This window comes from Malus domestica, chromosome 01 (assembly GCF_042453785.1).
Source record: "Malus domestica chromosome 01, GDT2T_hap1".
Classification (NCBI taxonomy): domain Eukaryota; kingdom Viridiplantae; phylum Streptophyta; class Magnoliopsida; order Rosales; family Rosaceae; genus Malus; species Malus domestica.
This window is the reverse complement of record NC_091661.1, coordinates 11,947,034-12,005,002: the sequence shown is the minus strand read 5'-3', so window position 1 is coordinate 12,005,002 and position 57,969 is coordinate 11,947,034. Positions and strand designations below refer to the sequence as shown.

The window sequence follows — 57,969 nt, the reverse complement described above, 5'->3', positions numbered from 1 at the left end:
TTACTTAACGTGATTGTGACTAGCAACCTTCACTACTTGTGAATATAAGTTCATAACTATTAGGTGAAACTCCCTTATATTCTAGCGTCAAATTCATGCATGAAAATTAAGCGTGCACTCTCAACCAACATACACAAATTAGTTTTTATACGAACGGATAAGTAAATTGAATTCACAATTCAAGAAACGCAATTGGAAGTAATCAAATCATATAGCAAGCATAAACATGGTTTTGAATCCCCCCCTAGCCAAGGGGGGTTTAGTTCCTCATTCTTGCAATACAAAGATAAATAAAATTAGACATTAAAATCAAAGGAAAGAAAACACCTAAAATGCTCCAACTTGGAAAGCAAGTGCATCAATGGATCTCCCTTCCTCCTTGTTGCGGCATGAAGCTTGTGGACAGATTTTTGGGTGGATTTATGGTGTAGAATGGATGGGGAATGATATGGAGGGGTTTAGGGTGAGTGTGGAAGAGTGTTTGATGGTTGGAAGGTGGTGGAGAACTAGGCAAAGAGGGTGGAAGAAGGTGGAGTGGCTGTTATGTTTTCTAGGCACTAGAATGGTGTTTTTTGGGTGTTTTGCTTCCTAGGGTGTGTATAGACGAATTTCTGTGATAAAATGATGAATATGGGGGATTTTCCTTTGGCCAAGGGATGTAAACATGTATTTATAGGCCCCAAAAACCTTAGAAAATCAGGTTAGGCTAGGGATCAAATGCATGGCAAGTTGGTGTGTGTGGTGTGCAATGGTCCAAGGGTGAAAATGAAGTGATGATGCAAAGTGTGAAGGGTAAAATGGAGTGGTGTTGCAGCTAGGGAGCATGAATGATTGTGTACATTGCATAGAGATGGAAAGGGAGGTGAAATGTGTCAACAAATGGGTCAAAGGTGCAACAACATGTGTGACACATGCCATTGGATTCCAAATGTGAATGATGGAGCATCAATTGGTGCATGTAATGGATGTAAAGGTTGTCTAAAATCTAATGGGTGAAGGGAACAAGAGGTATCAAGCAATTGAGTGAAATAATTAAATGAATTAAAGCATGAAATCAGAAATTATGTAGGGGACAAGAGTGATCAAGCATGGCATGGGAATCCAAAGGGAATTCTATGTGTTTTGCATGGCAAGGAGTGTGCAACTTGGAGTGACAAATTTTTGGGCTGAATTCTTTATCTTTTGGACACTAATTCTTCACATTCTTGGCCTCTTTAGTTCTCAAATTCGCCCATCCACTTTGGCCCATGCATTTGCTATCCATTCCAAGCCCGAAACATGCTCCAAAGGCCTCCAAAATGCATCTTCTTGCATACTTTGTACTTAGAGTCTTTCACTTTGCATGTGGGCTTCTTTGCATGTGTATGAGTTGTCATTGTTTATCCTTGCAATTACACACACACACTTGCACACACATATGCCCAAAACGTCCATCCTCATGCATGCAATCCATTTGAGCCCAATATTGATCCAACATGCACCAAAATGCACTTTTCTTGCCAAGGTTGTTATTAAGACCTACAAACAAATGAAAATGGCTTTAAACACTAAAATAACTAAAGAAACACAACGTAAACGCACAAGAACAAGCCAATTAAGTAGCATAAATATGCTCCTATCAATCACGTTCAGTGAACTCATTCTCTATTGAGCACCTACGTACTTGTCTTGATGTCACACACACCAATGATTCGAGACTAGTCACTCTCCCTGAGAGAAGACAAAGCACGTACCGATCTTGATGGACTGTCAATGCCCAATTGGCAATCCTATGATCAGGAACATTTAGGATGTGTCTACGAAAGAATGGTCTCATGAATCTAACTTCATTAGATTACATTCTCCCAATCACATATTCCTTGGACTTTATCGTTTAAGCATATAACATTTATATGAGACGGCTCAAACAATAATCTTTGCCCTTTATATTAAACTAGATTAGTTTAACATGTGAAATGTCCGTAAAGTATCATCATATGATTGGCTTTAGGGCACATTTCCAACAATGTGGTGGCACACTTGATTCACTACAAAAGCTAGATTAGGTCAAGTCTAGGTAAGATACTGTAATGCATCAACAATGGACCTGTAGGAAGTAGGATTCAGAAGTGGACTTCCAGAGTGATCTAGTTTAGAAGAACTGACTAAAGTGTTGCAGGGTTTGACTCCTAACATATCTGTTTTCTTAAGTAGATCCAAGACATACTTTGATTGATGTAGAAATAGACCTTTGGAAAATCGTTGCACTTCAATTACTAGAAAATAGTGAATATTGTTTGTACCATACTTGATCAATCCCGAAACTACCAAGCATCGATCAACGTTATACCGTTAAGGACCCAGAAGAGTTTCCCTCCAACTAGAAGGCCAATCACAGCGCGACACATGTTAACATCAGAGGCCAATCACAACACGACATGTGTCAACATCAGAGGCCAATCACAACATGACACATGTCAATGTCAGAACAAAGTTAGAAACTATCTTCTATAAAATGAGATCATTCTCTCACAATATTTCCTAATGTCATTTGTACTAAATCATTCACTAGTACTCACTAAACGAGAGCTTGAATCTGTGTACTTGTTGAAACCTTTCACAATTAATGAGAACTCCTCTACTCCATGGACGTAGCCAATCTGTGTGAAACACATACATCTTATGTTTGCTTCCCTATCTCTATCCATTTACATACTTATCCACACTAGTGACCGGAGCAATCTAGCGAAGGTCACAAACTTGACACTTTATGTTGCACTAAAGTCCTCACTGATTTCTTTACATGACCAAGTCATAAAGACCAACCTGAACGAAGCTAACTTGGATCTTCACGGTGACAACAGTCAACCCAACGATCATTGAGATGACTCTTTGACCCAGCAAGCACAACCCGCTGAAGAGTTGGAGAATGTCTCTATCTCAAAAGATTATCGCATGGTGAAGATTGGCACAACCTTATCACCACCCATTCGGTTGGCATTGATCTCTTTTTTGCAAGAGAACACTGAGGTTTTCGCCTGGTCATACGAGGACATGCCAGGCATCTCTCCCAATATCACCTGTCATCGTTTAAGTATTGACCCCAAGACCAAGCCAGTGAGACAGAAGTGAAGATCTTATGATGCTGAACGATATGAGGCAATGAAGGCAGAAGTTGAAAAACTCAAAGGCATCGGCTTCATCCACAAAGTCAATTATCCAACGTGGGTAGCAAATGTTGTCCTTGTTAAGAAGAATCCGACCAAGGAAAGTCTCCTGCTCTAAAATGTCTTGTGGAGAATGTGTGTCAACTACATTGACCTAAACAAAGGATGCTCAAATGCTAACTTTCCTCTTCCTCTCATAGACAGACTTATAGACTCTACGGCAGAGTGTGAACTTCTGAGCTTCATGGATACTTACTTAGGATACAACCAAATCCTCATGAACCCTCAAGACCAAGAACACACAGCTTTCACTACTGACAGGGGACTATATTATTATAAAGTCAAGCCCTTCGGCCTAAAGAATGCAGGGGCGACTTATCAGAGACTAGTCAATTTAATGTTCGTCGAAAGATTGGGAAGAGCATGGAAGTTTACATTGATATGCTAGTCAAGAGCAAACATGTTGACCAACACATCACCAACCTATCTGAAACTTTCACCATTCCGAAGAGGTATCGAATGAGGTTGAACCCCAACAAATATGCCTTCGGCGTAGGCTCTGGAAAATTCTTAGGCTTCATGATTAGCTAACGAGGCATTAAGGCTAATCCCAAGAAGATCAAAGCAATCCTTGACATGAAGGAATCGGTAACTTCAAAAGACATCCAGAGCCTTACTGGCAATGTGGCAGCCTTAACCAAGTTCATCTCTAAGGCCACAGACAGATGTGCTCCTTTCTTCAAAGCACTTAAGGGAAGTAAGAAATACATTACATGGACTGATGAATGTGCCGAGGCATTCAAGAACCTCAGAGACTACATGAGTAAAGCCCTTTTGCTCTCCAAACCTGAGGTTGGTGACACTCTCATTATCTATCTATCGGTATCAGCTTCAGCAGTAAGTTCCATTCTCATTCAAAATGATGGTAATGTTAAATGGCCTGTTTACTACGCTAGCAAGGCCTTACAAGATGCAGAGACATGGTACTCTAACATTGAGAAATTGGCTCTAGCATTGGTTATGAATGCTCAAAAGCTTCGCCCTTACTTTCAAGCACACTCCATCATCGTGCTTACCAATCATCCTCTTTGACAGATACTCCAAAGTCCTGACATTTCAGGGTGAATGATCAAATGGGCGATAACATTGGGTGAGTTTAACATCTCCTACCAACCAAAGCCAACTGAGAAGGGCCAAGCAATGGCAGACTTCATCACCAACTTCACATATCCTGATGACATTGCTTCTGTGCCTAAAGAAGTGGTTTCATTACCCTCGGAAGCTTAGAAAATATAACCAACAGCCCCAACATAGAGTCTATATGTTGATGGCTCGTCCAACCAACAAGGTTGTGGAGCAGGACTAATCCTTACTACCCTTGACAAAGTGGCGATGGAGTATGCTCTTCGTTCCAAATTCAAGGCGTCGAACAATGAGGCCGAATATGAAGCCCTCATAGCAGGCTTATGTTTGGCAAACACCTTGGGGTTAAACGAATTGACATCTTCAGTGACTCCCAATTGGTGGTTAACCAGGTCACCAATAACTTTGACACTAAGGATAGCTCCATGGCAGCATATCTGGCACAAACACAATTGTTGCTCAAGCACTTCCACTACCAGATCACCAAAGTCATTCGAGTGGCAAACAGTCATGCAGACGCTTTGGCTTGCCTCGTCTCAGCAGTGGAAGACAAGATTGGGAGAAAAATTCAGGTCGAATTGTTGGCAGCACCAAGCACCATGGCCGTGAAAGTGTGCACCTTACAACAGGGGGATAGTTGGATTACCCCGATTTATAAATTCCTTGCTCATGGCACCCTTCCAAATGACAAAGTCCAAGCTAAGCAGATTTGACACAAGTCTACCCGTTACTTGATCATTAATGACTAACTCTACAAGCGGGGTTTTATCCTACCATACCTGAGATGCCTTACACCTGCGGAGGCGGAAATTGTCCTTTGGGAAATACATGAAGGAGTCTGCGGAGATCATGCTGGATCTCGATCCCTCACACACAAGGCTTTCACCAAGGATATTATTGGCCAACACTTCACCAAGATGCCATCAGAATATCCCGCTCATGTGATAAGTGTCAACGTTACGCAACTATTCCTCACTCCCCTCTTAAGCCGCTTACTCCTATGATCAGCCCTTGGCCTTTCGCCCAATGGAAACTTGATTTGATCGGCCCAATGCCTGCAGGGAAGGGTAAGGTTAGCTATGCAATCGTTGCAGTTGACTACTTCACAAAGTGGGCCGAAGTAGAACCCTTGGCAACCATTACTGAGGCAAAAATAAAAAACTTCGTATGGAAGAACATCCGTTGTAGATTCAGCATTCCCAATGTGATAGTCACTGACAACGAGTGATAGTTTGACGACAATAAGTTCAGGATGTTCTACACTAAATTCAACATCAACTTATGTTTAGCCTTCCCAGCTTATCCCTAATCTAATGGACAAGTTGAAGCCATCAACAAAATAATCAAGCGCACTTTGAAAACCAGCTTAGACAAGGCTAAAGGTTGTTGGCTAGAATTTGTTCCCCAAGTTCTTTGGTCATATCGCACTTCGTATCGAACTTCAACAAGAGAAACTCCATTCTCACTTGCTTTTTGGTACAGAGGCAGTTGTCCCAATTGAGCTTGAGCAAGCAACATTTCGAGTCCAGAACTACGTGCAAATGGAAATGACAAACAACTTACCTTTAACTTAGATCTAGTCGAGGAACATAGAAACCAGGCTCACTTGAGAAATGTCGCCTACAAGCAGCGTATCTCCAACTACTATGACTCAAGGGTCAAACCTTGTTCTTTCAAAGTGGGGGACTGGGTATTGAAGAAAATATTACTCAGCGACAGAGTCTCGAGTGAATGAACACTTAGTCCAAATTGGGATGGACCGTTTGAAGTTGTTGGCATTAGTCGCCTTAGCTCTTACAAGCTCAGAAGCTCCGATGGCAAGACCTTTGGCCATCCATGGAACGCTGATCACTTGAAGTACTATTACAAGTAAACTTACATTGTACAAGTGTTAAGCTTCAACCGCTCGGCATGTGGCATGAATTCAATAAAGAGGTGATTTCGACAACTCGGTCCTAATCCTCTTACATTTATAGCAATAAAACACTCGGGTTCAAAGCTTCAACATAAATACTCCCAACATGAAATAAAGTCTAAGTATATGTCAACAAGACTATACAAATAAACGAACTACTGCACAGTATATTCGTTCAATCTTACCTAAGTTATGGCTTATATCCAAACAAAAGATTTGCTCAAACATAGCCAAGCATTCATTAATGATAGTGCAAATACTTGGCAATTAACATCAAACTATACAGCGCAAAGTCGTAAACATCCATAAGTAAAAAGCTCTCAGGCTTACAACATGGCACATGCCATATAAACAACAAACTAGTACATCCAGAGTACATGGCACGTGCCACACAAATAATAAACTCGTACATCCAGAGTACATGCAGAAAAAGAGGGCACTACGAGTCATCCTCATCTAAGGCCAAACCTCTGACAATATCACTCTGCGTTTCAACCCCATCACCATCACTACCATCCTCAGCATCTCCAGGACCATCCTCACTTTCCTGAGATTGCTTACCGATACTAGCCTCATTATCAGAGTCATCCTCACTACTAGGATCAGCTGCGAAGATGAAGGTTTCACCTTTTTGTCGGTACTCATCCATCTCATCACGGTACTTTTGGATAATGCTTCCATTGTCGTAACGCTCAAAGATGGCCATCCATTTCCTTTTCTCAAAATTAGTCGTCCGGATGCAGTGAGGTCTAAAGGCATCATGAAAGGCCTGGGAACCTAAGAACTTCTGCATAGTAGCGTTCCTCTCAGTTAGGATACTTCTCTTCAGCCTAGAAACCTCAACCAAGGCACTATCCAACTCACCTTTAACCTTGGAAACCTCGAGGATAGTTGTCTCCAACTGTTTCTTAGTCACTTCCAATTGTTTCTTGAGCCTCACATTCTCACCATTCCGCCTCTTCAAACTCTCAAAGTTTTGATCCTTAATGCGGATGGCATCAACCAAAGCTTTGCTCGTTCTTCTGGTATCATTCACAAGATGCTTATTCTCTTTAAACTTTGCCTTGTACCGCTTGACCTCTCGTAATTTGTCATCGTACTCGGTCATGACCTACATGACAATATGATCGTCACTGCCAGGAAAAAGAGGGGAGAAAGTAAAGAAATGACAGAGTAACACTTACATAAAAAGATAGCCTCATCATCCGGTCACAATCTGATTCGTTCTCACCTAGCGGCTCACCAAGCTCGTCAACAGTGGATCGACGTCCTGCCAGGCAATTATTGACATACCTAAAACTACTTGGTTGCATAGCAACCTTCAAGTCCTTTCAATGGATGCTGCCAACCTTTTCCTTGTAATTCCTCTTACGGCTGGATCTAGGGTCACCTTCTTGGTCAGTAAACTCCATGGTTAGAGGAAAGATGGGATTGATGGTAGGAAAATGAGGCAACAATCGTCTCTCCTCCCCTGCAACTATGGCAGCAGCACACCCGATGGCCTTAGCTTCAGCATTCTTTGAGGCAGCAATCTTGAGGACCTCCTCTTGCGACTTAGGTTTAGGGATGGCCTCACCCGGTGCTTACGAGCTCCCTTGTGAAACAAAATGTCATCTACGGGAACTAACATAGGTGTTTTCCCTTTCTTGGTGTTAGTCTCCCCTTTCTTGCTCACCTTCTCCACTGAACAAGGAAGAGAAAATTAAGGAATACAATTATATATATATATATATATATATATATATATATAAAGGGAAGAGCAAAGGTCAAGTGAAAGATGCAACTTACTCACTCGTTTCTAGCACTCGGGAACTAAGGAAGAGCAAAGGTCAAGTGAAAGATGCCTTTGGAACAAACCCACAAATCTCTGATGGTCAATTAAAATCTGACCATCAGATTCCTGTAGCTGGTCAAACTTCCTCTTGTAGCATAGTTATGTGCGAGCTTGTGCAACTGTTTATTCTGATGCTTGAGCCCTCTTATCTCTTGTTTGAGACTTACCACTTCAACCGCCAATGATTCAACTTGGAGGGTTCGAGCAAATAGACGTTGGGCCATATTAGACACAAAACCTGCACACTGAACACTGAGAGCTAGAGAATCCTTAACAGCCAACTCATCAGACTGTTTGGAAAGTAGTTTGTTATGGCCACCGTCGCAGCAGTCATATCATTCTTCATCACAGAATCCCCAATGGTAAGATGACCAGTAGGGGATAAGAAGGATGGGCGCCATATGTTGTCTTTAGGAGACATGGCTGCCTCTTCACCAAAGTTCAAGTCAAAACGACAGTCAAATGGGCTAGACATTTTCAGAAATGAAGAAGGAAAAATAAGTCCAATAAATCTTTGAAGTACAAAAATAAGGGGAAAATTCCTACAAGCAATAACTCTCTGAACGTACTTTTTGCACACAATTGGTGCCCCTATAAAAGAAAGGGCAACCGAGCCGTTTGTTAAAAATTGAAGAGATACCACTCTCTGGATTTCAAGAAGCGGATTTTCTTAAGTAAATATTGTCGACAATCTCAACATGCAACATCAGCTCCTCGGGTACCACGGATAACTTTGCCAAAGATCTCTGACAAAGTTTAGACACATAAAATTTGAAGGTCCAACTACCCTACTTTTACCCACAAGAGTAAAAGAACAACACCACTGCTTGATAATTGGAAAGTCCCTATGTGTGTCAACCTTAGTGCTCCATGGCAAGGCAGACTGGCAAAAATGCCCAACCTTTACTCACATCCGAGAAAACACTCTCAACATGATTACTTGCTTAAAAATTGAAGAGGGACCGCTCTTCGAATCTCGAGAGCCAGACTCCCAACAGGATTGCTTTCTCAAAAATCGAAAAAGCACCGCTCTCTAAATCTCGAGAGTCAGATCCCCAATAGGATTGCTTGTTCAAAAATCGAAATAGCAACGCTATCCGAATCTCAAAAGCCAGATCCCCAACAGGATTGCTTGCTTAAAAACCGAAGAGGCACCGTTCTCCGAATCTCGAGAGCCAGGTCCCCAACAGGACTGCTTGTTCAAAAACTGAAAAGGCATCGCTATCCGAACTTCGAAAGCTAAATTTCCTTGGATAAAATTTGTCTGCAATCTTCACACGTAACATCAGCTTTCCAGATACCACAAACCACTTTTTCAAAGTGCTTTGACAAAGTTAAAACACGTGAATCTTGCAGCTTCCACTTCACTGCTATACCCTAGAAGGGTAAAGAAACAGCGTTACTACTCGCTGTTGGGACAATTCCTATATATATGTTGACCTTTATCCTCCACAGTCAGGCAGACCTGCAAATAAAAAAAATGCTCAACTTTTCTTCACATCCGAAAGGGCACTCCCAGCAGAGACTCTCAAAATACTCAGCTTCTATTCCCCTCGATAATACCTCTGCAAACAAGCCATACCAGAGCAAGAGTATCTTATATTATCAGGGTTAAAAGCAAGAGTATCCCATATCATGTTTTTTCCTTATCTTTTCCTTTGCCCTTGCTCTTACTTACAAGACAAGGAGAAAGAACGCAATCAGTCGGAACCTGAAATCAAACTTTCGATATGGAACTAATTGCCCGAAATCTTTGCATGGTTGCTTGCCTAACATTGCTCTCGAGTACTCATCCTCAACTGTTGTCAAGGTCACGAATCCCTTCGGCAAATACCTTAGAACAGTTTATACGATATTGGCTATTTACACTGAAGCTGCCAAGTATGGATGAGTCGCTGATAAGTAATGCTCTGAAATACAATTTAAATGCAAAGGTTGCGCACGACTTCTACTATGCAAAAGATTGAAGCAGAAGGTTCAACATGAGCTGGAACAGATTATTATAGCACGATGCTCTTCCTACAGAACCGCATAATCCAGACAGAGGAGTTTAAATCAAATCCAAGCTCTGCATTGCTACCCTATCCGAAGAGCTCAAGAAACTTCAACAACCTTTCGCTGGCACCGTCACCAAAGAGCAAAGCCTCGCCATACCACATTCACTACTTTGTCAACAACAAAAGTATCCCATATTATCAAGGTCGAACGAACTTTTGATTTGATGGACTTGTTTTAACCCTCAAATTCTTGAGTCGGCCTTATATTCTGGAGGAAACCAAAAAACCCTCCAGCCCAGTTCAAGAATAAGCATGTGGAAAGTTACTTCTTCAAAAGCAGAAGTATCTTATATCATTTCTACTCATTTTTCTTCTCTTTATCCTTCTTGTTGCCTGCCAGATAGGGAGAATGAGAACAATCAGCCAGAACTCGAAATCAAACTTCTAATCTAGGACTGATTGCTTGGGACTCTGATTGCTTCCTTTGTTTGTCACCTCCTTCGGCAGATCTCCTCACTCAGAGACTTGGGGGACTCCTACTATAAGGTTTGTATCGCACTTGACCAAGCCCGAAACTACAAGTAAGCTTAAAGTGAAATTGATACATTACCTTGTGCATCTCCATTGGCTAAAGATAACACCCCTTAATGGAGAAAAAGTAATTCTAGAGAAGATGCCACATCTACATATGAGATAGATAAGGCAAGTGAAAACGATACCACACTTTGGTACTTAGAAGTTTCGTGATTACTCAGTGGCTTAGATTGTGCAAGTCCCCAACCGAGGAGTTTCCCTCACTTGAGAACTTAGAGGAGCACTGTTTGTACCATACTTGACCAATCCTGAAACTACCAAGCACCGGTCAATGTTATACCGTCAAGGACCCAGAAGAGTTTCCCTCCAACTAGGAGGCCAATCACAGCGCGACACATGTCGACATCAAAAACCAATCATAGAGCGACACGTGTTAACATCAGAGGCCAATCATAGCACGACACATGTCAATGTCAGAACAAAGCTAGAAACTCTCTTCTATAAAATGAGATCATTCTCTCACAATATTTCCTAATGTCATTTGTACTAAATCATTCACTAGTACTCACTAAAGGAGAACTTGAACCTATCTACTTGTGTAAACCCTTCACAATTAATGAGAACTCCTCTACTCCATGGACGTAGCCAATCTGGGTGAACCACGTACATCTTGTGTTTGCTTCCCTGTCTTTATCCATTTACATACTTATCCACACTAGTGACTGGAGCAATCTAGCAAAGGACACAAACTTGACACTTTCTATTGTACCAAAGTCCTAACTGATTTTGTGCATCAACAAATATCAACAAGATCTTTAACATGAAAAATAGCTTGCAGATGAGAAGTAACAGTTTGGAAGACTTGAAAAGAGCTGCCAATGATGATTATATCATCGACATAAATGAAAATGAAAGTAATAGTGGTGTCTTTCTTTATGAAAAGACTTATATCAGATGAGGATGAAGAGAATCCCAATGACAAAATAGCTCAATAAAAAGCTTCATACCAGGCTCTAGGAGCTTGTTTAAGACCATATAACGATTTCTTAAGTTTGCAAACATGAGTGGGCTTGAAAGTATCAACAAAACCAGGGGCTGCACCATACAAACATCCTCTTTTATATGACCATGTAGAAATACATTGCTAACATCTAGTTGATGAATAAACCAATCATAATGCACTGCAATGGAAAGCAAAATCCGAATGGTTGGTGGTTTAGCCACGGGACTGAAAGTTTATGAGAAATCTAATCCCTCTTGTTGATGAAACCCCTTAGCAACTAGACGTGTTTTATACCTTTATATAGACTCATCTGCCTTGTGTTTCACTTTGAATACCCATTTACAACCAACAAGATTGTAAGAAGGATGATGAGGCACCAAATCCCATGTACCAGTGGAGTGAAGAGCTTGAAACTCAGCTTGTATTGCTGTCATCCAAGGTGCGTGTTTAGAAGCTTGGAGATAAGTAGTTGGTGTTGATGGTATTTTGGTGAGAGTATCAACTGAAGAAGGAAGGGGATGCTTTGTAGCAGTGAAAACTTTGGGCTTATGAATACCAGATTTAGCTCTAGTAATCATAGGATAAGTGTTGATATGTGCCGCAATATGTTGATTTGAATATGGTGCTGCAACATTGTGATCAGAGACATGGATTGATGAATTAGATGTGGAAAGAAGAGATGTTGGAACATCCATTGGTGGTGCAAAAGAGCTATTAGGACTTGCAAAGATCTAAGCTTGAGGGTCTGCAATTTAAGAAGAAGATGGCATAGGTATAGTAACTAAGACTGGAGGAGTTGCAGAAATGGAATTGAATAATGTAGAAGATGGAAAAACTAAAATGTTGTGTTGAAGATAGGGAAAAACACCCTCATCAAACACAACATGCCTTGAGATATAGAGCTTCTCAGTTATTGGATCATAGCATCTATAGCCATTGTGATTCAAATTATAGCCCAGAAAGATGCACTGCTTACTTTTGGGTTCCAACTTGTGACTGGAATAAGGTTTCAGCCATGGATAGCATGCACAACCAAAAGGTTTCAAGTATACTATGGTGGAGCTTGAAATAATTGTTCCCATGGACTCAAAGAGGAAGTCTGTGAAGGCAACCTGTTAATGAGATACACTAATGTTTGAAAAGCTTCAACCCAAAATTTGGATGGGAGATCACTCTGAGAAAGTAAAGTCCTGCCCATTTCAACAACATGGCGATATTTTCTCTCAGCACACCCATTTTGCTCAGGTGTATGAGGACAACTCAGTTGATGTGTTATGCCTTGAGCATTGAAGAAACTTTGGAGTGTTTTGTTTAGAAACTCACCCCCTGAATCAGATCTGAGGCATTGAACTTTAGAGGCAAACAGTGTTTGGACTTTGAGAATAAAGGTTTGAAGTATTGAAGCAACATCAGATTTAAGATACAAAGGATATAACCAACTGTATTTTGTGAAATCATCCACCAGTATTAAGTAATATTTGTAACTAGTACAAGAGGAGGTAGGAGAAGGTCCCCATACATCTGCATGAACCAAATGGAATGGTTTAACTGAGTTACAAGGCGACATAGAGAATGGAAGCTTAGAAGCTTTGCCCATTTGACAAGCTACACAAACTTGCAATTTATTTACTGAACCAAGTACAGGTAAATGGTTATTACGTAAAACATAATGTAAAACTGCACTAGAAGGGTGTCTAAGTCTTCTATGCTAGAGATGAATATCAGCCTTTGCAACCATCAAGGCACGAGGAGACACTATGATTCTAGAAAAATCCATTTGAAGTTGTCTAGTAGAAAGGATAAAGACCACCTTCACTGAGGCCCTAGAAGAGCATCTTCCCAGTTCTTAGGTCCTTAATATAGAATCCAAAAGGGTTAAACGTCAGATAACACCAATTATCATGGATAAACTTGTACACAGATAACAGATTATGAGATGCTTGAGGTACAAGTAAAACATTATTAAGATGAAAAACAACAGTATGTGTGCATGTAAAGGTATGACCAATATGAGATATACACTGACCTTTACCATCGCCCACAAGTAGTTGTTCACTGCCTGTGTATGGAATGGCAGAGTTGAAGAATGAAGGATCTAGAGTAACAAAATGAGAGGCACCACTGTCTGTTATCCAATAATTTGGTGTAGAAGTGGTTGTTGCAGACATAGCCATAGGTGAATAACCTGAAAACTAAGGTGAACCAAAAACCTGATTGTGGCTAAAAGTCATTGAAGAAGTAAATTGAGATAGACGACCACAAAAAATGGCTTGATGACTATGCTGATTGCAGAGCTAACATGGAATAGATTTACCAGAGAGGAATGATGATTGACCAGATTGAAAGTTAACAAATCGAGATGGACCAGCACCAAGAATACCACATGTTTATACCATACTTGACCAATCCCGAAACTACTGAGCACCGGTCAACGTTATACCGTCAAGGACCCAGAAGAGTTTCCCTCCAACCAGGAGGCAAATCACAGCGCGACACATGTCGACATAAAAAACCAATCATAGAGCGACACGTGTTAACATCAGAAGCCAATCACAACATGACACGTGTCAATGTCAGAATGAAATTAGAAACTCTCTTTTATAAATAAAGATCATTCTCTCACAATATTTCCTAATGTCATTTCTACTAAATCATTCACTAGTACTCACTAACTCACTAAAGGAGAGCTTGAACCTATGTACTTGTGTAAACCCTTCACAATTAATGAGAACTCCTCTACTCCGTGGATGTAGCCAATCTGGATGAACCACGTACATCTTGTGTTTGCTTCCCTATCTCTATCCATTTACAAACTTATCCACACTAGTGACTGGAGCAATCTAGCGAAGGTCACAAACTTAACACTTTCTGTTGTACCAAAAACCTCACTGATTTTGTGCATCAACATTTGGCGCCGTCTGTGGGAACGACACTTATTCCCACTCTCTTCAGCTTTGTCAAGCTGGTTTCCACCATTCGTACACTTTCTTTTGACTAGGCATCCCTCTCTAACATGGGGAGCGAAGGAAGCCACAGCACACAGAATGACACCCCTCTTACACCTAGTGTGAAGCAACGAAAAAATGAAGGAAAGAAGGTTGCTCTTCAAACTAAAGTCGATAAGCTAGAAGCTCAGAACAACAAGATAGCAATGAAGAATGAGATCTTCCAAGAGCAGTATGAGAAGCTCTTTGAGACGCTCCATGAAACTAGGCGTACTTAAACACGTGAGCTCGTTGCCCCTGTGGACATCAACCATCATCTGGGTGCCCCAACACGGAGGGTCACATTCCTTCGACATGGGTATCCCTGATGAAGAGCGAGTTAATCATCAAAACATTGATCAACATGAGACTTCTCTCGACCGAGCTGCTTCGACCCGAAGTAGGAGAAGTGGAGGAAGACACCTCCTTGTAGAAGGGTTGGAAGGATCGAAAGCCGTTTATCGTGACTGCCGAGACTTTCTAAAGCAACGTCGAGACAATCCCCTCCACATATGCTCGAAGATTAATGACCCAAGGGTTTCTGAAAGACTCGGTCCCCTTCCACAACCCAGGCCAGCTGCCAATCTAGGGAAGGAACGACAGGTCCCAGAGGAACATGAAGGTATAAGGGACTCTGAGGCATTTCGACAGACTCACCCTAGGAGTCAGTACGGCGAGTCCAAGGAAAAATCACACGCCCTTGTTCAAACTTTCTTACTTCCAAGAGGCGATAGAGACTTACGAAAGAAAATCCCTGTGGTACATGACTTCACTCATGACCCCCTTGTCCTATAGCTCATTGAGGAAGTAAACAAGTTGAAGGCTGAACGTCAAGCCGAGATACCTGACTGGAACCAACCCAGGCCTGGCCCTCTCACAAGGAGGATCTTCGACACACCCCTTCAAGCGAAGACAAAACAAAAGCTTGGTTTACAACTCTATACTGGAAGGAAGGACCCAATTGAACACCTTAACCTCTTTAAGTCCACCATGGCATATCGAATGCACACCGACGAAGAGCAATGTCTTCTTTTTCCCTCCACCCTCTCTGGCGGAGCTCTAAACTGGTATTGCCATCTTTTACCTGAGACAGTAGACTCATTTGAGGAATTGAGGAAATTGTTTGTCTCTCAACACATCTTCTAGACCGATCGTTTGCATTCTGCAGATGACTTGTACACTATTCGTCAGAATTTGGACGAGTCACTACGAAAGTATATCGATCGCTTCAACCATGAGTATTCTCGAGTATGCCGATCGTTTCAACCATGAGTATTCTCGTTGTGCTGAGGCAGATGACAAAACCGCCCTCAAGGCTTTCACAGCAGGCCTACGTGATTGTTTCTTCAAGTACATGATCAATGCCAACACTTAGAAGACTTACTCTGAGGTGATGGCACAAGCTTACAACCATGCCTCTGCCGAGGCAAGGACATATCAAGGGAAACCCCCCACAGCCAACCCTTATCAACAAGTAAGGAGTGGAAGCCAGATCCAACCAAATGAGAAGACCTCGACCTTTCAAACGGCAGCGGTGCCTCCCCCTGCTTTACTTAATACTTTGTCAAGTCAACAGACATATCAATCTCAGGGTAAAAGGAAAGATTTCCATCCTCACCAGTCTTATTTTAGTAAAAAGAGTAAGGGACACTACCGCGATAACTAAGGGTATCGCCATAATAATCCCCAACCCCAGGCAGTCAACACAGTGGGTCAAGCACGTGTTAGGACAGCCCCTACCCTAAGGTATGAGGCATACACACCTTTGAACACCACATACGTGGCCATTTACCCCAGCATAGCACACCTAATACCGAAGCCAAAGCCGAGGCACCCGGATTACAAGCCCACGAAGAACACGACACGTTTTGCTGCTACCACGAGCATAACGGTCATGACGGCGAGAAGTGTATCACTCTTAGTGATCATATTTAAGCTTTGGCACGTGAAGGAAAAATTGATCAATTCCTCATTCACCCTCCAAGGGGTAACCGTAACCAACGCTAGGTGAATGTGATATATTCCATAAGTGGTGGCACACCCATATCTAAATCTTCCAACAGGGCCATGAAATATAGTGAACGAGCTTTAAGGTCTGGCCACCACATGTTTCACGTGGAAGACATCAGGGGAGGTAAGTATCAAAAGCCTAACTAGGATCCAATATGTTTCTACCCTGAGGAAGAAAGAGGTATCATCTACCCTCACAATGACCCACTGATCGTGGAAGCTCACATAACCAACTTTGAAGTACGACGAATCCTGGTAGACACGGGGGTTTCGGTCAATATCATGTTTGCTGAAGCTTTCAGGGCACTTAATGTAGCTGAACACTTGCTCGATTGTTCGATTTCCCCTCTAATAAGCTTTTCCGGTGATATCGTGCAACCCTTGGAGAGCATACACTTACCTTTCACCATTGGTACAGGCTCTTACACAGCTACCATTACCACTAGCTTCTTGGTGGTTGATTGCCCATCAGCATACAATGTCATCTTCGGAAGTACATGCATCAATGATCTCAAGGTCATGGTATCCACACATATGTTGCTGATGAACTTTCTAACCCCTTATAGCAATGGTTACATTAGAGGAGATTAACTTAGTGCACGATCATGTTACAACACTTCATTCAAACAACAGCACATGCCCCCAAGGAAACCCTTTCTATACATAACCAAGTCATAAAGACCAGCCTAGAAAAAGCCAACTTGGATCTTCACGGTGGCAACAGTCAACCCGACAATCCTCGAGATGACTCTTTCACCCAATAAGCATAACCCGTTGAAGAGTTGGAAAAGGTCTCTATCTCAAAAGATTATCCGGATCGCATGGTGAAGATTGGCACCACCTTGTCACCACCCATTCGGTTGTCATTGATCTTTTTTTTGCAAGAGAACACTGAGGTCTTCGCCTGGTCATATGAGGACATGTCAAGCATCTCTCCCGATATCATCTGTCATCGCTTAAGTATTGACCCCAAGACCAAGCCAGTGAGACAGAAGCGAAGATCCTATGACGCTGAAGGGTACGAGGTAATGAAAGCAGAAGTTGAAAAACTCAAAGGCATAGGTTTCGTCCGCGAAGTCAATTATCCAACGTGGGTAGCAAATGTTGTCCTTGTTAAGAAGAATCTAACCAAGGAAAGTCTCCTGCTTCAAAAGGTCTTGTGGAGAATGTGTGTCAATTACACCGACCTAAACAAAGGATGCCCGAAGGATAACCTTCATCTTCCTCTCATAGACAGACTTATAGACTCTATGGCAAGGTGTGAACTCCTGAGCCTCACTACTGACAGTGGACTATATTGCTATAAAGTCATGCCCTTCGGCCTAAAGAATGCAGTAGCGACTTATCAAAGACTGGTCAATTCAATGTTCGCCAAACAGATTAGGAAGAGCATGGAAGTTTACGTTGATGATATGCTAGTCAAGAGCAAACATGCTGACCAACACATCACCAACCTATCTGAAACTTTCACCATTCTGAAGAGGTATCGAATGAGGTTGAACCCCAACAAATGTGCCTTCAGCGTAGGCTCTGGCAAATTCTTAGGCTTCATGATAAGCCAACGAGGCATTGAGGCTAATCCCGAGAAGATCAAAGTAATCCTCGATATGAAGGAACCGATAACTTCAAAAGACATCCAAAGCCTTACTAGCAAGGTGGTAGCCTTAACTAGGTTCATCTCTAAGGCCACAGACATATGTGCTCCTTTCTTCAAAGCACTTAAGGGAAGTAAGAAGTATATTACATAGACTGATGAATGTGCTGAGGCATTCAAGTACCTCAAAGACTACACGAGTAAAGCCCATATTCTCTACAAACCTAGGGTTGGTGACACTCTCATTATCTATCTGTCGATATCGGCTTCAGCAGTACGTTCCGTTCTCATTCGAAATGATGGTAATGTCGAACGACCTGTCTTCTACGCTAGCAAGGCCTTACAAGATGCGGAGACACGATACTCCAACGTTGAGAAATTGGCTCTAACATTGGTCATGTCTGCTCGAAAACTTCGCCCTTACTTCTAAGCACACTTCATCATCGTGTTTACTAATCATCCTCTTCGACAGATACTCCAAAGTCCTGATACTTTCGGGTGAATGATCAAATAGGCGATAACATTGGGTGAGTTTGACATCTCTTACCAACCAAAGCCAGCTGAGAAGGGCCAAGCAATGACAGACTTCATCGCCGACTTCACATATCCTGTTGACATTGTTTCTATGCCTAAAGAAGTGGTTTCATTACCCTCAGAAGCTCAGAAAATAGAACCAACAGCCCCAGCATGCAGTCTATATGTTGATGGCTCGTCCAACCAATAGGGTTGTGGAGCAGGACTAGTCCTTACGACCCCTGACAAAGTGGCAATGGAGTATTCTATTCGTTTCAAATTCAAGACATCAAACAATAAGGTCGAATATGAAGCCCTCCTAGTAGGCTTAAGCTTGGCCAAACACCTTGGGGTTAAACGAATTGATATCTTCCGTGACTTCTAATTTGTGGTTAACCAGGTCACCAACAACTTTGACGTTAAGGATAGCTCCATGGCAGCATATCTGGCACAAACACAATTGTTGCTCATGCACTTCCACTACCAGATCACCCAAATTCCTTGAGCGGCAAACAGTCATGCAAATGCTTTGGCTCACCTCACCTCAGCAGTGGAAGACAAGATTGGGAGAAAAATTCAGGTTGAATTGTTGGCAACACCAAGCACCATGGTTGTGGAAGCGTGCAACTTACAACAGAGGGATAGTTGGATTATCCTGATTTATAGATTCCTTACTCATGGCACCCTTCCAAATGACAAAGTCTAAGCTAAGCAGATTCGATACAAGGCTACCTGTTACTTGATCATTAATGACCAACTCCACAAGTGGGGTTTTAACTTACCATACCTAAGATGCCTTATGCCCACAGAGGCAGAAACTATCATTCGGGAAATACATGAACGAGTCTACAGAGATCATGCTAGATCTCGATCCCTAACACACAAGGCTTTTCGCCATGGATATTACTGGCTAACACTTCACCAAGATGCCATCAGAATATCCCGCTCATGTGATAAGTGTCAACGCTAAGTAACTATTCCTCACTCCCCTCCCGAGCCGCTCACTCCTATAATCAGCCCTTGGCCCTTCACCCAATGGGGACTTGATTTGATAGGCCCAATGCCTACAGGGAAGGGCAAGGTTTGCTATGCAATCGTTGCAGTTGACTACTTCACAAAATGGGCTGAAGTAGAACCCTTGGCAACCATTACTGAGGCAAAAATAGAAGATTTCGTATGGAAGAACATCCTTTGCAGATTCGGCATTCCCAATGTGATAGTCACTGACAACGGGCGACAATTCGACAACAATAAGTTCAGGATGTTTTGCTCTAAGTTCAACATCAACTTATGTTTTGCCTCCCCAGCTCATCCCCAATCTAATGGACAAGTTGAAGCCATCAATAAAATAATCAAGCGAACTTTGAAAACCAGCTTGGACAAGGCTAAAGGTTGTTAGCCAGAATTTGTACCCTAAGTTCTTTAGTCATACCACACTTCAAATCGAACATCAACAGGAGAAATCCCATTCTCACTTGCTTTTGGTACAGAGGTAGTTGTCCCAGTTGAGCTTGAGCAAACAATGTTTCGAGTCCAAAACTACGTGCAAACCAAAAATGACAAACAACTTACCCTCAACTTAGATCTAGTCGAGGAACACAGAAACCAGGCTCACTTGAGGAATGTCGCCTACAAGCAGCGCATGTTGGAAGTATGCCCACAAAGCCACTCATTTGATGTAATAGCTTTTTGGAATACTTAATGTATTAAACTTTTATATGTTTAATGAAGGGCAAATCTTATTGTTAATCACTATTTATTGTATCACGTGTTTAAGCAATAAGAGAATCCAAGGAATGTATTTGTTCTAAGAGATAAGTGATCTAAGTAAGTTAGATTATCGAGACCTTTCTCTTATGTTCATTCCTAAAACGTTCCTAGCCATAGGATTGCCAATTGGGCATTGACAATCCGCTAAGGTTAGTATGTGTTGTGTTGACTCAAGCGTGAGTATGACTAGTCTCAAGTCATTTAGTGTTGGACACTAAGACAAACACATAGGTGCTCGAAAGAGTAATCGAGTACACTGAACTACGATCAAAAGAGAGTTCGAACATACATGTCATGTATGAACTCTAAAGTTGCAATATGCAAAGTAGTCCTTTGACCTGAGGCATCATCGATGTCTAATGGTTAGGTCCTTGATCTTTGATCCTGTCAACGGCATTCCTTTGGAGTGTCCACGACATTGTTGGGGTCAAGCTATCTAATCATGTAGGCATATGAATGCACAACAAGGGATCTCTAACCTTCCATGGTGGAGGGAGAATACTCTAAGATATGATTCTAAAGTCTTTGGCCAAAGCAAATGAATATGACTTAGGAAGTTTGTTCCAAATCATATTCAAGGGAATCATATAGGAAAGTATCACATTGGATAGTAGACATGAAACAAACTATCACTTAAACAATGTGATTAAGAGTATTGTATTAGAGAATGACCGTATTGCATTGTAGTTGTAACTGGATAGGTTCTCCAACCAATTCTACTTAGCTTGGGTAACCATGATATGCTGCTAGGCGTCACTCATGGTTTGTGGAAGCCCTAATGGTTAGCAAACACTAATCAACAAAAGGGAAAATTGAAATGTGGTTTCAATTCACAATCGATCGTTAAGAGTAACATCGCCCACTGCCTCGCTAATTGGAACCTAATGGATCGTACACTGATTAAGGATGTATGTGAAGAAATCAAATGAAATGGATAAGCAATTAAATGGTTTAATTGAAGAATGGTAAAGATTGATTAATTAGTTAATTAATTATACGAAAGGTTCGTATTGGGCTTATATGTTGGTTTTGGGTTTCGGGGCCCAAAAACGTTTTGGTCCACAAGGCCCATTATGTTTAAGTTATATGACAACTAAAACAAAATGGGCAATTAGCCCAATAACAAAGGATGGCCGGCCATTAGGGTGGATGGGCAAAGTTTGCTTAATTACAAGTTTGCCACTCACCAAAGAAAAGGTTATAAAAGCAACTTTATAGCTATTTTCTAATAAGGGTTCTTCTTGTTGAAATTGGGTGAAACATTTTCTCCATTTTCTTCTAAGGAGGCCGGCCACTAAGGGGAGGGACATCTAGCAATCTCTTCTTTCCTTAGTCATCCATATCATCTTCACAAGATACAACCTTGGTGAAGAGACTTAGAGACATCAAGCTTTTGGTGTTTTGGAGAACAAATCCTTTTTCCTCAAATCACCGAAGGAGCACTAAAGAGAGGAAAACACAAGGAGGATTCAAGAAGCTTGGAGGTGACTTGAAGGCCCTCTACTTGGGTGAATCCCTTGTGTAATCAAGGATGAGCTTCAAGGGTAAAGAATCACTAAATCTTTACTTCTCTTTAATGTAGTTAAAGAGTTTATTTTGGTTCACCATATACTAGGCTTTGAAAGTCATGGGTTTTATGAATTGTTTTTGGATGCATGCCTACTTTAAAGTGTTAATAGCTTGCATGTGTATTCAAATGTTCATACTTGTTCTTAGCTAGGACAAAATTTTTCCTTCAGCACATCTCTAACTACTATGACTCAAGGGTCAAACCTCGTTCTTTCAAAGTTGGGGACTGGGTATTGAAGAAAAGATTACTCTGCGATAAAGTCCCGAGTGAAGGAATACTTAGTCCAAACTGGGATGGACCGTTTGAAGTTGTTGTCATCAGTCGCCCTGGCTTCTACAAGCTTAGAAGCTCCAATGAAAAGACCCTTGGCCATCCATGGAACGCTGATCACTTGAAGTACTATTACAAGTAAACTCACATTGTACAAGTGTTAATCTTTAGCCGTTCGGCATCCTATGTAACGAAGACTATTTGGCATGAATTATAAAGAGGTGATTTAGACAACTCAATCCTAATCCTCTTACATTCCTAGCAATGAAACACTCGGGTTCAAAGCTTCAACATGAAACAAGTCTAAGTATATGTCAACAAGACTATACAAATAAACGAACAGCTGCACAATATATTCGTTCAATCATACATTCCAACACATTCATACATAAGCCAACTATGCTTTGAAAGGATTCAACATACTTTGTGCCATTTGACACTTGCTACAATGTGCCCAGACACCTTACCCTTATTCTTACCAACCAGGTGATGAAATGTACAACCCGTACTCTAATATCATTTGGCAACTTGCCACTCATGCCACCAACCAGGTGAAGAAGGAACTCATCTTTATGCCACTAACCAGGTGATGAAATGTACAACCCGTACTCTAATATCATTTGGCAACTTACCATTCATGCCACCAACCAGGTGATGAAATGTACAACTCGTACTCTAATATCAATTGGCAACATGCCACTCATGCCACCAACCAGGTGAAGAAGGAACTCATATTCATGCCACCAACCAGGTGATGAAATGTACAACCCGTAATCTCCTTCATGCCACCAACCAGGTGAAGAAGGAACTCATCCTCGTGCCACCAACCAGGTGATGAAATGTGACGAAAGGTGATGAATGAACTCACTTTCGTACCACCAACCAAGTGATGAAAACAACTCACCATTCATTCCACTTACCAGAAGACGAATGGTACAACTTGTACATGTGAACTCCTAGCATTCACAAATAATCAAAAACCTTCAAGCTTGACAACTTAACTAGGGGATCACTTATGCCCAACAAGAGTTATAGTCACCAACAAAGTCTTATTGCAAGCCAACAACAACTTCAGTGCATGGCATACGAAGATCAAGCTATTCAGCCCTCTTGCATCTGCTTCAGACATTTCCCCTCTGTAACAATGCAAACACTACAACTCGTAGAAAGCTTCACATATTCTTGATCAAGACAATGTGAAGCAAAACCAATTTATGGTACCAATAAGAGCTTCATCAAAGGAGTTCAACCACAATTCTCAAAAGCTTCACACACTCTTGATCAAGATAGTGTGAAGCAAAACCAATTTATGGTGCCAACAAGAGCTTCATCAATGAAGGGCAACCACAATTCTCAAAAGCTTCACACACTCTTGATCAAGACAGTGTGAAGCAAAACCAATTTATGGTGCCAACAAAAGCTTCATCAAAGGAGTTCAACCACAATTCTCAAAAGCTTCACACACTCTTGATCAAGACAGTGTAAAGCAAAACCAATTTATGGTGCCAACAAGAGCTTCATCAATGGAGAGCAACCATAATTCTCAAAAGCTTCACACACTCTTGATCAAAACAGTGTGAAGCAAAACCAATTTATGGTGCTAACAAGAGCTTCATCAATGGAGGGCAACTACAATTCTCAAACCTTCAAAGCAAATTCAAGACTGTTCGAAGCAAATTCAATTTATATGGTTCATCCAAACCTTCGACTACTACAAGGTGTGGCTTGCATCACAATCTCTTGCTCAACAGTGTGGAAGCAAAATTTGTATATGTTGTCTCTCCCACATTTTCAAATTTCTAGTTTCCAAAAAAAAAAAAAAAGGGAAATTCAACAAAGCTTCATCAATAGAGGACAACTACAAATTCTCAAAAGCTTCACACTATCTTAATCAAGATAGTGTGAAGCAAAATCAATTCGTGGTACCCAACAAAGCTTTACCACAAAAGCTTCACCAATAAAAGCTTCACCAACAAAAGCTTCATCGATGGAGGATAACTACAAATTCTCAAAAACTTCACACTATCTTGATCAAGATAGTGTGAAGCAAAATCAATTCATGGTACCCAACAAAAGCTTCAACTCCAAAGCTTCACCTACAAAGCTTCAACTCCAAAGTTTCACCAACAATAGCTTCACCTACAAAAGCTTCACCCATAAAAGCCTCACCAACAAAAGTTTCACCCGCAAAAGCTTCACCCACCACAAAAGATTCACCCACAAAAGCTTCACCCATCTACAAAAGCTTCACCCACAATAGCTTCACCTACAAAAGCTTCACCCATAAAAGTTTCATCCACAAAAGTTTCACCCACCACAAAAGTTTCACCCACAAAAGCTTCACCCACCATAAAAGCTTCACCAACAAAAGCTTCACCAATAAAAGCTTCACCCACAAAAGCTTCACCCACCATAAAAGCTTCACCAACAAAAGCTTCACCAACAAAAGCTTCACCCACAAAAGCTTCCCCCACCACAAAAGCTTCACCCACCACAAAAGCTTCACACTATCGTGATCCAAATAGTGTGAAGTAAAATCAATTCATGGTACCCAACAAAGTTTCAACTTCAACGCTTTACCTACATATATATATATTTTATGAAATTCGAAAATTCAAAAATTCGAAAATTCGAAAATTTAGAAATTTGAAAATTTGAAAATTTGAAAATTCAAAAAAAAAAAAAAAAAAAAAACAATCGAAAATTCAAAAAAAAAAAAATTGCCTAGGCCTCATCTTCTTTGGGCCTAACAACTTTCGTAACAAATATATATGAATGAGGAGTTTTGGGTTACCACTTAGAAAGGAAAATGGTGAAGTTTTGTTACTTTGGAAACTTGGCTACTAGCAAGACACCTCCTTCGTCAACTCCCTCGACCGGAGACTTAGGGGACTCCTATCATATGCTACTGCACCTTGATACTCGGAAGTCTCACGACTACTCAATGACTTGGATTTTTTCAAGTCTTCAACTGAGAAGTTTTCCTCACTCGGGAAATTAAGGGAGCACCACGTCAACCTACATGCTTCACTCACAAAGCTTCAACATACAAGCTTCAACAAAAGGAAAAATTCAAAGAACTTAGTGAAGAAAGCCTTGTTGTATTTAACACAATGCGTTAAAATGAAGCAAAGCTTGTTTATTGATATCTCCGATAAGTTACAAATATGTACATATACATGAATCAAAATAAACAAACAAGAAGGAACCTTCACAAAGGTTGCTCAGGAGAAGTTTCAGCAGTCGGCAAAGCCCCAGAAAGAGGAGGCACCAGAAGATGATTATTCGGAGCCTCAGTACTAGGCAGAACCTCAGAAGGAGGAGGCACCAAAGGTTGATCATTTGAAGCTTCATTACGCGGTACAACCCCAGAAGACGAAGGCAATAAATGCTTTTGGAACAAACCCACAACCTCTGATGATCAAGTAAAATCTGACCATCAGATTCCTACAGCTGGTCGAGCTTCCTCTTCATGTTTGTAGCATAGTCATGTGCGAGCATGTGCAACTGTTTATTCTCATGCTTGAGCCCTCTGATCTCCTGTTTGAGACTTATCACTTCAGCCGCCAATGATTCAACTTGGCGGGTTCGAGTAAATAGGCGTTGGGCCATATTTGACACAAAACCTGCACACTGAACACTGAGAGTCAGAGAATCCTTAATAGCCAACTCATCAGACCGTTTGGAAAGTAGTCTGTTATCTTTGAGAGTGAGAAAGTTCATGGCCACCACCGCAGCGGTCATATCATTCTTCATCATGGAGTCCCTAACAGTAAGAGGACCAGTAGGGGATAAGAAGGATGGGCGCCATATGTTGTCTTGAGAAGGCATGGTTGCCTCTTCACCAAAGTTCAAGTCAAAACAACGGTCAGATGGGCCAGACATACTCAAAAATGATGAAGGAGAAATGAGGTGCAATAAATCTCTGAATTAAGGGGAAAATTCCTACAAGCGATAACTCTCTGAATGTACTTCTTGCACACAATTGGTGCCCTTAAAAAAGAAAGGGCAACAGGACCGTTGGTTTTAAAAATCGAAGAGGCACCACTCTCCGGATTTCAAAGAGGCACCATTTTCCACACGCAATAACAGCTCATCGGGTACCACAAATAACTTTGCCAAAGATCTCTGACGAAGTTTAGACACATAAATTTTGAAGGTTCAGCTACCCTACCATTACCCACAAGGGTAAAGGAACAGCACCACTGCTTGATAACTGGAAAGTCCATGTGTGTGTCAACCTTTGTTCTCCATGGCAAGGCAGACTGGCAAAAATGCCCAACCTTTACTCACATCGAGAAAACACTCCCAACAGGATTACTTGCTTAAAAATCGAAGAGGCACCGCTCCCCGAATCTCGAGAGCCAAACTCCCACCAGAATTGCTTTCTCAAAAAATCGAAGAGGCACCCCTATCCGAATCTCGAGAGCCAGACTCCCAACAGGATTACTTGTTCAAAAATCGAAGAGGCACCGCCCTCCAAATCTCGAGAGCCAAACTCCCAACAGGGATTATTTGCTCAAAAATCGAAGAGGCACATCTCTCCGAATCTCGAGAGTCATACTCCTTACATGATTACTTGCTCAAAAATCGAGGAGGCACCGCTCTCCGAATCTCAAGAGCCAGACTCCCAACATGATTGTTTTCTCAAAAATTAAAGAGGCACCGTTCTCCGAATCTCGAAAGTCAGATCCCCGACATGATTGCTTGTTCGAAAATCGAAAAGGCACCGCTCTCCGAACTTCAAGAGCTATATTTCTTTGGATAAAGCTTGTCTGCAATTTTCACACGCAACATTAGCTTTCCAGATACCACATACCACTTTTTCAAAATGCTCTAACAAAGTTAAAACACGTGAATCTTGCAACTCCCACTACATTGCTATAACCGAGAAAGGTAAAGGAATAGCGTTACCACTCGCTATTGGGACAATTCCTATATATGTCGACCTTCATACTCCACAGCCAGGCAAACCTGCAAATAAATAAAAAATGCTTAACTTTTCTTCACATCCGAAAGGGCACTCTCAGCAAAGTCTCTCGAAATACTCAGCTTCTTTTCCCCCCGATAATACCTCTTCAAACAAGCCACACCAAAGCAAGAGTATCTCATATCATCAGGGTTAAAAGCAAGAGTATCCCATATCATGCTTTTTCTCTGTCTTTTCCTTTGGCCTTGTTCTTACCTGCAAGACAAGGAGAAAGAGAGCAATCAGTCAACACTTAGAATCAAGCTTCCAGTCAGGAACTGACTGCCTGGAACCCCTTGCTTAACTACTTACCTGGCATTGCTCTTGAGTACTCATCTTCAACATCTTATACTTCCAGAGAAGATACAGATATGATAAGTGAGAAGGATACAAAGAAGCATGTGGAGACAAGCGTAACAGAACACGTGTCGATACATCCACTACTTTGTCAACAGCAAAAGTATCCCATATCATCAGGGTCGAACATACTTTAGATTTGATGGACTTGTTTTGACCCTCAAATTCTTGAGTCGGCCTTATACTCTGGAGGAAACTAGAAAACCCTCCAGCCCAGTTCAAGAATAAGCCTGTGGAAAGTTACTTCTTCAAAAGCAAAAGTATCTCATATCATCTCATCTCCATTTGCTTTTCTTTATCCTTGTTGCTGTTTACGACACAAGGAAAAGAAGAACAATCAATCAGAAGCCGAAGTCGAACATCCGATCCAGGTTGTTTGCTTGGAGGTCTGATTGTTTACCTTGTCTGTTACCTCATTCGGCAAATCTCCTAGCTCGGCGACTTGGGGGACTCCTACTATAGGGTTTGTATCGCACTTGACCAATCCCAAAACTACAAGTAAGCTTCAAGTGAAATTGATACATTACCTTGTGCATCTTCATTGTTTAAAAATACCACCCCTGGATGGAGGAAAAGTACTTCCAGAGAAGATGCCACATCTACATATGAGACAGATAAGGTAAGTGAAAATGATACCACATTTCGGTACTTAGAAGTTTCGTGATTACTCAATGGCTTGGATCTTGCAAGTCCCCAACCGAGGAACTTCCCTCACTTGGGAACTTAGGGGAACACTGTTTAAACCATACTTGACCAATCCCGAAACTACTGAGCACCGGTCAACGTTATACCGTCAAGGACCCAGAAGAGTTTCCCTCCAACCAGGAGGCCAATCACAGCGCGACATGTGTCGACATCACAAGCCAATCATAACGCGACACGTGTCAACATCAGAAGCCAATCACAACACGACACGTGTCAATGTCAGAATGAAACTAGAAACTCTCTTCTATAAATAGAGATCATTCTCTCACAATATTTCCTAATATCATTTGTACTAAATCATTCACTAGTACTCACTAAAAGAGAGCTTGAACCTATGTACTTGTGTAAACCCTTCACAATTAATGAGAACTCATCTACTCCGTGGGCGTAGCCAATCTGGGTGAACCACGTACATCTTGTGTTTGCTTCCCTGTCTCTATCCATTTACATACTTATCCACACTAGTGACCGGAGCAATCTAGCGAAGGTCACAAACTTGACACTTTCTGTTGTACCAAAGTCCTCACTGATTTTGTGCATCAACACCACATGTTTAGTTAGTAGAGCGATTATCGCCAAAATTGCGATTACCGCCAAATTTGCGATTACCCCCAAAATTGCGATTGCAATTTTGATTGTTGCGACCTCGATAATTCCCTCGGAATCCAGACTGAGAACCAGAATTATTAGAGGATTGAGCAGCATAGGCATGGAATTGAGCAACTATATTGGACGCTGACGATCGGGTTTTACGCTTTTGAAAAGAAATGTCCTTGCTCAAAAGTAAACCATGCAGTTCATCAGAAGTAATTGACTCATTCCTTGTTTCAATAGAATCAACAAAGGATTCGTAATCATCAGGAATACCAAACATAATATAAGCTACCAAATCAGACTCAGTGATCGGCTTACCCGCAACAACCAACTTATCAGAAATTTCTTTAATGGAATTGAGATAATCGGTCATCGAAGAGCCATCTTTTTGGATTGTCTAAATCTTAGCTCGGAGGCTATGAATGTGTGTGCGAGAGGCTCTATCAAAATATTTTTCCAAAGAAAGCCAGAAAGACTTGAAATCATCCATTATAACAATTAGAGGGAGAAAATCTTCAGAGATAGTCAAATTGATCCAAGTCATCAAGATTTGATCTCGCTCACACCAAATTTCATGTGCGAAATTAAGAACACGAAGTCCAGCAGAATCATGAATAAATTGAGAAGTGCATATGTCGGTGCCATCGATAAGCCCTAACATCTTAAATCGATTCAAAACTGGAAGAAATAAACTGCGCCAGATGATGAAGTTGTGACGATTCAACTTCGTTGGAACTATACTGACGATGTTCTGAACAGTGACAGAGGTAATCAGAGCCAGTTGAGGATGAGAAACTTCAACATGAGGAACAGAAGTTGAAGAATTGGCAGGAGAAAAAGAATTATAGGAGTTTGCCGTTGCAGCCATGGGGAATCACATAGAAATTCAAAGAAAATATGAAGGTAAGACCTGTTTGGTAGGAAAGAAAAGGCAAGAAAATCAAGAACGTGGAAGCGAGAGATCAATGTCGGTGGACTCCATCGATGATACTATGTTGAAAACAAAAACTTAGTGAGTAAAGAATCATAATTTTAGAAAGAGAGAGAAATGTAGAGAGAGAAGGGATTGTGTAAATGTATTCTCCATTACATGAGTGTACTTTGTACATTGCGTATTTATACATAAATACCAAAGCTAACTTAGCTGACTCAGCATTCCCTAACTAAAACATAGACTAAAGGTCTAATCTGGTGCTTTACACCTTTGATAACCTTGTGAACCTTCAGTACTCCTAACACTTTTAATCAAACAAGAAAATGCACAAATTCTAGAAATTAAAATCCCATCATTTCAATTTCTATCATTTTAAAATTCCTATAATCTTAAATTTCTTCATCTAAACATAATGTTAAGGAAATCCTCAAAGTGTAAGGAAAGTTTCTTCCTCAAGAACTAGGGTTTCCTGCACTTAGAGAAAGCTTTCCCTGCTTGGTTATATCTTGCCTTAGTTCACTCTTTCTTCCCTTATCCCTCCCTCTTTCCATCGTGTTAACTTCTCTAATTTATAAGTGCAAGGATTCTTTTAAGTTCCAGTTAGGGAATTTATAAGTTTTCTTTGTCTTTCCTATTTTGCTAAAGTCTTCCCTTCTTTTTTCCATGGTCATGGCTATAGAGTCATTCTTAGGTATAACATTGTAGAGGGTTACTAGCCTTGTGAAGCTTGGGTTCAACACACTACCCAGAGCGTCTTCTCCAGCACCAGGTTCCACAAACTCCCATCTTTTGGTAAAACTCCTCCTTATTTTTCCAGTCATTCCTATATAATCTTGGAAGGGCAAGGTTCCTTCTCTCTCTAATAATGAGGAGCACAGCTCTAGGTTAAAAGTGATCTTGTTATGATTTAGGCATCTTAGCTTTGTGCTTTGGTTGCTTCCTAAGTGTCCTATTGGTTTGGAAAGGAAAATGAAGCTGGTTCTTTTCTTTCTCAAGCATTCCGATGTGAAACCAAAAATCATGGGTTCGGACTTCTGGTGCTCCCAAGCAGCCCAAGGTCTTCCACAACCCTAGTTCCACGTTAGCCTAGTAAACTTTTGTAACTGTCCACACTACGATCCACTTAGCAAGTCACGTTATGTGGCTTGAACTTTCTTTAACATGTAGCATGATTTATTTACAATGTTAATGTTGTAACATGGCTTGACATGATAATATGCATGAATTGTATGGGTTGGCACAATTATACAAACATCCAATTTATATTTATTTTATTGAGTGGCATAATCGTAAATCCACATACCTCTTGTTTTTGCACTTTTGCATGAATTTAACCTCGGCTTGTGACGCAGTTACAATAATTGGGCTTGTATGTGAGATTTTTGAACCCTAACAGATGGCTTTTATTTTTTAAGTGGTTGTTTGTTAATAATTTTGTTTACAAATTTTAGCTTTTATTAATGACGTTTGGTAACTTGTTTCAATTTTTAATTTTCAAAAAAAAATCGAAAAGTGAAAGTCAAAATCACTATATTGAGTTTTCAAAATTTAGCTGTAAATCTTTATCTTTTGGCTTTCAATTTTTCATCATTTTGAAAATTGAAAGTTCAAAGTATTAAATGATTTTTTTAGTTTTCAGTTTTCAGTTTTCAAAAGCTAATTAAAATAGTTACCAAAAGACTAGTGATTTTTTAAGACTTTTTAGCTAAAATGGTCCATGAGTAAGGATGGGCAATGGTTATGCGGGCGGGTAACCGCGGTTAATTTACCCATAACCGTTTATGCTCATACCCACATAACCGTTTACCCTTTGGGTAATTGCCTAAACGGTTATACCTATATCCATAACCGCATACCCATTTAACTGTAACCGTTTAATACCCGTTTATCCATTTATCATTTTTAACCCGTTTATCTTTTTTTTTTTTTTACCATTACCCTTTTTTCACCCGTCTACATGTTTTTTAACAACTTGAAAATTAAAAAAAATTGTCATAATTGTTTTTTTGACAATTAAACACCGTTATAGGTACATTCATCAGACATTTCCATATTTTAATTTTTTAAGTCCTTATACAATTCCAATAATTGAAATAATAGTTTACGGATGATATTTTTAATTGTTACCAATGAAGGTAAATATAATATTTGCTAAGTATTATTGGGTTACAAAAATTGTTTAGAAGACATTTCTGTCAATTTCACGGTTACCCGCAAGGAATTTAAATTAATTTGGCCAATTCCTTGATGATGAGAATCATCATTTCTGTAATAGTGTTATTGAGAGAATGACCGATGAATTCCTTGCTAATTTATTGGGTGCTAAGTATTATTGGATCAAGAACATGATTTGTGTTAGTTTTACATATATAAAATAAATAGGTAAACGGTTACTCGTTTATAACCGTGGTTAATACCCATAACAGTCCATTTAAATTTCGCGGGTAAACAGTTATACCCATAACCGTTTATTTATTTAAACGGTTACCCATAACCGTAACCGTTTAATTTAAATAGACGGATAACCGCGGTTACTCATAACCAATGGGTATTTGTCCATCCCTATCCATGAGATTTGCATAACTTCTCACTTTAATCTCTGAGTTTATCCACCATCAATCATTTTGGTCATTCCATGAAAATTCTCCATTAAATAAGAATACAATGACCAAAATACCCTTTATTTTTTAAAAATCATATTTGCCCATAGTTTATTAAATTGTGGGTATATTTGTCATTTTAATCCTTATTTAACATAATTTTGCACAGAATGACCAAAATGATAAATGGTGGACAATCTAAATGATCATTTCTATTGATTTCAAATCTCAGGAATCAAAATGATATATTATGCAAATCTGAATGACCATTTTGGCTAAAAAATCATTTTTTAATTTTGCGTTTCAGACATAAAATTCCAAAAGAAGAAAAGATTTTATATTTATGAGCTAGGGAACGACGCCGTATTAATGGTGTAGCCTCCAAATATAATCCAACGGCAAATACGAGTGAGAGACGAACGTCTCTACCTTCGTGGAAATCAGAGGTCGCAGAGAGGTAGCACAATGGAGGAAGAGGAGCATGAGGTGTACGGAGCAGAGATTCCAGACGAAGGAGAAATGGACGGCGACATGGATGCCCTCCATGCCGACGTCGACATGTCCACCGCCGACGACGACGCCGTAAAGGTACTAATAAAAAAACCCTAGAAAACTCAATTTGTTTCAGCCACCAAACATAAAAAACAATTGTCAAATTATTTGGGTGTATTCTGATTTTGGATTATAGGAGCTGGACGAGATGAAGAAGCGGTTGAAGGAGATGGAGGAGGAAGCTGCTGCTCTTCGCGAGATGCAGGCCAAGGTTGAAAAGGAAATGGGCGCTGTTCAAGGTCCCCCCTCTCTCTTCTGAAAAAGTAATTAAGTTTTGGTTCTTGATTCCTGCGGTTCCTGAAAAAGTAGTGTGTGTGTGTGTATATATATAGATATATGTATATGTATATTGTAGAATGCTGTATTTGGCCATGTTCTATTGATTGTTTATTGAAAAGCTGGAGTGCATGACATGAAATTTGAAAAAACAGAGCACAAGTTATGCGCTAAGTTAAGTGTTTTTGGAAGTGTTATGTTGATAAATTACACTCTTATTGTCCTGTGGACTTTAACATTTTATGTTTGTTTTTTCGTCTGATGTGCAAGGAATTTTGGTTCAATTTCTTTTGAGTAACACGCTCATTTACCTATGTGTTGTTATTGTTTCCACATAGATCCTGCAATTGCTGCTGCTTCTCAAGCAAACAAGGAAGAGGTGGACGCTCGATCTGTTTTTGTTGGCAATGTGAGTACCAGAATGTTGAATTCTCTTATTCTTTCTAAACTGTTTGCATTGTGTGTGTTAAGCTTAAACATGTCCAGTCCTAATGGTCATGTTGCCCTGCTTTCTGCATTTTTTGATGTATGTCGACAACCCACTCATAATCCTGACACTCGGCTGTGTATAAAGAAATCCTCCAGTTTGTCATGTGATCTTTGTGTGAAGTTGCATTGTGTGAGTAAACATGTGGTTTTGGCAAGTCCACTACTAGATTTAGATTTAGTTTTTCAGTATCAAATAGAAGAGGATATTTTTATGATTTGACCACATATTTTGATATCTCTATCTAGTGGAAGTAATATTGATAGGCCGTTGATATCTGCATTTTTGTTTAACCTTTGTATGTAGTATTGTTAATATTTATTGAACTGCAGTCATTGAATTAAACTAGGGAGTTGCTAATTGCAGTCCAAAATGGCATCATGCCTCTCTAGTGTAAAGAAGTCAAGAAGGGAGGAGTACAGGATGACTATTTTCAAGTGCTAATGACGATTCCGTAGATTATTCACTTGTTAAGTAGATGATTATGGGACGTGCATTAGTAGGAATGCTTGCCTGATTTTATTAGTCACCTCCAGATATGAAGGGAAGGAACTTGTTACTTAAACAATGCTTGGCTTTGAGTATAAAATACACCTTCTTTAGGAAGAGAGAAGAACATGTGATCACCTACAAGAGTGGGTCGTCAAAAACACAAATAGATTTTCTTCTAATGAGGAAAGAGGATCGTATAACTTGTAAGGATTGCAAAGTTATACCAGGAGAGAGCGTGACTAATCAACATCGCTTGTTGGTGATGGATGTACATATCAAAAGAGTGAGAAAAAAGAACAAGACTTGGAAGTGCCCAAGGACTAGATGGTGGAATCTAAAAGAAGAAAAACAAGTCATTTTCAAAGAGAAAGTAATCACCCAGTGTGTGTGGGATAGAGAGGGGGAAGCTAACTAAATGTGGGATTCCATGGCTAGTTGTATCCGAAAAGTAGCAAAAGAGGTATTAGGAGAGTCCAAGGGCTTTGCCCCACACCAAAAGGAATCTTGGTGGTGGAATGAGGAGGTACAAGCAAAGGTGAAGGCTAAGAAGGAATGTTGTAAAGCCTTATACAAGGATAGGACCGATGAAAATGGTGAAAGGTATAGAAAGGCGAAGCAAGAGGCGAAGAAAGCTGTGAGAGAAGCTAAGTTAGCGGCTTATGACAATATGTATAAGCGACTAGATACCAAAGAAGGAGAGTTGGATATCTATAAACTAGCTAGAGCAAGGGAAAAGAAGACAAAGGACCTAAACCAAGTGAGGTGCATCAAGGATGAGGATGGAAAGGTTCTTGCTACAGAGAACGCGGTTAAAGACAGATGGAAAGGTTATTTTCATAATCTTTTCAATGAAGGACATGAAAGGAGTGCTTCTTTAGGGGAGTTGAGTAACTCAGAAGAGTGTAGAAACTACTCTTTTTATCGTAGAATCCGGAAGGAAGAAGTGGGTGTAGCTTTGAAGAAGATGAAGCTTAGAAAAGCAGTAGGCCCAGACGATATACCAATCGAAGTGTGGAAAGTTTTGGGAGAGACAGGTATAACATGGCTCACTGACCTTTTCAATAGGATTTTGAAAACGAAGAAGATGCCGAATGAGTGGCGAATGAGCACTTTGGTGCCTATCTACAAGAATAAGGGCGATGTACAAAATTGCATGAACTATAGGGGAATTAAGCTAATGAGTCATACAATGAAGCTCTGGGAGAGAGTCATTGAGCATAGATTGAGGCAAGAGACACGGGTTTCGGACAACCAATTCGGGTTCATGCCAGGGCGCTCAACCATGGAGGCAATCTATCTCTTACGAAGATTGATGGAAAGATATAGAGATGGGAAAAAGGATTTACACATGGTCTTTATAGATTTGGAAAAAGCGTATGATAGGGTCCCAAGAGACATTCTTTGGAGGATTTTAGAGAAGAAAGGAGTACGAGTAGCATATATCCAAGCTATACAGGATATGTATGAAGGAGCAAAGACTGCCGTAAGAACTCATGAAGGACAAACCCATAACTGTAGGATTACATCAAGGCTCATCCTTAAGTCCTTACCTTTTTGCGTTGGTAATGGATGAGTTAACAGGACATATTCAAGGTGATATTCCTTGGTGTATGCTTTTCGCAGACGATATAGTGTTGATAGATGAAACTCAGGAAGGGGTAAATGCAAAGCTTAACCTTTGGAGAGAAGTGTTGGAATCTAAAGGTCTTCGCCTAAGCCGATCAAAGACAGAATATATGGAGTGCAAGTTCAGTGCAAATGGAGGCCAAAACGAGTTAGGGGTGAGGATCGGAGATCAAGAAATACCAAAGAGCGACCGTTTTCGTTACCTAGGATCTATCTTGCAAAAGAACGGAGAATTAGATGGAGATCTCAACCATAGAATACAAGCTGGATGGATGAAGTGGAAGAGTGCATCCGGCGTGTTGTGTGACCGCCGTATGCCACTGAAGCTCAAGGGAAAATTTTATAGGACGGCAATAAGGCCGGCGATGCTGTATGGCACAGAATGTTGGGCGGTGAAGCATCAACACGTACACAAAATGGGTGTAGCGGAGATGAGGGTGCTTCGTTGGATGTGTGGGCACACGAGAAAGGATAAGATTAGGAATGAGGATATCCGGGGTAAAGTAGGAGTAGCCGAAATTGAAGGAAAGATGAGAGAAAATCGGTTACGGTGGTTTGGACATGTGCAAAGAAGGCCTACTGACGCTCTGATTAGAAGATGCGACTATGGGACAGAGGTTCAGGGCCGAAGGGGCAGAGGAAGACCTAGGAAAACTTTGGAAGAGACCCTAAGAAAAGACTTAGAGTACTTGGATCTAACGGAGGACATGACACAGGACAGAACACAATGGCGTTCTAAGATTCATATAGCCGATCCCACTCAGTGACTTGGATTTTCCAAGTCTCCAACCGAGAAGTTTTCCTCACTCGGGAAATTAAGGGAACACTACCTCAACCTATATGCTCCACTCACAAAGCTTCAACATACAAGCTTCAACAAAAGAAAATTCAAAGAACTTAGCGAAGAAGGCTTTGGTGTATTTAACACAATACGTTGAAATGAAGGAAAGCTTATTTATTGATATTCCAGATAAGTTACAAATATGTACATATACTTGAGTCAAAATAAACAAACAAGAGGGAGCCTTCACAAAGGTTGCTTAGGAGAAGTCTCAGCAGTCGGTAGAGCCCCAGAAAGAGAAGGCACCGGAGGGGGATCATTCGGAGCCTCAGTACTGGACAAAACCCTAGAAGGAGGAGGCATCAGAGATTGATCATTTGGAGCCTCATTACGCGGTACAGCCCCAGAAGACGAAGGCAATAAATGCCTTTGGAACAAACCCACAAATTTCTGATGATCAAGTAAAACCTGACCATCAGATTCCTTCATCTGGTCAAGCTTCCTCTTCATGTTTGTAGCATAGTCATGCGCGAGCCGGTGCAACTGTTTATTCTCATGCTTGAGCCCTCTAATCTCCTGTTTGAGACTCATCACTTCAGCCGCCAATGATTCAACTTGGCGGGTTCGAGCAAATAGGCGTTGGGCCATATTAGACACAGAACCTGCACACTGAACACTGAGAGCCAGAGAATCCTTAACAGACAACTCATCAGACCGTTTGGAAAGTAGTCTGTTATCTTTGGGAGTGAGAAGGTTCCTGGCCACTACCGCAGCGGTCATATCATTCTTCATCACGGAATCCCCAACGGTAAGAGGACCAGTAGGGGAGACGAAGGATGGGCGCCATATGTTGTCTGGAGAAGGCGGGGCTGCCTCTTCAACAAGGTTCAAGTCAAAACGACGGTCGGAGGGGCCAGACATTTTCAAAGGTGTTGAAGAGAGAAGAGGTCGGACAAATCAAGATCTTAGAAGTGCAAGAATGGAGCTTCTACTGGTGGATATTCAAGTGTGCTTTGGAACTTAATGTCAGCCCCTATAAAAATCTGCACTCGACGAAGCTTCAGAAATCGAAGAGGCGTTTGCTTTCTCAAAAGCTGGGCTGCTCAGAGACCACGAGGGTCGATCTCAGAAATCGAAGAGGTGTTTGCTTTCTCAAAAGCTGGGCTGCTCAAAGACCACAAAGGCCGATCTCAGAAATCGAAGAGGCTTGCTTTCTCAAAAGCTGGGCTGCTCAGAGACCACGAGGGCCGATTTCAGAAATCGAAGAGGCACCTACTTTTCCAGCCTTGTCAGCACCTGTCACACGCACACTCAGCTTTGCGGAAATTATGGGCATTCTGTTGAAGATTTCTGGCGAAGTAGAAAGCACATGAATCGTACTGTTCAATCACCCACTTCCCACACGCAACAGTAGCTCATGGGTACCACAGATAACTTTGCCAAAGTTCTCTGACAAAGTTGAGACACGTGAAGCTTGCAGCTCCCACTACATCGCTCTGACCAAGAAGGGTAAAAGAATTGCAAAGAAACAACACTAACAAAGTTTAGACACATAAATTTTGAAGGTCTAGCTACCATATTATTACCCACAAGGGTAAAGGAACAGTACCACTGCTGGATAATTGGAAAGTCCCGGTGTGTCAACCTCTGTGCTTCGTGGCAAGGTAGACTAGCAAACATGCCCAACCTTTACTCACATTCGAGAAAACACTCCTAACAAGATTGCTTGCTCCAAAATCGAAGAGGCACCGCCCTCCGAATCTCGAGAGCCAGACTCCCAATATGATTACTTTCTCAAAAATCGAAGAGAGGGTAAAGGAACAGTACCACTGCTGGATAATTGGAAAGTCCCTGTGTGTCAACCTTTGTGCTTCGTGGCAAGGTAGACTAGCAAACATGCCCAACCTTTACTCACATTCGAGAAAACACTCCCAACAAGATTGTTTGCTCCAAAATCGAAGAGGCACCGCCCTCCGAATCTCGAGAGCCAGACTCCCAACATGATTACTTTCTCAAAATCGAAGAGAGGGTAAAGGAACAGTACCACTGCTGGATAATTGGAAAGTCCCTGTGTGTCAACCTCTGTGCTTCGTGGCAAGGTAGACTAGCAAACATGCCCAACCTTTACTCACATTCGAGAAAACACTCCCAACAAGATTGCTTGCTCCAAAATCGAAGAGGCACGGCCCTCCGAATCTCGAGAGCCAGACTCCCAACATGATTACTTTCTCAAAAATTGAAGAGACACCACTCTCCGAATCTCGAGAGCCAGACCCCCAGCAGGATTGCTTTCTCAAAAATCGAAGAGGCATCGTTCTCCGAATCTCGAGAGCCAGACCCCCGACAGGTCTGTAATCTTCACACGCAACATCAGCTTTCCAGATACCACAAACCACTTTTTCAAAGTGCTCTGACAGAGTTAAAACATGTGAAGCTGGCAGCTCCCACTACGGTGCTATAACCAAGCAGGGTAAAGGAATAGCATTATTACTTGATGTTAGGGAGACTCCTATATATGTCGACTTCCATCCCTAACGGACAGGCAGACCTGCAAAAATGCTCAACCCTTTCTCTTATCTGAGAGGGCACTCCCAACAAAGCCTTTCGAAATATTCAGCTTTCTTTCCCCCCGATAATACCTCTGTAAACAAGCTATAGTAGAGCAAGAATATCTCATATCATCAGGGTTAAAAGCAAGAGTATCCCATATCATGCTTTTTCCCTGTCTTTTCCTTTGGCCTTGTTCTTACCTGCAAGACAAGAAGAAAGAGAGCAATCAGTCAGCACTTGGAATCAAGCTTCCAGCCAGGAACTGACTGCCTGGAACCCCTTACCTGATTACTTACCTGGCATTGCTCTCGAGTACTCATCTTCAACATCTTATGCTTCCAGGGAAGATACCGCATCTGCCTGAGGAACAGATAGGGCAAGTGAGAAGGATACAAGGAAGCATGTGGAGACAAGCGTAACAGCACACGTGCCGATACATCCACTACTCTATCAAAAGCAAAAGTATCCCATATCAGCAGGGTCGAACGTACTCTAGATTTGATGGACTTGTTTTGACCCTCAAATTCTTCAGTCGGCCTTATACTCTGGAGGAAACCAGAAAACCCTCCAGCCCAGTTCAAGAATAAGCCTGTGGAAAGTTACTTCTTCAAAAGCAAAAGTATCCCATATCATCTCTCCTCATTTTTCTTCTCTTTATCCTTCATGCTGCCTGCAAGATAGGGAGAATGTGAACAATCAGTCGGAGCTCTGATTGCTTACCTTGTCTGTCACCTCTTTCAGCAGATCCCCCAGCTCGGCGACTTGGGGGACTCCTACTACATGGTTTGTATCTCGCTTGACCAAGCATGAAACTACAAGTAAGCTTCAAGTGAAATTGATACATTACCTTGTGCATCTCCACCAGTTACAGATACCACCCCTGGATGGAGGAAGAGTACTTCCAGAGAAGATGCCACATCTACCTATGAGACAGATAAGGCAAGTCAAGACGATACCACACTCCGGTACTTAGAAGTTTCGTGGCTACGAGATCATTCTCCCACAATATTTCCTAATGTCATTTGTACTAAATCATTCACTTGTACTCACTCAAGGAGAGCTTGAACCTATGTACTTGTGTAAACCCTTCCCAATTAATGAGAACTCCTCTATTCCGTGGACGTAACCAATCTGGGTGAACCACGTACATCTTGTGTTTGCTTTCCTATCTCTATCCATTTATATACTTATCCACACTAATGACCGGAGCAATCTAGCGAAGATCACAAAAAGTGACCGTTTTCGCTACCTAGGATCTATCTTGCAAGAGAACGGAGAATTAGATGGAGATCTCAACCATAGAATACAAGCTAGATGGATGAAGTGTAAGAGTGCATCCGGCGTGTTGTGTGACCGTCGTAGGCCACTGAAGCTCAAGGAAAATTTTATAGGACGGCAATAAGGCCAGCGATGTTGTATGGCACAGAATGTTGGGCGGTGAAGCATCAACGTACACAAAATGGGTGTAGCGGAGATGAGGATGCTTCGTGGGATGTATGGGCACACGAGAAAGGATAAAATTGGGAATTAGGATATCCGAGGTAAAGTAGGAGTAGACAAAATTGAAGGAAATATGAGAGAAAATCGGTTCCGGTGGTTTGGACATGTGCAAAGAAGGTCTACTGACGCTCCGGTTCGAAAATGTGACTACGGGACAGAGGTTCGGGGCCGAAGGAGTAGAGGAAGACCTAGGAAAACTTTGGAAGAGACTCTAAGAAAAGACTTGAATACTTGGATCTAACGGAGGACATGACACAAATGAGCGCAATGGCGTTCTAGGATTCATATAGCCGACCTCACTTAGTGGGAAAAGGCTTTGTTGTTGTTGTTGTTGTATCAGTTAGAATATGAAAATGTTTTGTGTTGGGGACTCATACATCACTGTACAATCTAAAGGTACCCTCACATTACAAGCTATCTAGAATTTGGAAATACAGCTGTAATGTCATATGAAGATTAAGTCAGAAGATTTTTAAACTTTCTAGATATTTAATTCTAGAATCTACATATCAATGTGTGCCCAAGAAAATAACAAAACCCACTACCTAACATTCTGTATGAACATGTAGTTTATACATTAGTTGATCAACATGCCATGGTTTGACATTATTTATGCGCCTCTTTATATTTACCTTGTCTTCAATGAAAGCATGCTTATTTTTCCACGAGATAAATGGTTTTAAAAAGAAAAAAAAGCTTGGCACCAATGTATGGAGGATGTGATGAGAAACTTGAGAGAGAATAGAGTTGTAAAAGAGAAGAAAGACAGAAGGAGAATGAGGGGCAAGTAGGGTGAACTCAATTCTTTTTTATTTTCGGTCACAAGGGTAAATTCAATTCTTCATTATCAAATCAATGGGCCAAAACCGTATACAAAGCAGTTGGAAAACCTGAAAAAACAAGGATAACAAACTACTGTAATAGCTTAATAATTACATTCAGACCTACTATTGCTTCGCATCCACAATGTTTCATTTCTTAAATAGGTTCTTTTTCTAAATTATTAGTTGTCTAGGCTTTACCACTTCTGCATCACTAAGATTTCACTTCAAAACATCAGATATTGCTGTGTCTTTGTTGTTTTATATTACAACCCCTAATCATAGACCATGATGGTAGTAAGATTTCACTTCAAAACACCTGATATTGCTCTGTCCTACTATGTTTCTATTTTACTTATATGTGGATGCGGATGATGTGCAACTTCAGGGTCATGGTTTGACTTTGTGTAGTACTATGATCGCAGGGTCAGTTATTCATCAAGTTCTGTGTATATGAGCTGGACATGTTACACTGTAGTTTGAGGGTGGGGCATAGTATTGTGATGTATAATTAGGCTGTCATTAAAGGGGAGAAATTTGCATGTTGAATAAAAAAAAGAGAAGAAAAAAGAAATATCAAATAAAAAAAGCAATAAAGAACAAGTTTCGAAAATGTGAAAAAAAAGCGTGAAAAGAAAAAAAAAACAAGAATTGGAAAAAAGAAATGTAATTTTGGAAATTACAACAGTTAGGTGTAGGTGGTATGATGTATTAAGGAGGAAAGAAGGGATGCAGTTTGCTGAAGATATTCCAAGTGAATGGTGGGGCACACGTTAGGATGTGATTTAAGATGCTGGATCTTCAGTACACAAGAGGGCAGCAACTTCTGTTTTCAAGGGCAAAGGAAAGCCGGGTATTCAATTGTAGTTGCAGAGCTTCTCTGCTGCTGGAATGGTGTTGGTTGGTGGCTCAGGAATATGTGCTCATGTACTTATGTGGTGAGGGGTACATGATTCTGCTTCCCTATATTGATTAAGGTTGATTTTCTTATCTGTCGACTGCGTTCACCCAAATTAAAAAAAAAATGACTATATACTGAATCACTGATTGAGTGTGATTTCTTCTACTTGTAATATTTTTATAAATTCTGTTCACCTTAGAAACATTTCCTCACTTGCTTCTGTGCACTCACCCATGGTTCTATATTATAATTTTAGTGGAGGCTGTTACAGATAACAGCTTTCTGTGTTACATTGATAAGTCTTACCCATGACTTTTCTTTGTCTCGTGCAAAATTTTGTTGGAAGTAGTAATTGAAATAATACCGGGACTGTAGGATGGAGACAGCTCCGTCTTCCCAAGTTCTCTGAGACTTACAGGGACCAATAAAACCTTCATTGGAATGTTGGGATATCTCATTGGACCAAATTTAAAAATTGGTTCCAGTATTTGATAATGTGTAAAAATGTGACAAGTGTTGAAAAACGCCCACTAGACCTTGTTCTTTAATGTAACCAACGGCAATAGACTAAACTAGCAAATATAGAAAACTTAAGAAACACATAAGAATTATACTGGTTTAGTAGAACTTTTGCCTACGTCCAGTTGTGATTTATCTGGGTAGAGAAACCACCGCTCCTTTGATTAATAATAGAGATTACAGAACTTTTGCAAACCCTAGAACTAATCTCAAAACTCTCGGCTGTCTCTGGCTGTTTTTCTCTCTAAAAATTAAGCCTTGCTGCATAGGGTTGGCTTACATGTCCCAAGGCTGATTGAATTCCTATTTCTAAGTGGACTAGGAAATGACACTTATCCAAATCCAAATAGACTTCTAGAAATCCAAACCTAAATTGAATAAGAACAACTGAAATTCTTTCCTAATCCGTCTAGGACAAGAATCGGTATACCTCTAATTTTCGTAAAACAATCCTAAACCCATTAGGACATATTTGACAAGCCAAAATCCTAACAACAAGGGATTGAATGGGATAAGCGGGTTTGCTCAGGCCTTAAAGGGATCAATATGAAGTTTGATTTTACATCAATAGTAGATTGCTCGTGATGTGATTTGTTTTTTACAATCTGAATTGGCAAAGTTGGATTTTTTGCCAAGTCGAGTTTACCGAAGAGAAGGTGATGTTGCATCAGTAGCAAGTTCCTCATGATATGATGGGTTTAAAAAACTGGATAAATCATGTTTTGCAGGTGGATTATGCATGCACACCTGAAGAAGTGCAGCAGCATTTCCAATCATGTGGTACGGTTAATAGAGTGACTATACTGACAGATAAGTTTGGCCAACCGAAGGGTTTCGCTTATGTGGAATTTGTTGAAACTGAATCTGTTCAAGAGGCTCTCAGCCTAAACGAATCTGAGTTGCACGGCCGGCAATTGAAGGTAACTCATTCAAAAGCTGGGTCTGGATGTTCTTATCCATTATTTTTGCTATCGCGTTTGTTCATTTTCTTGTTAAATATGTGTATAGGTTTTGCCTAAAAGGACGAATGTCCCTGGTATGAAGCAATACAGACCTAGACGCTTCAATCCTTATATGGGTTACCGCTTCAGGAGGCCATATGTACCTCCTTACTTTTACTCGCCCTATGGGTATGGGTATGTTCCTTCCAGTGCTCTTACTCTCTATTTATTAGGCAAAATGAGATGCCAGATGCCAGATGCCTGATTTATCTTGCTTTCTTTTTCCCTTCATTCATCTGCAGAAAGGTTCCGAGGTTCAAAAGGCCAGCTCGATACATGCCGTACTACTAAAAGATTGGTTGCATAATCTAATACAAGGCCTGTCATTTCATATTTATAGTTGGTTTTTAGTTTTAATCTGGTAGTTGTATCGATGTGCCCTTACTGCTAAGTACACTATGAACTGGATGAATAGCCACCTACCTATATTGCTGTTGAAGTAGCTAATGAAAGTTTCTTATTGGCCAAGCAGTGCGTAGTTTCGTTTCTGTTGTTTGGTTTATAAAAAAATTTCCTTCCATCCATGCAAGCAACATTTTTGGTATGCCTCTAAAATTGTGTTTTCAAGGGTCGAGCATTATTAGAGATGTACTAGGCTCAGTCGTCCATGTGCGTACTGGTGGGTTACTGAGCCGTTGATGCATATTGGCCCATCTGTAGCTCTCAGTCATTGACGTGCGTGTGGGCGATTGAACCTAGCACTGATCGGCATTTTGGTGAGAGCATTTAGTTCTTGTGAGCTCGTAGTCCATCTGTGTTTGAGTATGTGGGACTCGCATGTTACTTTTAAAGGCCCCTGGTATGACTTTGTGGTGTGTACGTCTGGTGTATGTGTTATTTCAAACCATACACTACCTGCTTCTTCACTCCAGCTTCCCTTTCCCTCTTTAGGTGTGGGGCCCTGCCTAAAGTTTTAACCTATTTTTTGTCATTCCTTTGATGTGTGGTTGTTGTAACTTGTATCCTGTCAAAAAGCACCCGGAAGATGAGGAAGGAAATGAGGTTAGCTTGTCGTCGGTTAGACCGAATCTTGACTCAGAGATATTTTTTCATGAATCCTTATTGGTATTTTAAAATTTTCATTCTATATTTTTTGTAAGTGTATTTTAAAATATATAAAAAAAAAATTAAGAGTGTCAACAATATTTACTTCTTTGATTCTGTTCATTTCGGATCAAAATTTCACTTTTAGTCTATGTAGTATGTCTCACTTTTGCATGTGTAGAGGGCCATTTTAGTCCATAAGCATCTCCAGCTGTATAGATAATTGAGTACGAAAATAAAATTTAATGAGCCAACGTTATAGGCAATTCTCAGTAGGCATATTTTTGCCCCAAGTACAATGTTTGAATAGATTTATCAAGTTCACATCTTTTTTAATAAAAAAAACATTTCATGTGTCCCACAATTTAATTTTACCATTTACTTTTTTTAATAAAAGATGAAAGAGAATCATACAATATATTTTCGCGTACTTTACTTGTTTGGTTCTTTGGAGTAGAATACATTTTGCCTACTTAGAGCATCTTTATTGGAGATGTTAAATATGAATTGTTAATATTTTGTCTGAAGGTTGATGTCAAAAAAAAATTTTAATTTAAGAGGTGTGTTAAAATTATCGTTTTAATATATATTGGTCCCACAGCAACGGTTTTTTTTTTTTAAAGGAAAATTTAAAATAGGTAAAAGTTGTAACCAATTGGTGAATTATGGACCGCACACATTAAATAACTCAGCTGCCATGTCAATTATGGAATTTCCCTGGAAGAAAACCTTAATGTCTTTTAGTCTTAGTTGACATCTTTTTTGTAGATGGTCTCAGGTTGTATACTATTGAAGATGCCTTAAAAGGTAGATATGTTCTCCCCTGAAATCGAAACATGTAAGTGTAAAACATGATAACAAACCATTAGAGGGGATAATGTTGAGATAAATGTGTGCTTATTATTTTCTTTTAAAAGGAGATTAGGTGGTGGTTTTGCCACGGCAGTCCACTCTTCAATGGGTTGGGAAAACTCAGAAAGACATTTTAGCCCCCTCTTGGCACCATCAAACAATTCACCAACTCCAAGAATCGAACCTAGTACGTACCCTGTGAAATACAGGCTTATAATTCATCTTCAATCACTCAACCATCGTGGTTAATGTGGTTTATTTAATCATTTAATTGTGGGTGAATGATAGATAGCCAAAACAAATATCCTTAAATAATCTATCTACAATAAGGCCCAAAAACCCAGAATATATAATTAGATGGGCACGTGAATCATGTGCAATTATGCATATGGCGGTTTCAAGTTGACCTAACTATTTGGGGTTTCATCCACCTCTTCTCCTCGTGGCCACAACAACTAAATTTTACTAGATCTCTCGAGTCTTGAAGGGTTCCATCTATATGATCGACCAAGAAATCTAGTTACATATTTATAGAGAGTGACTATACTTTACAAACATTTTTGTAGGGCTAACTTAGCACGGTATTTCAGTTATATAAATAATTTCAGTTGTTAAATATTTTTCTGAGTAATTTCTTGCAATGATTATTTTTGAATGAAGAAAACAATTCGAATCATTGGAACAAGATTCAGAACAGAGTCTTGACAACTAACCGTTACACGTCTTATTGACAAAGGAATCTAACATATAAATGTACAAAGCGAGCATTTTGTAACGCTCACTCAACAATGTATTTCATTGATGGACACGGTTTTATATTTTTATATCTTATTCTTGAATAATTACCTGCAACCAAGGACCAAAATATCAGCGAAATATCGTCGATATTATCGATAATATCGCGATATGAAATCCAAAAATACTTGAAAATTTCTAAAAACTCTCAATTTTGAGCATAGAAGGATTCGAACCCCTCCCATTTGATTCCTTCAATGTCTTAACCACCATATCACTTATATCATTGTGACAATACGCTAAAATATTTATATATATGGTTTTGTTTTGAATTCTTTTTACAAGAAGCAAATTTGCACATATTACAAAATTTTTGTGGTATTATATTTTAAATTGTGTCAATTAATTACTTAGTCAATGGCATGTGGTTTTTAATTTTTCTATTTTTTATTTGGTCACTTACATGGTAGGGCTGGAAAAAAATTCCCGAAAATCCCAAACCAAACCGAAAAAGTCCCAAACCCAAACCAAAACCATCCCGAAAAATACCGAAATTTTCGATATGGGATTGGTTTCCAAATCCCATTTGTTTGGTAATCCCGAAATCCCTAAAAATACCAAAGTATTCGGTTTCCTATTGACTTTTGGGTTTTGGTTCTTAAAAGCCATTGCCATGGTTGCTGACTACTCTTCACAATACACTTACTCTACACATAGAGATGATGAAGATAGTGAAAATTTTGAATCCTCATAGGAACTCTATGTGGTAAGTCACTCATGTATCTTACCATGCAGTGTATAAAGTGTAAAATATTGTACTAATTCATTATATATAAATGATTATGGTGTGTTTAAACTTCTTTCATTAATTACTATATATTTTCTACACTCACAATGTTTGCTAGCTCGCTATATAATCAACTTAAATCAGTTAAATCCATCATGCAATGCATTTCCTTCCAATTTTTTGTGATAAACTAATAGATAATTGACTAAATAAACATCCTGCAAAGTTTCAATAAAAATTTCCAAGTTTTTCTTGCAATTTCCGTGGTTTTTATTCAATTTTTATCGATATCGATACTATCCCGATATTCAATCGAAATTTCCGTGTTTTTGGACTACCGATATTTCCGATAAATAAATAAATTCGGATTATTGAAAACGAAAATCGGAGCATTGCCCCCGATAGAAAGAGAACACGTATGTGTATAATTGTGTGTATTTTGAATTTACGTACCTAATGGCACTGCAGGCACTTCACAAATGTACATGTGCAGTAGACCTGGCATTCGTGTCGTGTTTTCCGTGTTCGTGTCGTTTTTGTGTCATACCCGATAACTTAACGGGTCGTGTCGTGTAACACCAGTTAAAATAAACGGGTAAAATGACCCGACCCGAAATCGACCCAATAATATTAACAGGTAATATGACCCGACCCGTTACCCGTTAAGGAAAATATATTTTAAACCAATAAATAATCAAATGAAAAATATAATACTAAATAAGTATATACATTCCATATTATCATATCCAAAACATAAAAACGCAATTTTGTTTTAAGTATATTTTCGCTTACCTAAAGTCTTTAATAGTTTTTTAATTAATGTAGAAGTGTAAAAAAATATAGAAAAAAAATATATAAACACTCGTAATGACAAGCTTTATAACTTTCATGAAGAGCTTAACTTCGAAATTCGCCACTATAATCATATAAATCATAGATCAAAATTTAACCGTTGATTGTTGTTTACATTTATGCTTCATTGTTCTCATCAAATTTCATTTTTTTAGATTTTCTTTTTTAAAACATGATCTATTAGAGGGTGCAGGTAGATGAACGGTTTGGATCATTGATATTATATTTAGAGTTTTACAGTTAGTGAAAATATTGCTTGATGTTTATAAAGTTTCTACAAATTATATGACATTGACTCATATTTCAGTTAACCGTAAATATCGAAACGTGATATCATCTTCTTACATCCGCCAGATGATCATGTTTTCAAAAAATAAAATTTTAAAAATGAAATTCAGTAAGAAGAATAAAGCGTAAATGACAATCGACGATTAAATAAATTTAAGGTTTCACTACTACAAAATTATCTATTGCTGGCGGTCCAAAAACTTTTTTCAACAATCCAACCATCAAACTTATTTGTACACATTCCAAGATTGCATACGTAAAAAATCGTAAAAAACAAACATTCAAAGATTACGAAACGGAACAAAAATTTTCGACGGTTATAAACGAAAAATCACAATTTAACGGTTATTTTAGGTCCGATTTTGATGATTTTTTACAGATACACTCCTCGACCTTATAAGAATGTAATGAATAAATTTGATCTTTAATTTAAAGTATTTACACTAGTGGATACCACAAAAACTTATTTTATACTTAATAGAAGTATAATATTAACTCTAAGTGTTTGTTTAATCTACTGTTTTGACGCAATATGCATTCTACGAAACTTTTTTCAACGATCCAACCGTCAAACTTATTTGCACACATTCCGAGATCGCATACGTAAAAAATCGTAAAAAACAAACATTCAGATATTACGTAAGGAACAAAAGTTTTCGACGGTTATAAACGAAAAATCACAATTTAACGGTTATTTTATCTCCGATTTTGATGATTTTTTACAGATAGACTCCTCGACCTATAAGAATGTAATGAATAAATTTGATCTTTAATTTAAAGTATTTACACTAGTGGATACCACAAAAATTTATTTTATACTTAATAGAATTATAATATTAACTCAAGTGTTTGTTTAATCTACTGTTTTGATGCAGTATGCATTCTACAAAACGTTTTTCAATGATCCAACCGTCAAACTTATTTGTACACATTCCGAGATCGCATACGTAAAAAATCATAAAAAAAAAACATTCAGAGATTACGTAACGGAACAAAAGTTTTCGACGGTTATAAACAAAAAATCACAATTTAACGGTTATTTGAGTTCCGATTTTGATGATTTTTTACAGATACACTCCTCGACCCTATAAGAATGTAATGAATAAATTTGATCTTTAATTTACAGTATTTACACTGGTGGATACCACAAAAACGTTTTTTATATTTAATTATTAACTTTAAGTGTTTGTTTAATCTACTATTTTGACGCAATATGCATTCTACGAAACTTTTTTTAACGATCCAACCATCAAACTTATTTGTACACATTTCGAGATTGCATACGTAAAAAATCGTAAAAAATAAACATTCAGAGATTATGTAACGGAACAAAATTTTTCGACGGTTATAAACGAAAAATCACAATTTAACGGTTATTTTAACTCCGATTTTGATGATTTTTTTACAGATACACTCCTCGACCATATAAGAATGTAATGAATAAATTTGATCTTTAATTTAAAGTTTTACACTAGTGGATACCAGAAAAACTTATTTTATACTTAATAAAAGTATAATATTAACTCCAAGTGTATGTTTAATCTATCGTTTTGGCGCAATATGCATTCTACAAAACTTTTTTCAACGATCCAACCGTCAAACTTATTTGTACACATTCCAAGATCGCATACGTAAAAAATCGTGAAAAACAAACATTCAAAGATTATGTAATGGAACAAAAGTTTTCGACGATTATAAACGAAAAATCACAATTTAATGGTTATTTTAGCTCCGATTTTGATGATTTTTTACAGATACACTCCTCGACCCTATAAGAATATAATAATAAATTTGATCTTTAATTTAAAGTATTTACACTAGTGGATACCACAAAAACTTATTTTATACTTAATAGAAGTATAATATTAACTCTAAGTGTTTGTTTAATATACCGTTTTGACACAATATGCATTCTACGAAACTTTTTTTAACGATCCAACCGTCAAACTTATTTGTACACATTCCGAGATTGCAAACTTAAAAAATCATAAAAAACAAACATTCAGAGATTACGTAACGGAACAAAAGTTTTCGACGGTTATAAACGAAAAATCACAATTTAACGGTTATTTTAGCTTCGATTTTGATGATTTTGTACATATACACTCCTCGACCCTATAAGAATGTAATGAATAAATTTGATCTTTAATTTAAAGCATTTACATTTTTTTTATACATGAGTGATTGTATATATATATTTTTACATTTTTTACACTTCTACAATAATTATTATTAATTTTATTAATTTTTCCCTCAAATAAAAAACATTATTCATGAGGGTTTGAAGGATTTTAAAAATCTAAACGATAATATAAGTGTAACAATTATTTATTCGTAGAGGAATAATGATAAATCACGAGTGTTTATATATTCTTTCAAATTTTTCATACTTGCATGTATGTCTTCTTAGTTCTTGTGACACACCCTGACCCAGAAATCAGGGCGTGCTGGCCGTCACATGAGTGTGACGTAACCAAAAGTGCGATACGGAAGCAAAGGATATAATAAATATGAAGGAATAAAAAAAACCAACTACTAACAGTAAAAACCAACTAGCGTGCTAGAGTGAGTTATATAGTAAAACACACAATTCAGAGCGTAGGTACTAGGTGCAGTCAAGTAGGACTATAATTAAATTACAACACTCGTAGGTGAGTCCTACATGCAGGGTGTTTGTCAGAACGCCGAAGAGAACCTTGTGAGCCACCAACTGCTAGCTAGAACCTAGAGGGGCGCAAAAACAAAATTGAGTGGGTCAGTAAAACCAAAGCTTTCCAAAACATTACATTTAAAACGTATCTAACCCCTCACTGTAAAACCTGTATACTTTCCCAGAAAAATAGTATATAAACATATATATATCATCAAAAGCTCAACTCACAATCCTTCACCGCTTTTCAGAAAGAAGATGCCACGCCATGCCAAAATATAATATGAATGCATCAATATAAATCAGGTGAAATAATAAATCAACCGGAGACCCTACAATGGTCCTGTACGGCTGATTCTATAGCTCAATATCTCATCCAGCCGGAGTCACCCACTGTGACCTGTACGGCCCTGCTGGAGTAACCAACTGTGACCTGTACGGCACTACACTGCACATAAGTCGGAACTACTTATAGTAGTCTGTACGACTATGATGGTGAAATAATACGCTCTAGTGCTTCTCTCATCAATCATCTGCGCGTGTAATCTAGGGTCACCTACTAGTCGGAACCACCTCTAGTGGTCTGTACGACTAGCATGTTGGAACCCTCTCGGGGTTTGTACGACATGCACCTACTTGGATCCAAGGTGAGCGTGCGGTGCGGTGAATAATTTAAGCACTAACACCAAGGGTGCAGATTATGAGTTCTCAACACAATTCACATTATCGATGATTCACATGATTAACATAAAACTCACCTGATACTCACCTGTGAGTCCACAACACCAATTCACACATATATATGCATTAATATCAATTCATAATATTCATAATATGCATGCATGGAAATTGAAAACATACTTTCATATAAATTCAATTTATGGGAAAATTAATAGTATATAGATATATACGAAAACAAAACTGCCCACTCACTGGTAAGTCAATGGGTCGTAGCCCCCGTGACGTCCCTGGATGCGCTCGTCCTCGGGATAGGTGTCACCTATATGCGAAACAACTATAAAAACGTTAATTAACGCACATAACCGACAATTCGAAATAACTTCTCATACGGTGCTCAATTTGGGTATATGAATATACCACATTAACCTACTCGACGTCACGGACGTAGAGAAATTTTTAGAAATTTTTTTTGACGTGGCACAATCCCCCACGCGCCAGGGCAGGCACGGGTACACGCGCCCCCCACGCGCGTCTTCTTCCTTGGTTCGCCGGACTGTGTTTTTCGGTGACCGGAAAATTGGGGATTTTTCAATCCCCTTATTCTCCCTCATTTCTCAACCGTTTTCTTCGTATTTTATATCAATTTGAAGCCCTCAACATTTAGAATCACGATAGACTAGTTTCAAGGTCTAAAATCCATTAGATTTTACTTGAGAAAGCTCGATAATCCGGCCAAATTTGAAAAACTCCGTTCTTAGTCCTCCGACGTCCAAATTCTACCAACGAAGTACCCCGAAGCTCGTGAGGATCTCCTTAAGCTCACTGTGAGCTTGAAATTCCCTGAAATGCAAGATTTTACATGTGCATGAACAGTGCACATTTTCGGGGTTAGGGTTTCACGACGATTATGAGGGTTTTAACTTCCACAAATCACATATACGAACTCACAAGCTTACTAGGAGTTCAAATCTTACCTAAGAACCTTCGATCCGTGAAGAAATAGGAGGTTCCTAGCTTGTTCGTACAATTCGAGAGAGAGAGAGAGAGAGAGAAAGCCGTGAGGGAGGAGAGAGAGAGACACGGGGGAGGGAGAGAGGGAAGGAAGTGTGTGTGTGTGGTCCATCACAACCCCTCACCATCCATTTTTTTTCCTAACTCCCTAACCACATAAATTACAAACCAACATTTTAATCCCACTTAATAATTTTATAAAAACTTATGAAATAAATGTATTTAGTCCAAAAGATATGTCACACATACACATACCTTAATACCCGTCAAGGGTAATTTCATCATTTTACGTCCCCGATATATAAAATCCCGGAATGGGCTGTGACATCTTGCATATACAAATACTATACTAGTATATTTTAATTTTTGACAAGAATATGTTATGTAAAATTTATCCTAGTAATGATAATAAGGAACTCTCATAATAAAAATAAATAATGACTAAAACTTTTTTTTAATTTTTTTATAATTTATATAGAACAATAATACAAAACTATATATTTAATATAGAATATATTGTATATATTAATATGACTATTGTATTTTATAATAAATCTTTAGTAATTAAACTTTAAAATTATTAAAATAATTTTTTTCTTAACGGGTCGAAACGGGTTACCCACGTGTTACCCGCGTGTATACTTGTTAAGAACCCGTTATTAACGGGTTCTTAATGGGTCATCCGATAGTGACCCGATAAGTTATCGTGTTGACCCGAAACCCGTTATTTTCGTGTCGTTTTCGTGTTGTGTCACCGTGTCGTGTCAAAAACTTCCAGGTCTAATGTGCAGTGCAGATTTCTATAAAATTGTTTACGATATATCAAAACTTTGGTCCAACTACTAGGATGAAAATTCTTTTCGGATTATCTTTCCCCCTATCAAATAAAAACCGGGTAACGGCATTCTTGAGCTTTACTATTCGCCCAAAACTTAATATACCTTGACCGGTAATGTGAGGATTTTAGGAATTCTCACATTTTATCAGATATTTATATATTGTATGGCCAACTTTCGTCAAGTACTGTTTGTATTTAATTTTAAATAAAAAAAATTAAAATGATAGTTGCACAATATACGATAAACGAATATTATGTGAAGATCGGCCTTAATTATTCTTTTAGTCTTTTTAAGGATGCGTTTGTTGCACTGGACTATCTCGGATTGGACTAGCTTCAAGGACTAAGCTGGATTGTCTTAGAATAGACTAAGTTGGACTAACTTAGTGAAGCGTTTGATGCAATGTCGGACTAAGAAGATGGACTAACTAAAAATTATTATTCTATTTTAATTTATTATTATCAAAATTAATATATGAATAAAAAAAGGGCATATCCTTCATCTTCTTCTCGAATTGCAGGTACCCTGCAACTTCGACCCCATCTATTCCAAAACCCATATGTTCCCAACCCATCGAATTGCAGGGCATATCCCCCATATGTTCCAAAAACCCATCCAAAATTTCTGAAAGTCTGAGAGGTAGTACTTGCCTCAACTGCCAAAACCCAAGTACAAAAACCCACAAAACTTCACCAACCTAGACGCCAAAATCCCCAAATAACACAATCCAAAACAAATCCACAACAATTCAATCAACAAAACACATAAAGAAGGGCAAATCCAGAAGAAAGTTGATCCCATATTCTGTTGAAACTGAACTAGGTTACTGGAGCTTTGAGAATACACAATATGAAAAATACAGATATGCTTGGGAGAAAATCTTATTCAACTGAAGCAAACATCTTCGGCTATTAAATAGCCTTACATCGAACAGGAAAACAAATAACAACCCACAACTATTCAGGACCTAAAATTGTGGTGAGTGACTAGATTGAAAACAGAAAAAAAACAACTTGTCCCTCAAGTCAATGAGGGTTATTTGCACGTCCAGGATCAACCCTAGAACAAAGGGATAAACCCTAGAATAAAGGAAACCCTAACAGCTAGACTGTTGAATATTTCAACATCCTCCCTTGAACTGAATACCATTGATATTCAGTTTATACCAGGATATTCACGAACACCCATTAATCCACGCAACTTCAGAAATGCTTCGAGCTTCACCGGCTTTATCATAATGTCTGCAATCTGTTCTTGTGTAGAACACTGGTGCAGTTCCACAACTCCATCTTTGACAAGGTCTCGAAGAAAATGAAACCGAACATCTATGTGCTTACTGCGACCGTGAAGCACCAGATTCTTTGAAAGTTTAATGGTTGACACATTATCACAATAAACCGTTGTTGGAGCATCTTGCTTTACACGTAAACTTCCCATAATTCTTCTTATCCACACCACCTGACATGCACTAGAAGCTGCAGCTATAAACTCCGCCTCAGTAGTGGAAAGAGTGACCACTGGTTGTTTCTTCGAAGACCATGATACTGCACCTGAATTCATCATAAAGACATAACCTGAAGTACTCTTTCTATCATCTTGATCACCGGCATAGTCACTGTCCGTGTACCCAATGAGCTCTTCATCTCCTCCCTTCTTGTAGAACATCCCAAACCCAATAGTGTCTTTAATGTACCTTAAAATCCTTTTTGCTGCCATCAGATGAGATTCAGTAGGATGCTCCATATACCTACTGAACAAACTTACAGTAAACATAATATATCTGGACGTGTAGCTGTTAGGTACATGAGACTTCCAACCATTTGCTTATAGAACATGCTATCAACCTTTACTCCCTCTTCATCACGGGTCAGTCTGAAACCAGGAACAATAGGGTTGTGCACTGAGTTGCACTGCTCCATATTAAATCTTTCCAACACCTCCTGTGCGTACTTTCGTTGACTAATGAATATTCCATATGCTTTCTGTACTACTTTTATGCCAAGAAAGTACCTCATTCTTCCGAGATCAGTCATGTCAAACTCATTCATCATGGATTTTTTAAATTGCTCAAACATTGATTCATCATTCCCAGTGAATATGAGATCATCACCATAGAGGCATACAATTAGAGTTTTACCTTCATTGGCTGCCTTAATGAACAATGTATGCTCGTAGGGACATTTGTTGAAGCCCTCCTTGATGAAGTATGCCTCGATCCGACTGTACCATGCTCATGGAGCCTGCTTGAGTCCATATAGTGCCTTTTTAAGACGGTATACCTTGGATTCACTCCCTTTTTATTCATAACCCAGTGGTTGTTCAACAAAAACTTCTTCATCAATTGCACCATGCAAGAGGGCTGATTTGACATCGAGTTGGTAAATCTCCCAACTCTTCTGTGCAGTGAGAGAGATGACCACTCGAATGGTATCTGATGAGTCTATTTTATATTATATATTTTACCCTGACCTTAGTATATTTTGGTTAATATATTGGAAGAATTTTGATACTTTGAATTGTATTTTCAATATAGGACTTTCGACTTCCTCTGGAGAAAAACAGGATCAAATGGACGAATTTTGGAGTAATTCCAGTTGGAGGACGTTCATGAGTCACTTAGCTTGATCATATCAAAATTTGGGATTTTTCCACCAAGCGGTTATTTTCTGGTGATGAAATAAAGAAGCAGTGTGCAGTGCTGGAAAATGACGTTTTTGGGCTTAAATTGCGTTTTTTGAGCCCAAGATGACCTCGGATGGGTTCGTGGCCTTCTGGAAAAGTGTTCATAATATTCCAAACATTAAATCTAGCTATATTGAGCCAGTTTTGGAGCAGCTTATGGGCCAAAACGTGGTTGTTCAGATTTTAGACGAATTTTATCATTTAATTTAGGGTTATGTTTCCTAGGGTTTGAGGTGGTGGCTTAGCAAATATATTGCTTAGCCGTCTACAGTTTTAGAGCACGCTTTATTTTATGCAATATTTGAGACAGAGAGAAGTGCTAGGGTTTTGAAGATTTTCTCCTTGAAGGTGTTTTCAATCCTTTTCTTAATAATATTTTCTATGATTTCAATTATGAATATGCGGAACTAATTTCTATTTGCTAGGGCGAAGCCTTGAGCCTTAGCATGAATATGTGATTTTTATTTAATTTCTTATGATTGATTGCATGCGTACTTTGAATTGTTAATCACCGGGATAAAAACTATCTAATTGTTTTAATGCTTGATCACCATTAGGATTTTTAGAAAAGTAATTTGATGCAATTTTGGTCGGAAGGTTCCCTGAAATTGACGCTGGCTTCTTGTGATTAATAATTGTAATTTCACTGAGGATGAATATCACGTCTTAAGGATTGCATGGTTTTTCAAAGGATTTTCATAAAGCATAATGAGTCTTTCATGTTCAGATTTGATCCGAACGTCCGGACGGGTTGCATGTTAGATATACGTTCTATGTTGGAGGTTCCAAGTAGAATATGAATTAGGAAAATCTAACCTTCAAAGTAGCATGTATAGATCATAAGTAATGGGTAAAAATTCATAGGATTGCTAGGTGATGGTGGAACCCTAGTGCTTTCTTAATTTGATTTTCTCAGAACTGTTTTCTTCTCTCTAGTCCTAATATTGCAGATTGTTTATTTTAATTCATTAAATTCGTTTTTATTTTAATTAGGTTATAAAATCAATCACTTCAATTTCTATTTTACAATAATTAAATGGAATCTGATTAGTTCGAATTATTTAATAATCCCTGTGGAGATGACCTTGCGAAATCCGTTTATACTACAATAACCTTATGATTCTTGCAAGTAAAATAGGAGATTTAAGCCCGTTCACATAAGTAGTAAAAATCCTATCAGTATCCATTCGAGCCACTGGTGCAAACACCTCAGAGAAATCAACTCCATATTGTTGGCTATATCCCTTTGCAACGAGCCGAGCTTTGTACTTGTCCACTTCCCCATTTTCATTCAATTTCGTCTTGAACACCCACTTTACTCCAATGGTTTTTCCTCCTGGTGGTAGATCAGTCAACTCCCACGTATCATTCTTCTATATAGCTTCTATTTCTTGTTGCATTGCTTGTCTCCACTTCTCACTCTTCACGGCATCATAATAAGTAGTAGGATCACCATTGGTAAACAAGGCTAGGTGAGCCAAGTTTACATTTTCTTCATCAGAGAGACCTTCATCGGTTTCATAATCTCTCATCCATATTGGTGGTCTTTGAGTTCGTCTCTCTTGAGATGCACTGCCTTCAGTCATGGCTCCTCCTACTT

The 57,969-nt window shown here is 39.4% G+C and overlaps 1 protein-coding gene across 3 annotated transcripts; it reads left to right on the top strand.

The window, feature by feature from the left end:
* The first annotated feature begins 32,811 nt into the window (after positions 1–32,811).
* Positions 32,812–44,416, top strand: LOC103417525 (polyadenylate-binding protein 2). 3 transcript variants are annotated; one of them, XM_008355704.4, is made up of 6 exons: positions 32,812–33,030; positions 33,131–33,233; positions 33,609–33,679; positions 43,676–43,867; positions 43,956–44,077; positions 44,191–44,416. In XM_008355704.4, exons 1-6 carry the CDS (start codon positions 32,908–32,910, stop codon positions 44,237–44,239), a joined length of 660 nt encoding a protein of 219 aa, XP_008353926.2. In that variant the 5' UTR covers positions 32,812–32,907; the 3' UTR covers positions 44,240–44,416. The 3 variants fall into 3 exon arrangements, with proteins under 3 accessions (XP_008353926.2, XP_008353925.2, XP_028964014.1); XM_008355703.4 differs by having other exon boundaries at positions 43,956–44,083; XM_029108181.2 differs by lacking the exons at positions 32,812–33,030; positions 33,131–33,233; positions 33,609–33,679 and adding an exon at positions 42,008–42,465 and having other exon boundaries at positions 43,956–44,083.
* Positions 44,417–57,969: the final 13,553 nt, after the last annotated feature.

What these genes read in the sequence shown, in the direction of transcription:
- LOC103417525 (XM_008355703.4), top strand. Translation starts at nt 32,908, where the DNA reads ATGGAGGAAGAGGAGCATGAGGTGTACGGAGCAGAGATTCCAGACGAA. An exon ending in GGAAATGGGCGCTGTTCAAG is followed by an intron (nt 33,234 to 33,608) that starts GTCCCCCCTCTC and finishes GTTTCCACATAG; the next exon opens with ATCCTGCAATTGCTGCTGCT. An exon ending in GATCTGTTTTTGTTGGCAAT is followed by an intron (nt 33,680 to 43,675) that starts GTGAGTACCAGA and finishes CATGTTTTGCAG; the next exon opens with GTGGATTATGCATGCACACC.